Genomic DNA, 71578 nt, shown 5'->3' on the forward strand with positions numbered 1-71578 from the left:
CAACCTTTCTCCTATTGGCTTCATCATGTGGTTAGCTTATTAAAAAAACGGAAAAACAATCTTTAACTCATCAGGATATCTCTTTAAACACAACTCTGTTTGAAAATCTTTAGAATACTCCTTCAGTGTCGATTTGTGCCAAGTTACTACTTCTGTATGTGTTCCAGAAGCACACTGATGTCCTCTCATCTCACCGTGTCGTCGCAGATGGAAAAAAACCTTGAGAAATAAGGAGTGATATTTCTGCCACCACGTTGCACACAAAACTTTCTAAGTTGCAAGAGAAAATATTAAATATTTGCTTTTTAATGATTTTTTATTCTGCTTTACCTTTTTTGCTTTAATTTTTTTTTTTTTTGCATTTGCAAAATGCATGTTTTTGCATGTGTTGTGTCAAATCTTGCTTTTGTCCTATCTTTGATTTTGCTGACGACTTTGACCGCGACTCAGCATGATATGACTGCCAGTGCCGAAAAAGTTTTCCTTTCTTTTTAAATCAATTTTCTAATTTTATCTTTGCTTTTGAAGAAAATTTTACGTTGATTATTTCTATGATGTATTGTGATTTGAATGCATTTTTCTGTTTTGTGAAGCACCTTGAATTACTTTGTGTACGAATTCTGCTATACAAATAAACTTGCCTTGCCTTGCCTAAAATTTAAGATGTATAAAAAAACATTTCAACCATAATGAAGACATTCAAGAATTAGCTCTAATGACTCAAAACAAACAACTCATTTCTATTTGCAGATACATCTAAAACAATTCATTTTATGAAAAGGTTGTACATATTTTGTCAGCAGTAAAACTCTTCGTCTAATATCATTACACAAAGATTCAAATGTATTGATCCATTACTTTTTTTTGCTTTTTATATAGAGAAAATGAAAACCTAAAACAAAACTAATAGAAAGTAAAAGTATCATATTATAACAATAAATTTGTAGAAAACTTCATTTCTACACATTAAATACTCCCTTGTGCCTCCCTCTAATTAAATTACCTCATCAATAAGGTATGGAGGCCATCAGATTTTTCCCTCCTGTAAAATAAAGTCTTTGACTGTGGTGCAGAGGTTGAGGCGTCGACCTCTTATCAGAAAAGTTTAGAATTTAGAATTTACAGTAAATCCTTTATTACATCGTTTGTAAAGAGAAAGTCTTGTGAGTTCTCATGTGTGTCTGAAGACTAGATCTGCAACTAAAACTTGAATCACATTCTTGACAAGAAAAAGGCTTTTCTCCTGTGTGAGTTCTCATGTGTGTTTTGAGATGATATATTCGACTAAAACTTTTTTTACATTCTTTACAAGAAAAAGGCTTTTCTCCTGTGTGAGTTCTCATGTGTGTTTTGAGAGTAGATATTTGATTAAAACTTTTTTTACATTCTTTACAAGAAAAAGGCTTTTCTCCTGTGTGAGTTCTCATGTGTCTTTTGAGATTAGCCATTTGATTAAAACTTTTTTTACATTCTTTACAAGAAAAAGGCTTTTCTCCTGTGTGAGTTCTCATGTGTGTTTTGAGAGTAGCTATTTGCTGAAAACTTTTTTTACATTCTTTACAAAAAAAAGGCTTTTCTCCTGTGTGAGTTCTCATGTGTGTTTTGAGATGATATATTCGACTAAAACTTTTTTTACATTCTTTACAAGAAAAAGGCTTTTCTCCTGTGTGAGTTCTCATGTGTGTTTTGAGAGTAGATATTTGATTAAAACTTTTTTTACATTCTTTACAAAAAAAAGGCTTTTCTCCTGTGTGAGTCATCATGTGTCTTTTGAGACTAGCCCCATGACGAAAACTTGTATCACATTCTTTACAAGAAAAAGGCATTTCTCCTGTATGAGTTCTCATGTGTGTTTTGAGACTAGATCTGTGACTAAAACTTTTCTCACATTCTTTACAAGAAAATCTCTCATCTTCTGCATGGATTCTTGCGTGAATTCTGAACAGAGATATGTTACAAAAGCTTTTACCACATTCTTTACAGATATAACATCTTTCATCAGACCCAGTTTCCATATGGTCAGATGGGTTAGTAATTATTCCTGAGTTTTTACCAGACTTGATAGAGGAAAGTTTCTCTTCTTTTTGAGATTTTTTGTATGTCTTACCAAGATTTGTCTTCTTGGAATTTTTTCTAACATCAGAGTCACACTGACCTGCTGACATGTGAGAGCTGTCCACACTTTGGACATGACTTCTGTCTCTTTTCTTCCTCTGATCTCTGTTCTGTGGGTCTGTCTCTTCATCTGTAGTTGATGTTGATTCTTCATGTTGGTTTCCTTCTTCATCCTGACTATCAGTTACATTAAAGCTCTGCTGATTGTTTAGATCTGCTTCACTGTTCTCATTTTCCTCATAAGTAGGAATCTCCATCAAGGTATCAGTCTCCTGCTTCAGATCAAGCTGATCTTCATCCTGAATGATGCAGATTTCCCCTAATTCCTCTTTAATCTGTGGAGGTTCCGGTTCTTGCTGTTCCACTCTGAAGTTCCTCTGCTGGATGCAGAGATCTTCCTCTTCAGTCATCAAACGCTGGGGGAGGCCTGCAGAAACACAAGTAGAGGCCTTTTTTATTTGTTATAGTGACTGTATGCTAGGGGTGTAACGGTACACGTAGTTGGACCGAACCGTTTCGGTACAGCACTTTCGGTTCGGTTCACGTTCGTACCGTTTTGGTTTTTCGGTTTGTTTATTTTTTCCCTGCAAATGTATTAACTTTGCGTTGAGGCGGAACTACTGTTACTCGCGGTATTCCGCCGAGACTCTCACCGGTTTCTGCAATTGCGTGCCTGTAGGAAGGGGGGGGTGGGGGCAGAACGTGTCGCGCGCAGCGTAAAGGCCTGTTCACACCGGGACGAATTTCGCCGGCGATTTTCGCCGACGTTTAACGCCTCGTGACTAAACAAAGGGCACCAACGAGAGTGTGCACACCGACGCGAAAAAACGCCACGCGTTAAAGCGTCAAAAAAAAAAACGCCTCGGGTTCGTTTTTTTTTTTCGACGCGTCGCGTCGAAATCTACTCGACCAATGAGAATGGCGCTTTTGCACACGTGTCTGGAGCTTCTGAAGTTACAGTAAAACACAACTTGGGGGCGCTCAAAAACAAAACTGCCTTGCTGAGCACACATACCAGCGAAGAAGATAGACGTCAAGTAGCGTCTACACTGCCGCGAAGAAATAATGACGGACATTCTAAAACATCCCCGAACCAAGCACCAGTTGGAGCTACTGGTGCTTGAAATATTCACGTTTTCTTTGTTTGATTCTGACAAGCGGGTAAATACTTGCTCTCTTCTTCTGAGTGAAAAGCGACTTTAAGAAGCGTAAAGTTGCGCAGCGCCACCTTGTGTACAGGAGTATTTCTGTTTACATTAAGCGCCATCTAATGTCAGGGAATGAAATTGCATGTTCACTCCACTCATCGTCAGCGAAAATCGCCTGGGTGTGAACACAAAAAACGTGGCGAAAAACGCTGGCGAATAACGCCTGGCGAATATTCGTCCCGGTGTGTACGGGCCTTAAGACTGTGTGTGAGCGCCCGTTCAGTTTGTGTAGCTCAGTTATGGAGAACAGCAATAAGTCCACACGGGGAGGTGAACCCTGAAGGAAAATCCGCCTTCCATGGTCAGAAACATCTTTGCACTTCAGCTTCAACAGCTATCAGGTGATGGAGGTGACAGTGCGCATGTCCACAGGATCAGCATGGGTAATGCTTAGCCTACGCTCTCCTGTGGGGAATGCTGTTGTGTTGACATCGTTACACAAAGATAGTGTATGCCACAGAATAGATCTGTTAATGCTCTTAAAACGGCATGACCCGATTGGAACAATTGGGTATACAAGAAAATAAAGGTGCAAGTAAATTTTTCAGGCCAGTGTTAATTATCCAAATTTTTTTGTTCCTGGCAGCTAATAGTTGTTTCTTATTTTATTAAGCAGATCACCTACAAAGGTCAATTTTATTTATTGTTATATAAAACCAATAAATACATTTTGCAAGTAATTATTTTCTGGCTTTTTGTACATAAAAAATTCAGAAAATAGATAGATTAAAGCTTTATTAATCTCCCAAGGGAGAAATTGAGGTGTCTGACAGCAAAACACAAACAATAAATATCAATAACTTACTAGCTCATAAAATAGCAGTTCATATCAGGCAGATTTGTTAAACAGCCGTACTGAACCAAAACGTATCGAACCGAGCGCCAATAAACTCTGAACCGAACCGAAATTAGATTTTAGCGTATCGTTACACCCCTACTGTATGTATTGTAAAACTATGATTAGCAACAAGATATTAAGAAAAAATGTTTCACAGCAAGAATGGTAATTCTGTCTATTTAGAATGACTGAGTAACAGCTGCCTATTTTTCTATAGAGGTCTATTGGAGTTTGGTGACAGCAGCTATTTGGAACAGGAAGTAGCTGCTGTCGTACATCAAACAAGTAATGTATGTTGTGCAAAATTTTAAAGTTTTATTGAAAGGAATTGGCAGCATTTATATAGGTGGGCAGTAACAGCACTGAGTGAATGGACCCGTGATGACCCCACTGGGGGAGAAAGGTCATTGTGAGAAGAAATTATCATTTTCTTTCCAAGTCTAAAAATCCAAAGAGACTATCGGTACAATAAACGCCTGGAAGAGCAATTCTCGGTCAACAATGTCACCTCTGTTTGGAGAGGGCTTAGGCAACTCACCAACTAGCCCAGAGCCCAACATGCTGCTGACGACCTTCAACTGGCTGAGAGGCTTAACACCTTTCATGCCAGATTTGAAGTCCCACCCCCTCCCCTCTCACTGAACAGGTTTCCTCAGCAACTTTGGAGCCACATTCCTCCCCAACTATCACTGAGGACAGTATGGCTACGTTCACACTGCAGGCTGAAATGACCCAATTCCAATTTTTTTGCCCCTTTGCGACCCAATTCCGATCTTTTCATGACAGTCTGAACGACACAGATCCGATCTTTTCAAATGGGACCCGGGCCACTTGGGTATGCTGTCCTGATTCCAATCAATTGCGACCGCAGTCTGACCGGCCAGGCCACCTAATTCCGAATCGTATGTAATCGACACACAACAAACGTCATCATTCTGCGTTGAAGTAGGCGGGAACAAGAACATAAACATCAACCATGGTAGACGATGCTGCTGAGATCAGTCAGTGGAAGGGAAGCGAGGTCACCGATTGGATTAATATTTGGGGTGATCGCTCTTTTCAGGCCAAACTCCAGGGCTCTCATCGCAACCGGGCGGTTTTTGAAAAATTTCCAGCGAAATGGCCGAGTTGGTGTTGAACCTTCCCTGCCATGACTTTTTTTCCTCTTTCTGATCGTGGTCAGAAGCGCGGGGGAGGCCGGCTTCTCCAGGGCTGAAGGCGGATCCTCCTCCGGGGTTCACTTCCCCGTTCAGACTCTCACATTCTCCAAAGCGGGCTAATAAAGAGTCAAAAGCATTTATTCATGGGGAAACCTTCTTTTATTACCGTTCTCCTTCCTCCAAAACACAACACAAATGCGCCCCCACACTGCCCCCCTTATTCCCACCTCGCTGCACGCGCTCCTTTTCTCCTCTCTCGTCTTACACATAATACACAGACACACGTGCGCACGGCCCGGCTCCAATGCCTTCTTAAAATGAGAAGATTGTAATTGTGCTGCTCCTTTATGAAAATAAATGTAATAATGCAAAAGAGCTCCGCTGTTGACAACACTGCTATTGAAAAAAACTGCTGTTGACATCTACGTTAGCAACTTCCGCAAACAACGAGTGACGTCGTTCACCGTTGAGTATTCTTCTGCGCATGCGGGTCTCGTTTGGGTCTTGTCACAGTCACACTGGAGATCACAGAAATTCGGATTTACTAGGAAATGTGAACGGTCTTGCAAAAAAATCCGAATTGAGCATTAAGCCCTGCAGTGTGAACGTAGCCTATGACTCCCCCGGACCACCTCTTCCCCACCACTGTCCTCTCAGTGACAGAAGAGGAGGTGCTCAAGCTTTTCCGGAAGCAAAACTTACGGAAGGCTCCTGGCCCGGATGGCATCTCCCCTGCTACCTTGAAACACTGTGCAGGCGAACTGGCAGCAGTTTTCACAGACATCGTCAACACCTCCCTGGAGTCCTGCCACGTCCTGGCCTGCTTCAAACTGTCCACCATCGTCCCTGTCCCCAAGAAGCCCTGCATAACTGGCCTCAATGACTACAGACCTGTGGTAATTACGTCTGTAGTCATCAAGTCATTCGAGCGTCTGGTCCTCCCCCACCTCAAATCCTTCACCTCCCCCCTCCTGGACCCACTGCAGTTCGCCTACAGAGCCAACAGGTCTGTTGACGACGCTATCAACCTGGCCCTCCACTTCATCCTGCAGCACCTGGACTCCCCGGGAACCTATGCTAGGATCCTGTTCGTGGACTTCAGCTCTGCGTTCAACACCATCCTCCCCTCTCTGCTCCAGGAAAAGCTCCTCCAGCTCAACGTGCCTGACTCCACCTACAGGTGGAGCACTGACTTCCTAACGGAGCGGAGGCAGTGTGTGCGGCCGGAGAAGGATGTCTCCCCCACCCAATTCATCAGCATAGGAACTCCACAGGGCTGTGTACTTTCCCCTCTGCTCTTCTTCCTGTATACCAACTGCTGCACCTCCAGCCATGACTCTGTTAAACTGATCAAGTTTGCAGATGACACCACCCTCATCGGACTCATCTTTAATGATGATGAGTCTGCCTACAGGAGGGAGTTGGACCGGCTGGTGTCGTCGTGCAGCATCAACAACCTGGAGCTGAACACTCAGAAGACAGTGGAGATGATAGTGGACTTCAGGAAAGTCACAGCCCCCTCATCCCCTCTCACCCTGACAGACTCTACCATCACCCTAGTGAACTCTGTCCGTTTCCTCGGTTCCACCATCACTCAGGACCTTAAGTGGGAGCCTTCCATCAGCTCTCTGCTCAAAAAGGCCCAGCAGAGGATGTACTTCCTGCGGCAGTTGAAGAAGTCCCGGCTGCCGGCCCAGATGATGGTGCAGTTCTACACGGCCATCATTGAGTCCATCCTCACCTCCTCCATCACTGTGTGGTACGCTGGAGCCACAGCCAGGGACATAAGCAGACTGCAGCGTATTGCAGAGAAAGTGATCGGCTGCAGCCTCCCATCTGTCCAGGAACTATATGTCTCCAGAACCCAGGGACGTGTAGGCCGGATAGCTGCCGACCCTTCCCACCCTGGACATGACCTACTGGAACTCCTCCCTTCAGGCAGGAGGCTAAGGTCCATCAGGACCAGAACCTCAAGACACAAGAACAGTTTCTTTCCCTCTGCAGTCAGACTCTTCAACACCCTTTAACTTCTCCCCCCCTTAAACTTCACTTCAATGTCCAGTCAGTCACCAGCCCACTACCTGCACCTTGATCATCCTCAGTTTGCACTGCTTTTGGCACTGTTTGCACTACTTACTCTATTTATTTATTGTTCTGACCATTGTGTAATTTTTTTTTACATTTTTGTTGCTTACTGTTTTTCTGTTTTATTTTGCACACTTGCACCGAAGCAAATTCCTATTCTGGGAAACTTCACCGAATATGGCAATAAACACTTCTTGATTCTTGATTCTTGAATTAATCACACAAAAAAATCATCTCATGACAGCTGTAATAAAACTGTCATAATACTTTTTTTACATTTTGACAGCCACATTTTATAAATGATTGTCTTAACAGCCAGAAAAACAGAAATAAAAAGTATTTTGTTAAACAGTGAAGTGGAACTTTGTGGCTCTTGTTGGGTTTTGGTCTGGAAGAAACTGGATCAAATGGTTCTTTTAGTGTTAAAGGTTCCAGACTCTTGATCTTCACTGAAGCTATGAGTATGAAATGTCATTCCACAGACAAACCATCAACAAAATTATCCTGATGCTGCTGAGGTTCTTATGGAAGTGAAGCAAATCTCAGCAGAGAGGAAGTTTTTCTAAACTGAAATCACTGACATTAAACAGTCTGAACATTCATGGAGCTGAACTGGACACAGAAAAACCTCCCTGTTGTGTTTCCACCCACCAATGAGGAGCAGTTTGATGAAGATGAAGCTGCACTGGAGGAAGAATCAGTCCAGAAAAGATGGAGAACAATTCTGACACTAAGCAGTTTTTCACTGATGTGTTCAGGTTTGAATCTTTTCAGTCTGCAGATCCATGAGCAGGACCCTGTCTTTGGGTTTTAGCTTGAAATGTAGTTTTGGAAATAGAATCTCTCTGAATGTCTGGAATTGGAGACATGGAGACATCAAAGAGGTTTAGATGGGATTTTGGGTTTGACAGAAAAATCTGCTGAAAAGAACTGAACTACAAACTTAGAACCACAGACGACAAAACAGATTGTACTTTTTTATCTGCTAACAATTTTCTCTTTGATCTGTTAAGGTTTCCTGTTTGTCGTCAGCTGGAGGGACTAACTAAGATCATATGATTTGAAGAATGTTGTCGGCTGCACTGACCAACAATGTCTTCTGTCTTTTCAACTGGAAGGGACAGAAGAGACTCTTCCAGGACACGCTGTTGATGGACTGCATGTTTGGAGAGCTTGAAGCTCAAGATAGAACCGTTGTTGAAGTGAACATACCGATAGTGTGGAGATGAAGATCAGAGTCACACTGACCTGCTGACATGTGAGAGCTGTCCACACTTTGGACATGACTTCTGTCCCTCCTCTTCCTCTGATCTCTGTTATGTGGGTCTGTCTCTTCATCTGTAGTTGATGTTGATTCTTCATGTTGGTTTCCTTCTTCATCCTGACTATCAGTTACATTAAAGCTCTGCAGTTCCTCTTTAATCTGGTGGTTCTGGTTCCTCCTGTTCCACTCTGAAATTCCTCTGCTGGTTGCAGAGATCTTCCTCTTCAGTCATCCAATGCTGGGGGAGAACTGCAGGAACACAAACACAACAAGGAACCTTTTATATGTTTCCTTTTGGGTTTTTTCAAGCATCAATAAACTATGTGAACATTGGAGAAAATGCCTGAGGAGTCTGGAGGACCAGAAGAGACTAATGGAAATAAATATATATGCAGAGGTGGGTAGTGACAAGTTACATTAACTTAAGTAACTTTTTGGTGAATTGTACTTGTGAGAGTAAGACAAGGCAATTTATTTGTAGCACAATTAGTACACAAAGTAAAACAGGAAAATGATTGGTTTATCCCCCGGGGGGTAAGTTAGTGTAGAACCACCACTGAGTGACAGACGGGTCCCCAAAAAGAAAAGCATGAAGCTCAAAGGGCTTCTCTGTTTCTTTGATGAAGGTCACATACCTATGTGGTGGAGCTGCAGCTGTGGTTTCCAGATGACATCCAGCAGTCTGCGCTGACGACAGAGCTCCTGCTCGTACTGGACGATGGTTCCTTCACAGAGTCTGCAGATTTCTTCAGCAGCAGCAGCTAGTCGCTCGCTGATCAACTCTCTCAGAGACTGAAGGGAAGACATGGTTCCTGCTCCGATCTTCAGCTCCAACTCCCACAAACACCGCCGTCCTCTTCACTGCAGCTCCGATCGATCATCTGCTAGTCTCACAATCACAGCAATCCACGTTGCCTTTTGTTGCCGTCTCGTCCGGCCTTCACAGATTCTGATGGTTCAGGACGTCCAAAAATGAAATGAGCAGAAATGAAAAGACACACAAGAGTCTGCATAGATTGTCCAACCTTTTCCAAAAGGGGAGAGGTGGAGAAACACGACCTGTTAGGCTCTGTGGCTGTCCTCTCTCTGTCCTCAAGGCTAAAATGATTTTTATCATTCAGTAAGGGAAGATGAAAACATACTAGATAAAACTGTTCATAGGTGAGTTATAGTTTCTAAAATGAAACTAGGCCAGACTTAGCGGAAATGCACCAGACAAATGCGACTACTGAGCTTCAGTTGTGAGCCTAAGACATTGTATTTCTATATTTAATTTTATTTTTTTATTCATTTATTTATTTGTGTATTTCTTTATTTGCTTTCTGTCTAGCCTCTACCAGCTGCAATTCAATTAACTGTTTATTGACTTCTTCCTATTTATTGTCTTTTTGACATTAAACATTTAATCCATAATTGTTTCTCTCTTTCAGGTGCATTTGTTATAGTTTGGGTCTGTTAGTGTGAATTTGTTGGTTTGAATCATATCATCATACCAACTCCTAGTCTGAGGAAACATTAGTTGTTTAGTTAACACTGTGCAGACACCGTATCCTCAGTTTCTATTGAATGACACCAGCATGCACAGACATCTAAGTGGCTTTCTTTCCTGATTTCAAAAGCTACGTCAAGCCACTGGAAATAGAAGTCTGTCTCAGGCAAGGACTGGGTAACGCCTCTAAACCATTTGCAGCTAATTCCAGACAAAGCGCTCTGACTGCATCTCCCTGGGAAACTCAAGGCTGCAGACCTGCAGCTGTGAGGAGAGGCTGGATCTCTAGGATGTGGGTCCAAACAGTATCACTGATTAGAATTTATCTAAAGCACCGTCAGTGGACAGAATGAATGTAAGCATTGTCTGTCCAAACCTCAAAATCTTCTTCCCTTTTTTATTTTATTTATTTATATTAAGTCTTATTATATCTATTTGTGTGTCTGGAAAAGCTGGATTGAACTAACAGCATTTCTATGCAGTTTGATTCCAGAAAAAGTTTACTAACAAACATCCATCTACAGAAATGACATCACCTGTTGTTTTATTAAAGATTTAGGAACCCCTAAAACTGCAACCTTCTGTTCATCCAAAATAGTTTTTTTTATATTAAGTATGTATGTGTGTGCTGTACGTCCATCATCCTGTTGGATAAGCAGTTCCCAGACCAACCTGCTTTGTCACAGTGTATCTTAGTTGCATCTTAGGTTTCCGGTTCCGGGTTACACAGCAGGACGCGTGGCGTGCCTCTCTGCCAATACAACTATCTTCAAATTACTTAAAAAGTTGATTTTCTCCAAAAAACAGAGCTGACCATGCCCCCGAAGAAACCCCAGGAATACGAGACCTAAAACAGACTCTTGATGATATTCAAGCCACACTGAAATCCTTTATGGACCAATGATGGAAGAGTTCCGAAGATTTCGGGCTCAAAACGAGCATCTAAGAAAACCGGGTCGAGATTCTGGAGAAAAGACTGGACGATGTGGATCAGCAGGTAAGGATGAATAATGTCATTCTCACTGGAGTACAGATCAAACCTCGAACAAAGCTGACAGCAGGAGCTAAAACAAATGATTAATCACTTATTGAAAATTGTTAAATTGATTGACTTTTAATGATATTACTTCACTTTCTCCAAAACTTGATAAATTGATTCAAAATCTTTCCTAATGTAGCATAATTTTGCACATGTTTTTAACTTTTGATACTTGATGAATTTTTGCTATGAAAATTCCTGAAACAGTGTTGTCTGCTTTACTGATATAGTATTATGTTATATTCATATGAATGACTTTTATAAGTAACATAATCTGCATATATTTCAGATGACTGATCTGCATTTGCCATGTTGATTTCTAAAATAGTTATTTTTGCATAATAATTAAGTTATTCATCTTTGTCATGTGCTTTATCGATATCTTATGATTTTTAATTCTGTCTGATAAAAACTGGGAACCGGATATTGATAAATCATGTAATAAAATGGTTATAGTATAACGGGGTGGGATTATATAAGTTCGCTTCCTTCCACTCCCTTTCAAGCAATATTTATTAAAATGTCTAATTATCCTAAGTTTGATTAGTTACTGTATGAATGTATAACTGATGTTTATATTGCTGTTGTGTATTATTTCTACTTAATTGCTTGAAATAAACCATTTCAAATCAAATCAAATCAAAAAATCAAATCATCTCATCTTCCTGTTTGTTCTGACCCCCCCCAGAGGGAAGACGTTGTCTTTCTTCACTGCTCTGTCCTGTCAGACGTCATCAGATCCTCCTTGCTGTGTTTCATTTGCTTCTGCATACGCTGGTTCCCCAATGACCTCTGACCTCCTGCTGTCCCCAGAGCCCCTGCTGCTCTTTATCTCCCTTTAGCCATGTCACCGACACAACTCCAACTAAACACACACAACTCCAACTAAACACAAACACAATTCACACACACAACTACAAATGGTTTGTTAAAATGCAGACAAAGCAAAGAATTATACAGTCCATAACTTTTAACACAATCAAAACCTTTACATAAAAGCACAAAGTACACAACAAAGTGTAGAAAGTGAGTTTTACTGCCATAAACTTCTGGAATTCCTGGATGAGAAACAGACGTGCAGAACACAACGCAGCTACACAAACTGTGAGACGTGATGAGCTGCAGCCCTCAAAGTTAGGATTATGATGGGAGAGGATCCACTATTTATTGTTTTTTTGTTTGTTTTGTTTTTTTAAATGTATTAGTATACTTTTCCTGAATGTTTGTCTTATTTCATAAATAATTTTATTTCTTTTTTTTTCTTTTATTAAAAAGATCATGAAGGAATTAAACTTTATTCATGTAGAGGTTTCCATCTCCTTGAAGGTGCCAAAGGACTTCACAATCAAAACATGATCTAAAATGGGAACAAAGGTTTTAAACCAAAGACTCTAGAATATTCTCTTTTAGAACATAATTTTCAATCCAAATGTTTTCATCTACATTCAATGTTATATCATTCTCACACATCTCACACATCTGCTCCTGGTCCGGCCCTTCTATCCAATTATAGAACCTAATGCCCCCCCCCCTCCCCCAGTTAAAATTATTGCCCAGTGAGTATGTAGTTCTATTTTATTATTATATTATTATTATTATATTATATATATATTTAGTATGTAAGTAGCATTAACCCTCATGTCCCCCCCCCCATTTTTTTCTGTCTTTCTGTCACACACACACACACACACACACACACACACACACACACACACACACACACACACACACACACACACACACACACACACACCTGCACCTTTCTCTCTGTGTTAAACCTCAATCCTCATTTACAGAATAATATTACAAATATTTCTATTCTGATTTAGAATTCCTCAACAACATTGGACAACAACAACCATTTTGTCCTTGGGGGGTCCTCACCTCCCCGGGACAACAAACCCAGTGAACCAGCCTCCCGTCAGAGAACTGTTGGAGTTTCCAAACTCTAGGACACTTCATCAATTTTTCTTTTTTTCTCTTATTCTGTAAACCTTATTGTCACTTTTCTTAAATACTCTAATTTTCCCAAATGTACAATTCTACAATTTACTGAGTTACTCACTTTGTGGACATCAGACTCTTGATTTGGCTACGCCCAATGCAGAATTTGATTGACAGGTTTCTGCTTACCTTTGTAGGATGCACCCGTGTCGTCAGTCCACTCGTGAGAAACTCTTCATCCAGGCCAAATTCCTCAGGAAAAACCGTCCTCAACCCCCCGTCTGTGCCTCCAAATTGTTGGCCTCCCGTCCGGCCTTCACAGATTCAGATGGTTCAGGACGTCCAAAAATGAAATGTGCAGAAATGAAAAGACACACAAGAGTCTGCATGAATTTTCAAACCTTTTCCAAAAGGGGAGAGGTGGAGAAACACGACCTGTTAGGCTCTGTGGCTGTCCTCTCTCTCTGTCCTCAAGGCTAAAAGGCTTTTTTATTATTCAGTAAGGGAAGATTGCATTGCAGGTGTTGTGGCTCCATAAACACTCCAGTACAGAAAGAAAACAGAGACCAAAGTCAAAAACAGGCCTACTGGTGACCTTGGTACCTATTCAAGCAGATTTTTGCAATACAATATACATGCATATATAGAATCCATTAAATGCAGAATACCAAGAACAGAGAAAATATAACAGAACCTCTGTTCACCTCCACAAAATCAATGTATTTATTTTAAAAAGCACAAAAGCACGTCTCTGTTTCTGTGGTGGGGGTCAGGTGCATGGGGGGGGGGGGTGTTGCTCCTGGATCTTTGTCAGACTGGGGGGCTCTTGGATGCCTGGATCGATCGGGTTGCTCCTATGTCTGCCCCCAGCTCTGGGGTGTGGGGGTGGGGGGTGGGGGCCTCCTGCCTCTGCTGCAGCGTTCAGTGTGATCAAGGTTCACTCTAAGAGACTCACATTCATTCAACACACCTGCTTGTTCACCTCCACACTAAGACAGACATGGGTGTTGTTGGTGTTTTCTCTTTTTCTACCCCCCCCCCCCTTCATGAATATTGGTAATGTGAATATTGTGTGTTCCTGTCTGAGTGCAGAAATCCTGGGAGATAAATCTTTAAACATTGATGTATGATTATACTTCTAACCTGCAAATAGTTGTGTGCTGATTATTTTATGTAATTTAATGACGAAACTTTTATGTTTTAACTTTGTAATATTGACTGCCCCCCCCACTCTAACCCCTTCTCCCCCATCTCTGACATCCCACTCTGTTTTTTTCTTTCCTCTTTTGTTTCTTTTTTCTGTCCAACAAGGAATGCTTCCAAATATCATTTTCAGAAATAAAGCTTAGCCTCAAATCCAGAAGGGGTTTATTCAAATATATTCTCAGTCTGTCTGAAGATCCATAAACCCCAATTATAACAATAAATCTGTCTGATCTGCTCTCTCAGCTGTTGGAAAAGTTTTTAAAAAATAGAATTCTTTAAATGCATAAAGAAAAGATGATAGAAAATATAATAGAACTCCTGTTCACCTCCACAGAATCATGCAGAAAAGAAATGTACAAAGTGAAAAATCCTTTATAAAATATAAAAACTTTAAATAAAAGATCCTTCACTTGTATGTTCTCAAACTGTGGGGCAATCCTCCTTTTTTAGGGGGGGTTTACGTTTTCTGACTGTGGTCATCTCCAGGCCCGAAGGCTGTAAAAACAAGCTGTCTCAGTTCTTTAAGATGAACTTTCTTTGTTACTTTTTCAAGTTTTTCACTCCTAAAACAGCGCCTGACTGCGCTCCTCACACCACACCCCTCCCTTCCTGCAACGTGCGAGATCTGGTTTCATGCGCGCACACACCCACACACACACACATCTAGGGGCATTCAGAGGAACCATCAGTGTATGAAGCATGTTTTTGGCGTGTAAGAGGAAACACGGGTGGAAAGAATAGACAAACTCCACACAGAAAGGTCACAGCTGGAATTTGAACCTTCTCACTGAGAGCGCTAACCACTGCTCCACCGTGCACAGAGTCTGACCTTCATGAAGGCTTGGTGAGGCTTCTTCTTCTGGGCAAACAGTGAAGCTTTTCCCGCTTAGCGCCCTCTACTGGTTTCAGATTGGAAGCAGATTGAAGTTGTAATGTGAAACAGCTGAAGGTCAAATCTGCTGTGAAGAAGTTTGGTTTAGTCCAGACGTGTTGGACTTCAAACTGTCATTTCCACCAACAACACCACCAAGAGCTTGTTCAGCTGGACTACAACACATGACAAAAACACACATGTCTACATGGAAGTGACAGTGTGGCGGCGCTGCTCGGATCATGTCTGACCTTTGACCTCCCACTGAAAGTGGCCTCTGGCCTCTGCCGCCACGGCGACTGAGTGGAGCGGCTCCACGGCTGCTGGTGGTGTTCCAGGTGATGGAGGATGTTTTCCAGGTGTCTGCTCCTGCAGAGGTCTGGATGGATCTGAGCTGATCTGAATGTGCTGACAGGCCTCTGAGGAGAAGAGACTGACAGAGGAACCATGAGCTGAAGGAGGCTAAGGCCGCCTTTACACTGCATGGTTCAAGTGACCCAATTCCGATTTTTTCCTCTCATTTGGCACAGATCGGATATGATCGGTGAATGTGTAAGCAGGACAAAAGCGCATGGATTCTGTTTTTCTCAGATCGGATACAGGCCTCTCTCATATGTGGAAAAAAATCGGAAACGAATCGGATACGTGCATTTGCGTGTGCCATGTAAGCAGACAAATCAGATATTCCCAAGTAAATGTGAGTCGTAGGTCAGTGACATCAGTTCAGGAGACCACCAATGTCATGGCGTCGTAGACGTAGCAGACCCAGATGCTGAAACCCGGAAGAAAACCCACAGCAAGGATGACTTTAAATGGATTTATTTTACCAGAGGTAAATAAGTTTCTGAGGGGATGTGGACGTATTTCCTCCGTGGATTGAACTTGGTGTTTCCTTTGAGCTGATGCAGATGAAGGGGGCGACACGAGGACGCGTCGAACTGTGGATCCAGAGGGAGCGAGGCTTGGGCGCTGAGGACAGCGGGACCGGCTTGAGGTAAGGCGTGGACGCCGAGGACGGCGGAAACCAGTTTGGAACGAGGCGTGGATGCCGAGGACGGCAGGACCAGCGTGGAGGGGAGGAACCAGCGTGACCAAGGTAGGAACCTGAAGGTGAGTACAAGATGTGGTAAGTATGGAGACAAGATAAACTTAGCTGAGACTAAGAGGCCAGGCATAAGCACCGGAGTGAGTATAACAAACTGGCGTAGAATACTGGTGAGAGCTCCCTTATGAAGACCGGCAGGATGATGAGAAGATGAGGATCAGCTGGTTCCAATCAGCAAGGTGGTGAGAGCTGTAGGAGGGGGGGAGGTGAACTGACAGGCACCGTGACAGTACCCCCCCCTCAACGACCGCCTCCAGGCGGTCCAGGACGGCGGTCAGGGTGGGCCCTGAAAAAGTCGTCCAGGAGGGAACGGTCCAGGATCATGGAGCGGGAGATCCAGGAGCGCTCCTCCGGACCGTAACCCTCCCAGTCCACCAAGTACTGGTGACCACGGCCCCGGCGGCGAATGTCCAGAATGCGAGAGACCGTAAAGGCAGGCGCGCCGTCAATGAGCCGGGCGGGTGGTGGGGAAGCGGACGGCGGGCACAAGGAGCTTTCCTGAAAGGGCTTGATCTGGGAAACATGGAACGAGGGATGAATCTTTAAAGCAGCCGGGAGCCGTAGTTTAACACAGGAAGGATTGATGATTTCGTCAATGATGTAAGGACCAATGTAACGGGGTGCTAGCTTGCGTGAGGTGACCTGAAGGGGTATGTTCCTGGAGGAAAGCCAAACCTTTTGCCCAGGTTGGTAATTTGGGGCCGCTCTCCTACGACGGTTAGCCAGACGGCAGTTGCTCTCCCGAGTGCGCAGAAGGGCAGCTTTAGCTTGGCGCCAGATACGCTGGATACGTTGCAGATGATGCTGCACAGAGGGAACGGCCAAATCTAACTCCTGTGAGGGGAACAGCGGAGGTGAATAACCAAGGGATATTTCGAATGGTGATAAACCGGTGGCAGAGGAGGGATGGTTATTGTGAGCGTATTCAATCCATACTAGGAACTTGGACCAGGTGGAGGGATTCTGGGCAGCCAGGCAACGGAGGGCAGCTTCCAGCTCCTGATTAGCACGCTCCGCTTGGCCGTTAGACTGGGGGTGATAACCTGAGGAGAGGCTAACGGTAGCACCCAGGGCGGAGCAAAAGGTTCTCCAGACCTGGGACACAAATTGAGGTCCCCGGTCTGAAACTATGTCCTTGGGGATCCCGTGGTTTCTGAAAACCTGATGGACCAGGATGTCCGCCATTTCAGCGGCGGTGGGGAGTTTAGGTAATGGAATGAACTGAGCCGCTTTAGAGAAGCGATCAACGACTGTAAGGATGACAGTGTTGCCTTGTGACGGAGGCAACCCTGTGACGAAATCTAGGGCAATATGGGACCAAGGGCGAGTAGCGATGGGCAAAGGGTGAAGTAAACCAGCCGGAGGCAAATTGGAAGATTTGGATCTGGCGCAAATATCACAAGCGGCGATAAACTCCCTGACATCCCGTTCTAGGGTGGGCCAGAAAAACCTGCGCTTAATGAGACTGAGCGTTCTTTGGACACCCCCATGACAAGAAACACGAGAAGTGTGACCCCAAACCAGAACGTCCGAACGCAGAGAGGAAGGCACGTATAGAGTGTTAGCGGGGGGAGGAGGATGATCGGGTTCCTCATCCTGAGCCTGCAGGACCCGCGTTTCGATATCCCACGTGAGATTACCGACCACGCAGGTGGGTGGAATAATGGGAGTGGCCTCCTCAAGGTCATGATTACTGTGGATGCGAGATAATGCATCGGGTTTGACGTTCCTACTTCCGGGTCGATAAGTAATGATGAATGAAAACCGATCAAAAAAGAGGCACCAGCGGGCCTGACGGGAGTTTAGGCGTTTGGCAGAACGGAGGTAAGCGAGATTTTTATGATCCGTCCAAACTATGAAAGGGTGCTCCGCCCCCTCGAGCCAATGACGCCATTCCTCCAGAGCCAACTTTATGGCAAGGAGTTCGCGGTTCCCAACGTCATAGTTCCGTTCCGCAGGTGACAGTTTACGTGAAAAGAAAGCGCAGGGTTTGAGTTTCCCTGAGGAAACCTCACGTTGGGAAAGGACGGCTCCCACTCCGGTATCGGAGGCGTCAACCTCTACGATAAACTGACGTTGGGGGTCAGGTTGGATCAGGATGGGAGCTGAGATAAACATCCCCTTGAGTTTATCGAAGGCGGCCTGGGCCTCTGGGCTCCAAACAAAAGGTGTATTAACAGACGTAAGTTGAGTGAGTGGGGCGGCGAGACTGCTGTAGTTGCGTATGAATCTACGGTAAAAATTGGCAAATCCGAGAAAACGTTGTAACTGTTTACGTGAATCGGGAGGTTCCCAGTTGGCGACTGCAGAAACCTTGGCTGGATCGGGGCGGATGTTGCCAGCCTCAATAATAAACCCAAGAAAAGACACGGTAGATACGTGAAAGTCGCACTTTTCAGCCTTTACAAAGAGTCGATTTTCAAGAAGACGCTCAAGGACCTGACGAACATGGTGGATGTGGAGATCGTGATTGGGTGAATAAATGAGAATATCGTCAAGATAGACGAAGACAAACCTATTAAGGAAGTCTCGGAGGACGTCATTAACTAGGTGTTGGAAGACTGCAGGGGCATTGGTGAGCCCAAAGGGCATCACCAGGTATTCAAAATGACCAAGGGGGGTGTTGAAAGCAGTCTTCCATTCGTCCCCCTCCTTCATACGGACTAGATGGTACGCATTACGGAGATCCAATTTAGTGAATACACGCGCTTCCTGAACGGTGTCCAAGGCGGAGCTGATGAGAGGCAAAGAATATTTATTCTTAACTGTGATCTGGTTTAATTCTCGGTAGTCGATGCATGGCCGAAGGGTCTTATCTTTCTTTTGGACAAAGAAAAAACCTGCACCAACGGGGGACGAAGAAGGACGAATGTGACCCGAGGAAAGAGATTCATGGATGTACTTTTCCATGGAGAGTTTTTCAGGACCTGACAGATTGAATAATCGTCCCTTGGGGAGAGTGGCCCCGTTTAATAGCTCGATGGAGCAATCATAAGGTCGGTGCGGAGGTAGAGCTCCTGCCTTGCTTTTACTGAAAACAGTCCTGAGATCATGATAACATGAGGGTACCTTGGAGAGGTCAATATCATCAGGTGCTGGCTCCAGATTGGGAGAAACTGATGGTACTGCGGAGCGGAGGCAGTTGGCAAGGCAATGGGTGCTCCAGTTAGTTATGTGAAGATTCACCCAATCGAACTGGGGATTGTGACTGCGGAGCCATGGGAAGCCTAAGATAACAGGAGATTGAGGCGTTTGAGTAATATAGAATTGCATGACTTCATGATGGTTACCAGAGGTGACAAGTTGCACGGGTCTGGTGCGGTGAGTGATTCGAGTGAGCAGCTGACCACCTAGTCCAGCTGCCTTGACAGGATGATCCAGCGGTTCTGTGGGGAGACTGAGTTTGGACACCAAGTGACTGTCAATAAAACTTTGTTCAGCTCCGGAGTCTATGAGGGCTTGGCATACATGAACATGAGACTGGTGACATAGCTTGACAGGTAAATAAAGAAAGTTATTTTCCTGAATAACAGTGGAGGAACCCTCCCGCGGCCTGTCTTCTAGCGGGGGGCTTTGGAGTTTAAACGCAAGGAGCACTGCTGCACATGGTGCCCAGAATGTCCACAATAGAAACAGGTACCTTCTACCTGGCGTCTGCGGCGTTCCTCCGGTGTGAGTTTAGAATGTCCGATCTGCATGGGTTCCTCAGAGGAGCAGGTGACGTGTTCACGAGAGATGGAAGGAGATTCTGGCATGGGGGTTTTAGACACAGGGTTATTTACAGTTTTCCTCTCAGTATGTGCTCTTTCTACCTGACGCTCGCGGAGTCGTACGTCAGAGCGAAGAGCTGCAGTAACGAGCTCCTCGAACGTTCTGGCTTCAGACTGAGAACAGAGATGATCTTTGATCTGGTTGTTAAGTGATCGATAGAAAACCCCTTTTAGGGCAACGTCCGGCCATCCAGCTTCCACAGCTAGTATTCGAAAGTCAATTAAATGTTCACTTACAGATCGGCTGTGTTGCCTTAATCCTAGAAGGTGGCGCGTCGCCTCCTCTGTCTTGCGGGGTTGATCAAAGACCAGCTGAAATTCACCTAAGAAACGCTCGAAAGAAATCTGAGAAATGGGGTTAGCAGTTAGAAAGGCCTGAGCCCATTTGAGCGCTTTGCCTCTGAGGGAGTTAACTATGAGGGTGATCTTGCTGTGGTCAGCTTGGTAATATCGCGGAGCCTGCTGAAAAATAAGTCTGCATTGAAGGAGGAAACCCCCACATGATTCAACGTCCCCCTGAAAAAACTCCGGTTGAAGCCGGAAATTTTCAGGAATCCCAGAGGCAGCGGATATGTCCAAGCTCCCGGCTGTAGGGGCTGCAATGTTGGTATTAGCATTAGCTGGATATTGTCCGATTGAATTCATCTGGGCTTGAGAAATTATTCTCAGGCGACGAGAAAGGTCCTCCTGAATAGCGGTGACCCGGGTGATGGTACTGTAGAGGAGGTCCAGAAACAGTCCGTGCTGGATGACGGTCTGACGTAGATCTTCCGGGTCAGCTGGGTCTGGGTATTGGCCAGTTTGTTCTGTCATGGCGTCGTAGACGTAGCAGACCCAGATGCTGAAACCCGGAAGAAAACCCACAGCAAGGATGACTTTAAATGGATTTATTTTACCAGAGGTAAATAAGTTTCTGAGGGGATGTGGACGTATTTCCTCCGTGGATTGAACTTGGTGTTTCCTTTGAGCTGATGCAGATGAAGGGGGCGACACGAGGACGCGTCGAACTGTGGATCCAGAGGGAGCGAGGCTTGGGCGCTGAGGACAGCGGGACCGGCTTGAGGTAAGGCGTGGACGCCGAGGACGGCGGAAACCAGTTTGGAACGAGGCGTGGATGCCGAGGACGGCAGGACCAGCGTGGAGGGGAGGAACCAGCGTGACCAAGGTAGGAACCTGAAGGTGAGTACAAGATGTGGTAAGTATGGAGACAAGATAAACTTAGCTGAGACTAAGAGGCCAGGCATAAGCACCGGAGTGAGTATAACAAACTGGCGTAGAATACTGGTGAGAGCTCCCTTATGAAGACCGGCAGGATGATGAGAAGATGAGGATCAGCTGGTTCCAATCAGCAAGGTGGTGAGAGCTGTAGGAGGGGGGGAGGTGAACTGACAGGCACCGTGACAACCAACTGAGATCCCATGACTTATTAAAGTGCTTTTGTGCGCTGATTTTGCTGTCAGCGTGTTACCTTTCAGCCTCAGGCTTCAGACCGTAGTCGGAAACCGCTGTTATTCCCGGTCCGGTCCCGGTCCGGACGCAAACGGTAACTAATGAAGCGGGACACCGTTGCTCTGAAACAGGCTAGAAGCCGTTTATTTCTTTGGGGGGCGTGTATGATGGGGACCGTGTGTGTGTGTGTGTGCGCGCGCGTGCTTGCCTGTGTGTCTGTGTGTAAGGAGAGAGGGGGGGTGAGCATGGAGCGGGGGAGTGTCGGAGAACAGTAAATTAAAAATAAGGTGTCTCCCCCAAAAGTTTTGGAGTCTTTCTTAACCCACTCTGGAGGCTGAGGGTTCAGAACGGAAAAGAGAACCCCGAGGAAATCCCCCTCGCGTTTCTGACTACGGTCAGAAAAGAGAAGTCATTGCGTAGGAAAGGTTCAACACTTGGATCAAACTGTTAGTACAGCACATCTGCAAACACTCCCTCATTCAAAACTCAGAGAGAGCCGAGCAGCCTTCCTTTTTCCTCTCCCCTCTGGAGCGCCCAAGGCAACGCCTCCTTCCGTCACTGCGTTGCCTCCTTGACAACCGCAGTCACAAAAGTCCGAAAGAGGTCCGCGGAGTGCGGAAATACTGCTACGTAGTCCTCAGAACGTCTACGTTTGATAGTTTCAGCATTGTATAGTGCAAATGCAAAAATCAGATATGGGTCACTTTTAAAAGATGATGTAAGCTGGTCGTCAAAAAACTCAGATGTAGTCAGAAAATCGGTAAATGCGGCCCAAAGGCCCAAGATCCAGAAGCAGCTGCAGACAGACCACCAGCATCAGGATCAGGATTCCAGAGGGGCGGGGCTCAAAGTGGGAAAAGACTTTTTGCTCCTTGAAAGCAGACAACCAGAGATGAAGTCACCTGGAGACGACTCTTTTCTGATCCCTGGAGCTGAAAGTGATCCAATTGTCATTTGGATATCAGCAAACTCTAGTCAACATGAGTTTGTTCACTTGATCCCAGACTTGGGAGAATCAAACACTGGAGGCTCTTGATGTCGGCACAATGTGCTGCAGGCAGAATCAACAAGAATCCAGTTGAATCCAGATGTTGGAAACACAGACGTCCTACAGCAGGGCTGCTCCTTCCTGCTCCTGGAGATCTACCACCTGCCTGTTCTCCAGCTCTCCCTGCACTCCTTCCTGCTGATCACCTGGACCAGGTGTGTTCATCCAGTCACAATCTGGAGACATCTGATTGAGCCAATCAGCAGCTAGCAGGGCTTGGAGATCTGGAAAACAGGCAGGTTGGTAGATCTCTAGGACCAGGATTGAGCAGCCCTGTCTTCCAGCTTTCCTTCCCAGAATGCAACAGTTTGACTGAGAATGAATGTTCTCCTGCTGTTGCTGTGAGGATTCTGCAGGTCCGTTCTTCAGTGGTTCTGGTGGTGTTCTATCTGTCAGTCACTCCAGGTTCCTGTCAATCATCCACATGTCTTCATCTCTGTTGTCTTCAGTCAGTAGAAGTCTCTGTTTTCAGCTCTACATTGTCAGATCATCAGTTTTTGGTTTCTCCATGGATTTTCTCCTGTTTCTGTTTATTGATCAAATCTTGACGTTTCTGCCTCTGAGTCCAGTTTCTGCATTTTGGCTCCTTCCCTTCCTGACAGCTGGATCCAGTGTGACTCCGGTTCTATGTTGGATTCTCTTCTGCATCTGATCCTCTAAACAGGAAGTTGTTGTGACTGGAAGGATTTGGATCCAGAAAGATGGAGAACCTGAAGGATCCAGAGTGGAAAGAAGGCTAAACCAATCAGAAAACATTCTGTTCAACAGAAACATTTAGTGTCAGACCCGGAATGAGGAAGCTGTGACCTCACCACAAATACTCTTCCTTTATTTTGAAAATCCCCTGCTGTTTGATTCTGTACTTAGTAGCAGCTTCCTGTCCCTGCAGGATCTGCTCTGTGTTGAATTCAGACGTCTGGCTAAAGTCCAAAGTGACTCCTGGACTCATTTAGAGCGTTTTTCTGAAACCTGAACGTCTGGAGGCTCTGAGTCCGAGCGGAGCTGCAAAGACACGAGCTGCAGCTCAGAAGAAAATGGTTTGATACCAAACTGGGGGGTTGGAGACACTTTTGGATTCATCTGGAAAGCTGCTTCACACCCAACGGGATTCACGCGGTGGGCGTGGCCACTTTCAATGTTAAGTCAATGGTACAGACGCCATCTGAGGTCCTGCGGTGCCATTTGAGCGGATCGCCCATGGAGAACCATGGATCCATTCACTAGATTAACACATCAATCTAGTGAATGGATCCATGGTTCTCCTGAACTTCCATTCATTCTCTTCACCTGCTGGTTCCCTTTGGGGGCAGCGGGGTTTCAGGAAGCGTCCTGCCTGCTGTTGGCCAAAGGCGGCTTCACCCTTCAGTCTGCTGCAGGGCCCATGGAGCTGGAGCATTGATCTGGCTATGCGGCTCCAGGAGGAGAGCTGGCGGCCAGACAGAGAGCTGCTGCTGATGGAAAGACAGTCTGATCATCTCCTGAACTTTAGCTTTCTGGTTTCCATGGAGACCATCAGAAAAAAGTCCCTGATTTGATTCTGGTTTGTAGTTTTCCTCTGGGGTTAACATGGGACAGCAAGCCTTCAAAGTCGGTCAGAGAGACGGAAAGACGGCGGAAGCGTCCGTCTTTCAGACTCATCAGGAGAGAAGATCACTGAACGGAGAGAATCTGAAGGATCCAGACATGGAGACGTGATTCCCCATGATTCTGGAGAACTCTTCATCATCCAGAAACCTGACCTCTCAGCATCATCCGTGTCTTCATGCAGTGGAAATGACAGAAACACAGACACCGCTCCATGTCGCCATCAGGCTGAAAACATTAGCTGGAAGCTCCGCCCACAGGCGGCGTCCAGCTCAGGAACACATTTGTGGACAGACGGCGAGCAGAGAATTATCCACGCGGTGAAAGAGAGGCGGTCAGTGTGGACGCAGCTGAACAGAAATGTATTCATGATCATTCAAAACAAAGAGGACACTTTTGAATAGGAAGCAGAAAGGGCAGGTGTTCAAACCCCCTAGGGTCCTGTGTGTGCACGTCTGACCAGCATTAACCTGTTATTTCTGTTGGTTCTGATCCATAAAGGTTTTTAATTACCATTTATTTGTCATAAGTGTTCAGAGTTCATATAGTTTTGCATTTTTCAAGAAGTTTTTTGAACTTTTTGAGCTTTTCCAGTCTGGTTCTACTGGTTTTATTGGAGTTTCTACTGTTTTTAATTGTTGCTCCACGTGACCCAAAGGTCTCTGCTCGTCCCTGCTGTGCAGCTCTGTCCTTCCCCTCTGTCATGTGTTCATCCGTCCACATGAGGGCGCCGTCTAGGTCATGCCTAGTGAGCTGAAAGCCAAGAAAAGGAGGGAAAAATGGAGAAAATGAAAGACCTGAGGAAAGTTAGGCAGTTTATGCGTTTCTTTTTAAATAAAGTTTCTGCAACGTGACCCGGAAGTAAACAGCACGAGGCGCTAGCAGCGTTAGCTTGTTAGCAGGCTAGCAGCGTTAGCTTGTGTTGAGAGGTCGGTGGTGTTTTGTTGGGACGTTTGTGAGGTTTTTGAACTGGATGATGATTTGCCGGTGCCTCCCGGTTTCTTTCCTCCCCAGCCGATGTACTGTATCCACAACCATTTCCAACACCGATGTGTGCTGTGGCGCGATCTTTGCCAGGATCTCCAGGACTTCTTTGCGGGTGTTTTCCTCGCTTTTTTCTTTCAAACCTTGTAACTTCAGGTTCCAGCGCCGTTTATATCGCTCCATCTCCACCACCCTCTCTTTTAAGTCATCATTTTCTTTTTCAGCAAAGAAACTTCCTTTTCCAAATTATGCACTTTGGATTTGCAGTCCTTTATATCAGCAGCGTTTACCTCAGTGATCTTCCTCAGATTAGCCAGAATCACAGAGTTTTCCCGAAGTCTTCCGTCAAAGTCGTCAAATCTCGCCGTTAGTTTTTCGATGGCGGCAGTTAATGCTGACAACTCGGCATCACTTTTGTTAGAGACGGGTACCTTGTTAGGTGGAACGGAGGGTTTAGTGGGTGTAACCGGGGTTTTCTTTTAGCAGACAGCGAGGAAACTTCCATGGCGTATTCGTGGTCATGTGTTGTCATCTCTGGGTTTTTGGATGCGGGAGTTGGATTCTCCGATACAGGCTTTTCCCGTGGCATTCTAGGAGCTCTTAATATTGCTGTTGTTGTTGTTTTTCCCAATTCGTTCTTGTCTATTTACAGTGGTAAGACTTGAGAGTGATAAAAAACAAAACAAAGCAAAACTAGTTCAGCAGTTTGAAAATGAGGTCAAAAGGGATATTTTGGGACCGGACCGTTGCAGCTCACAAAAAGTTGACTGCACGGACCGCCATCTTAGCTCCTCCTCGTTGTCCGAATCTAAAGTTAAAAAATCGAGTGGACTTGAAATTTCCCAGAAGTCTCTACGAAAAACCAGTGTGGATCGATGCTCACTCGATTGGCGAATATTGACCAGAATGCACTGCGTATGAGCCACAATGCATTGCGTTTGAAATGGCAGCTGGTTGGGCAAGGAAAACAACCTAAACATGTAAGTATATTAAAAAGTATCTAGTATCTGTTGTAAAATACATTTGTAAATACGTAAGATGATGTGTTTAATATGTTATATTCTTCAATCGACAACCTACATTGTTTTGAAGCTCATCAATTTCGGTAATGCTAAAGCTAACGCTAGCGCGAATTAGCGCAGAAGGCTAAAAACAAATGCTAGATATAACATCAAAAAGCAGTGATTTCTAACCGTAGTCATAAGTTATTAACAAATGTTTTAAATGTGTTTATATATGTAGGGACAGACGAGGATGAGGAAAATCTGATCCATCTGTGGATGGAGAAAGATAGCCTGTTTGTTTTCAGGCAAGCTCGTGCCGGATGGTAGTCAAGTCACTTGTTGATCATGATCAGATTTGTCTTTGTTAATAAACGGTGAATTGTTGTCATATTGGGGTAAAGGTTTTTGTTGAAAGAGGAGAGGAGAGGAGGAAAGAGCAAGAAGGGAGAGAGGAAGAGCGACAGGAGAGTCTGTTCAGCTTACTTGAGTTGAAAATATTGTTCAAAAAAAGTAATGTTGCCGTTGTTTTTCCAATTTGTTTAATAAATGCATGAACAAAAATGAATTATTTACATGTTTTATTTAAATCAGAGCCATTTCTAACAATCTCAAAAGGATTTTCATATAAATATTAAATGTACTTATTTACAATTTCGTTTTTGTTAACATTTATTTTTACACATGTTAACAACAATTGTCGTCCTCCAAAGTCATGTGAGACACAGTTGGAGCTGAAAGGAAAGCAGAGATTTGTCCTTGCAGACGGACGCCACTCTGCTCGTCCTGCATGCACCTGGTGTCGTCCTGCAGTGGCTCCCAGCAGTCCCTTCGCTGATGCACAGATTGTGGAGAATTGAACTGCAGGCAATGATTTTCATTGCAAAGGTTGGTTTTACTTCCAGTGCCCCCAGAAAATTGCTCTCCTCCTCATCTTTATCATGCCAAATGCTCTCTCTCCACCACAGAGCGTGTTCTGGAGTGGTGCTTGTTGTAACATGCCTCAACCACATTCCTCATGGGTTCCCTGTAGGGTGTCAGCAGCGTGATAGGATGAGCAATGCAGGGATACCCACCATCACCCAAAAGGATCCTTCAGGTGGGTAATGTTTGATTTACATAAATTGGGCTTTTACGTAGAACCTGTGAATCATGGATTGATCCTGGATTCCCAACAAAAATATCTCTAAATTTGGCATTAGAGTCACATACAGGCTGGTCCAATGGAATAAAAAAGTTTCCTGTTAAAATAACAAGCTGCATTTTCTTTTTGGGCCTTTATTCTTATGTGGCAGCCATCGATGCTCCCCACGACCTTTTGGAAGACCCAGCAAGCTGCTAAAAAACCAGAGGTGACTAATGGCAGTTCATTCACACTGGATGCTGGATGACCCTGCTCATCAGCTGGAGGATCCGGTCTGCCGTCCTGTGGACAACGTCGCTCACAGTGGACCGTGGCATGTAAAAGGCTCTGGTTACCACACCATAAGATGTGCCACACCCCAGAGTGTGAGGAACCCGAAGCTGCTCCACCAGATGCTCGATGGTCTTGCCGAAAATCCGGTCTTAAACGAGTGATATGGTTTGACTCTGAATAAAAATGACTAAACTTTGAATTCACAAGTGTTTCATGTACTTAGACTGTACAACTCCAAAATCCAATGTTGAAAAAGAATGTTAAAGTCTTACCCAGCAGATTGTGTAACCTTGAGCACAATTAGTGACAAATGCTTAAGTTTAACTAAAAAAAACTTTAAGTTTAACTCACAAGTTGTTCATGTCTGGCCAGGACATCCAGAGGAAATCTTCTGAGACGTCTGCTTCTCCTCCTTGCTCTCCTGTGATGCTGCATATCTGCTCGTTTTGGGTTGAATTATTGCCAACAGGAACACGGACAGATTCATATTCAAAGCTATTTTTAGTAAGGTAGAAGAGAAAACTACAGAAAAAAATGCCTCCTCGCAAGACCCAGTAAGTCGTTCAGCGGTAAAAAAAGAGGGTTGATTTCTTTAGGGTTGATTTCTGAACAAATTCATTAAATCAACACAAATGTGTTTGTAATTTTATTATTTATAAATCAGCCACGTTTTCCTTTATCAGAACACAGCAGATTCATAAATAGTCTTTGTAAAAAATGTTCATATTTATTATTCTTTTACTTTCACAAATAGGTGTCATTCTCCGCGTTAGAAGTAGTTTGCCTCCAGACCAGGTGGTGGCGGTAATGCGCCACTTTGTTTCCGTGTCAAGCGCCATATGATAACACCCGAAAGAGAAAAGTATTGAGCATGGGTGTCCGAATTGCTATGAAAATTCAGAGAACTATATAGAGAACTATATAGTGCTGCACTATATAGGTTTTTAGTAGTTAGGGATTAGGGTAGGAATTCGGACACAGCCCCTATCTACTAAAACCCTATATAAGGCGGCACTATATAGTTCTTTATATAGTCCTCTGAATTTTCAAAGCAATAGACCTTTTTCACACTTCCGCATTTTTCGACCGGAAATACGTCAATGACGTGTAAAACAACTTCCTGTTAGCGTAGCAGCAGATATGAAGAATGGCAGAGTCGAAGAGTTGCAGTCTCTGTTGCGTTCCAGGCTGTTCGTCTTCCAACCAAAAACAGCCTTACCTTTCATTTCATTATTTTCCTGTGGATCCAAACCTGAAACCCAAATGGATATAGGCGATCCGATGAGATGAAGGGCATAGTTTTAATGTAAACACAGGTAGCACCCTCTGCTGCCGGCACTTAGTAACTTCGCTCCGGGATTGTGGTGCGGCTGCGTCGTTCGTCGCCTGAAGAGTGGTGTTGCCCCGAGTATTTTCCCTTGGAACAACTTTACTGATCCTTTGAGAAGGGAGTCAGTATATGACAGAACCTCAAACGTCAGGCTATGCAGCTAAGCTGTGAAGATACTAGCGACATGGTGGCTAAGCTAAGACAGTAAAGATGGATCAGGACTACGTGACACACCCACCTGCAGGTAAGGTTGTTCATAATGTGTTTGGTTAACGTTAGTCAACTATGTGTACCGTTATTGGATAAATGCATTTCTACCTGAACAAATTAATATTTATAATAAAAGATGTTCATGCTCTCCCCTATTTTAATTACATGTATTTAATCACTTTTGAGCATTTTGTCATTTTGTAATTTCCTTAAAAAAAAAAAATGAAATGTATTTGTAATTAAATACTTAACATACTTTTCAAAACATGATTACTGTGTTGTGTTGAAAGGTAGCATAAATATATGAAGACTGATTTTTAATTTCTTTATCTTCACAGGTGCTCTGGATGAGGCTTTGGATTACATCCATGACTTAGAAGCCAAGTTCCTTTGCTGGAGCCAGGAGACGATGTCATGGCGGACAAAAGTTCCTCGTTCAAGACCTCCTTACTGACATTGGATCTAAGATCATCATTCCACCTTTTAAGCTTTCAGCTCCATCAGCAAGGAGGAAACAGAACAAACCACAGCCATCACCCGCCTCAGAATTATAGTGGAAAGAGTGATCAGTAGGATAAAGTCCTTCCACATCAGGAACTCTCTGTGCCGCTCACACTGATGGGCGGTGTGAATCAGATCTGGCTTAACCGCCGTGTTTTGGCAAATTATCATGGACTTTTTTGTTTTGAAGAGTTAATTAATGTTTGGTATGTAAATAATGTATAATGTTCAAATAGTATGGAAAAATTTAGTGTTTCCACATATTCTTAAAATCTAATTAAATATAATTGTTATATTCGTAATATTTTTCTGTTGAAATGTGACTTTGACTTCACAAAAAGAATTAGATGAACAAATAAAACAATTTTGGTCAAAATTGTGCCTCATTTAATTTTTTTGGTATGCAAATAACATCAAACATTTACAATAAAAAATAACATTACAGATCAACAGTAAGACAGAAGGCTGAACTGATTGTTAAAGACAAGATAAGTGTAATTTAAGGTATGCATTCATGCATTTGCCACAATATATATCCAAGTTCTCTTTCATTCCATCTCAGAAACCCCATCCAACACAGCCTTGAGAGGTTGGGGCTGCACCTGGCATAATCTGCTTCCAGATGCCATCATATATGGATCTGGCTGTGGTCCTACACAAGAGAAAAACAACACACAAAAGTTAGACATAAGTGCATAACTACATTTAAATTTAATTCATTATATCTGCTGTAACCATAATTTGGTTAGAAAAAGATTAGAAAAAAAACAAACTTAACTTGCTCACAAAGCAACAAAAAGTTAATCACCTGTATGCCTTGTACAGTGTGGACCTCAGACCGTCCCTGCCAACTGTTTTGGGTTTTTGCACCACCAGCTCACTAACCGGTTCCCTTATAAGTAAAAGGCAGAAAGCAATTAAAGTCTGTAGTAACTACTTGGGGTGTTTTTATAATAATTTAGAGTTGTTATGGATACACATACGTTCTTAAAAAATAATGACAATATGATCACAAACCCACCTGTGCCATCTTTGCAAGCCACTCGTGCAGGCCAGGGGGGTGGAGCAGCCTGCAGACCCAGCTGTGAATAATGTGCGGTCTGGAACAGGATGGCAACTATGTGATTGCAAAATCCTTTAGCAGCCACACAACTGCAGAAGAAAGCTTTCAGGTTGGCACTTTCTGCATCCAGTGATATCTAGACACAATAAATTATATAGGTTAAAATTAGGACATACTTATGTTGCTACATCAATGTTCAGAATGACATGAAACTATAACTGTCAGTAGGGTGACCAGATTTGAGTTTGTAAAAAAGAGGAGTGAAGTGAGTTTGTGAGATATTTCATCGAGAGTAATTGGTGTTCAGAGCTGCATACATGAAGCAAATATAATTACATTTCATCTATGTTCAATGTTATTTTATTATATAAGTATCAAAAGAGAGGACATGTCCAGGAAAAGAGGACTTCTGCTCACCATACTTTCAGAAAAATAATACTAGTAAGTGAAGAAAGTGCCGCAACCGCAGCAAAAAGAATGAAGACGCATTTGGGCAACTTAACATTTCTTATTTACAGCTTCACCAAATTTTTGGGTGTTATGTTAATCTCATGCCTTTTCACTTAAACATACACACAACATATTCACTGCGATGCCTTATATTACAAATTAATAACACCAGGATTTACAGTTGACGTAAACACACAGAGTTACCGGTGATGCGGCTATGGCTAAAGCTAGCTGAAGCTTACCTTGGTAATGGTGGATAAACTCTTCGTGGACGAATTTATATCCCATGTCCAATTTGTTTCCTTTAGTGGATGATTGCATCTTCACACTCTTCATCACATCGGTGCTGGTGAACTTCGGAACACAACTCAGGCTCTTCGAAAACACTCTAGGCTCTGCCATTCCTCCGCCAGCGAAGCACAAACCGGAACTAGGTTTACACGTTGATGACGTACTTCCGGTTTTTGCGAAAAAGGTCTATTCGGACACCCATGCTCACTACTTTTCTCTTTCGGGTGTTGTTCATAAGGCGCTTGACACGAAAACAAAGTGGCGCATTACCGCCACCACCTGGTCTGGAGGCGAACTACTTCTATTTAACGCGGAAAATGACACCTATTTGTCAAAGTAAAGACATAATAAATATGTACATTTTACGAAGACTATTTATTAATCTGCTGTGTTCTGATCATAGCTGATTTATAAATAATAAAATTACAAACACATTGGTGTTGACTTAATGTATCTGCTCAGAAATAAACCCCCAAGATATTTGTCCATGGCAAAAAAAAAATATTTTTGTGCCAGTGAACGATTTACGGGCTCTTGCGAGGAGGCATTTTTTTCTGTAGTTTTCTCTTCTACCTTACTGAAAATAGCTTTGAATATGAATCTGTCCGTGTTCCTGGCAATAATTCAACCCTTTTTCGTGAGATCAAACCGAAAACGAGCAGATATGCAGCATCACAGGGCGGGAAGGAGGAGAAGCAGACGTATCAGAAGATTTCCTCTGGATGCCCTGGCCACCAGGATGACACCAGGAACCAGCAGGACGAGCAAAGTGGCGTCTGTCTGCGAGGACAAATTTCTGTTTTCCTTTCAGCTCCAACTGTGACACATGACTCTGGAAGACCACAATTATTGTTAACATCTATAAAAATAAATGTTGACATCTATAAACGAAATTGTAAATATGTACATTTGATATTTATATGAAAATCCTTTTGAGATTGTTAAAAATGGCTCAGATTTAAATAATACATGTAAATAATCCATTTTTGTTTAGGCATTTATTAAAATAATTGGAAAAACAACGACAACATAACATTTTTGAAAAATATTTTCAACTCATGTAAGCTTAACGGACTCTCCTGTCGCTCTTCCTCCCTTCTTGCTCTTTCAACAAAAACCTTTACCCCGTTTATGACAACGATTAACCGTTTATTAACAAATAAAGACAAATCTGATCAAGTGTCTCTAACTCAGACTCATCCGGCACGAGCTTGCCTGAAAACAAACAGGCTATCTTTCTCCATCCACAGATGGATCAGATTTTCCTTATCCTCGTCTGTCCCTACATATATAAACACATTTAAAACATGTGTTAATAACTTATGACTACGGTTAGAAGTCACTGCTTTTTGATGTTATATCTAGTATTTGTTTTTAGCCTTCGGCGCTAATTCGCGCTAGTGTTAGCTTTAGCATTACCGAAATTGATGAGCTTCAAAACAATGTAGGTTGTCGATTGAAGAATATAACATATTAAACACATCATCTTACGTATTTACAAATATATTTTACAACAGATACTAGATACTTTTTAATATACTTACATGTTTAGGTTGTTTTCCTTGCCCAACCAGCTGCCATTTTCGAATAATTCAAACGCAATGCATTGTGGCTCATACGCATTGCATTCTGGTCCGAACGCAGTGCATTCTGGTCAATATTCGCCAATCGAGTGAGCATCGATCCACACTGGTTTTTCATAGAGACTTCTGGGAAATTTTTAGTCCACTCGATTTTTGAACTGTAGATTCGGACAGCGCTTCCAAATGGCGACCGCACTATATAGTGCACTATATAGGGGTTATGGCAATAATTCGGACACAGGGACAGAGAAGCCCTTTGAGCTTTATGCTTTTTATTTGGGGACCCGTCTGTCACTCAGTGGTGGTTCTACACTAACTTACTCTCCGGGCGATAAACCAATCATTTCCTGTTTGACTTTGTGTACGAATTGTGCTATACAAATAAAATTACTTAAGTTACGTAAGTAATTGTAAAGCGTTACTACCCACCTCTGCATATATATTCATTTCAATCAGTCTCTTCTGGTCCTCCAGACTCCTCAGACATTTTCTCCAATGATCACTGATTTTACTGGTGCTTGACAAAATCCAAAAGTACGGGTGTCATGATAACCGCATCACCGTGGTGATGACCTCATCATATTTTTATTTGAAAGTTTTTTTTCTTTTAATTCTGCATATGGTGCGTTATTGGAACTATAATAAACGCATTAAACACATTTATCTTTGCTGATAATTTACTTTTTCTGCTAGTCCTGTGTTCAGACTTGTTCTCCTTCTCTCCCTGCACACGGCTTTCACCTGACCTTTTCGGCTGCGCACGTCTGTCACTGCCTCTGTGCTGCACGAGGCGTGCTCCCTACTCACACGCGTGTGCGGTTTCAGCGGCACACATCCTCACTGATTCTACAACAGAAGTTTCTATCTCAGGGAAAATACGACACACGGTTAACCGTGACACTGTGCCCCCTGCTGCTTTATCACCGCGTCACAGCTCTATCCAAAAGTGCTGTAAACGTATAAAAGGTTCCTTGTTGTGTTTGTGTCCCTGCAGTCCTCCCCCAGCATTGGATGACTGAAGAGGAAGTTCTCTGCAACCAGCAGAGGAACTTCAGAGTGGATCAGGAGAAACCAGAACCTCCACAGATTAAAGAGGAACTGGAGGAACCAGAACCTCTGCAGATTCAAGAGGAACAGAATGAACCAGAACCTCCACAGATGAAAGAGGAACAAGAGGAACCAGAACCTCCACAGATTAAAGAGGAAAAGGAGGAACCAGGACCTCCACAAACTGAAGAAGAACTGGAGGAACCAGAACCTCCACAAACTGAAGACGAACAAGAGGAACCAGAACCTCCACAGATTAAAGAGGAACAGGAGGAACCAGAACCTCCACAGATGAAAGAGGAACAAGAGGAATCAGAACCTCCACATATTAAAGATGAAAAGGAGGAACCAGAACCTCCACAAACTGAAGATGAACAGGAAGAACCAGAACCTCCACAGATTAAAGAGGAACCAGGGGAACTCTACATCAATCAGGATGAAGATCAGCTGGATCTGAAGCAGGAGACTGATACCTTGATGGAGATTCCTACTTATGAGGAAGATGAGAACAGTGAAGCAGATCTAAACAATCAGCAGAGCTTTAATGTAACTGATAGTCAGGATGAAGAAGGAAACCAACATGAAGAACCAACATCAACTACAGATGAAGAGACAGACCCACAGAACGGATATCAGAGGAAGAGGAGGGACAGAAGTCATGTCCAAAATGTGGACAGCTCTCACGTGTCAGCAGGTCAGTGTGTCTCTGATCTTCATCTCCACACTATCGTTATGTTCACTTCCTGGTTCTGGAGGTGATTTCTAAATAAAATAAATATAGTAACAGACATGTGAATGTAACGGTGTAATTCCTAACATTACAAAGCTGGTGTTGTGCTGAAATAAGTCTCAGAGACTGTGTCAAACATTTACTATAGATGCCTGCATGTTTACTGTGAATAATGGCAAGAATCTCAAACATTATATTTGTTTTCAGACTGTTTTCTTTTTTGTAATTTCATTTAAAAATAATTGGAGACATAATCAGGTTAAAAGTACATTTTCTGTCATCCCTCCGTCCCTTTTCTAGTAAATCTGTCCTATTTATCTCAGCATGATTTAATTTTAGTATACAGTTAGATGACATTAGAGACCTGTTTGTACCATTTATGAATTACTTATCTGTAATTTCATTTTTATTTTAAAACAATGTTACGAGCCGAGCCTTTCGGGGGTGGATGAGCTTTCTCCTCGCTTTGGATTGTTAGTTATGTTAATTGAATGCGGTGGTATCTGGGAGGCGATTGGCCCATCTCCTTTATTTTAGGTTGGACGTCATCCCCTGGTCGTCCTGGGTTGCCTGGCTCTCCATCTACAGCGTCGGCCCCGCCCCTCTGCGGTGGAGGCACGGACACATAAGCTGACGTGGCCCAAGCACCAGGGCGGCTGACTTTTCAGCTCGCCATTTGTGTTTTGTGCACTTATTTGTGTTTCGTTTCGGTTCTTGACACATTGGAATAATTTCTACTTATACCGGTTTGTTTAATTGTTTTGTTTTACGGGCATGTGCTCTTCGATTATTGTTAACGGTGTCTATATCCCGTTGGGATCCCATGTGGGAGGATGCCTGTGTGACAGACCCAGCCGCAGCTTTAGCCGCAGTTTTAGCCGCAGTTTTATACTGTTGTGCTAAAGAAAACAAAAAAATGTATTTTAAAAAAATTAAGTTTTTTATTGTGCATATTCTGAATGATATTACAATATTTCTTACTGTTACTTAACAATACATAAAGTCACCATAAAATTTAAAGGGCCTGTTCTTGTGTCCCTGCAGACCTCCTCCAGTGTTGGATGACTAAAGAGGAAGATCTCTGCATCCATCAGAGGAGCTTCAGAGTAGAACGGGAAGAACCACAACTTCCACAGATTAAAAAGGAACCAGGGGAACTCTACATCAGTCAGGATGAAGATCAGCTTGATCTGAAGCAGGAGACTGATACCTTGATGGAGATTCCTACTTATGAGGAAGACGAGAACAGTGAAGCAGATCTAAACAATCAGCAGAGCTTTAATGTAACTGATAGTCAGGATGAAGAAGGAAACCAACATGAAGAATCAACATCAACTACAGATGAAGAGACAGACCCACAGAACAGAGATCAGAGGAAGAGGAGGGACAGAAGTCAAGTCCAAAGTGTGGACAGCTCTCACGTGTCAGCAGGTCAGTGTGACTCTGATGTTAAAAAAAATCCCATGAAAACAAATGTTGGTAAGAAATACAAACAATATCCAAAAGAAGAGAGGCTTTCCTCTATCAGGTCTGGTAAAAACTCAACAATAATTACTAACCCGTCTGACATGGAAACTGGGTCTGATGAAAGATGTTATATCTGTAAAGAATGTGATAAAAGATTTTGTAACAAATCTCTGTTCAGAATTCACACAAGAATCCATGCAAAAGATAAGCAATTTTCTTGTAAAGAATGTGAGAAAAGCTTTAGTTGCAGACCTAATCTCAACAAACACATGAGAACTCATACAGGAGAAAAGCCTTTTTCTTATAAAGAATGTAAAAAACATTTTCATGATGCATCTAATCTCAAAACAAACATGAGAACTGGTACAGGAGAAAAGCCTTTTTTGTGTAAAGAATGTAAAAAACGTTTTCGTGATGCATTTAATCTCAAAACACACATGAGAACTCACACAGGAGAAAAGCCTTTTTCTTGTAAAGAATGTAAAAAACATTTTAGTCAAGTATCTAATCTCAACGCACACATGAGAACTTGCAAGACTTCTTCTTGACTATGTAAGGATCTATTGTAAACTCTAGATTCTAAACTTTTCTGATAAGAGGTCAACCTCTCAACCTCTGTACCACAGCAGAAGGCTTTATTTTACAAGGGCAAAAGTTCTGTATCTCAAAAAATTAAATATGTTAAAATAAGTTTTTAATGCTCAAAACTTCTGGGGTGAAACCCCAATGTTCTAATGAACTCCATAGCAACCTGAGTTTTCATTTCATGTACACAGAGCCACAGGCTGATGGCCTCCACACCATATTGATGCAGTAATTTCATTAGAGGGAGGCACAAGTGAGTATTGATTGTGTAGAAATGCATTTTTCTAAAAAATAAAAAACGAAAAACTTTGGTTGTTTTGATATATGAATTACTACAGGTGGTCCTTTGTCCCAACAGCAGTTAGGCTATATAATGATACAGTTTAGCACTGTTGAAACTGCTGCTGGATTTACTTATTTATTTATTACTATTTTAATTTGTACAGACTCTTTGTTTTTCTAACTGCTATATTTCTTGTTTGGCTGCTGTAACAACTGAATTTCCCTCATGGGTTCAATAAAGTCTTGTCTTGTCTTATCCTGACTTTCTTGGACAGCTTTTTTAGGTTTTCATCTTCTCTAAGCCACAATTATCAAAAGCAAAAAAGTAAATGATCAATACATTTCAATATATGTGTAATGATACTAGACAATGAATTTTACTGCTGACAAAATATGTAAAACTTTTCACAAAATGAATTATTTTAGTTGTACCTGTTAATAGAAATGAGTTGTTTGGAATTATTAGAGTAAACATCTAGTAGAGATAGATATCGTTAAGATTTTATCTATTAACACCTCTTAATCTGCTGCTTTTCACTCTGGTACCTTATTGGTATTCTAATTGATATTTTGTAGTGTAAGTTTACACTAAAATAAAGTAATCAATAAATACCAATGTGTATTTGTAAGTACAACTCAGGTAACCCTGGTGCTATCTTAGATGACCCCACCCTTACTTTGACGTGTTATTCCTACCATGATAAAGGTGGAAAGATTTCATGTAATCCAAAGACACCAGTGAGGTTCACAAGTCATTAAAAAAAACGTTTAGCGCACTGTCTAGTGGGTCTAGATGACCCAACTCCCAATGTTAAAGTGCCTAGGATAGGACAAGGGTCACACAGTGCAGTTAAGAATCAAAATGCAGAGAATATCAAATGGCCTCCTCACTGCAGAGAAATATAACAATGTTGTATTTTAATTATTTTTTAGATTGTGTATAGGATAATGCATTATTGATGAACAATATGATCTTTCAGCTTTCTAATATTTGAATCCCTGTTTTAATATCAATGAAAAAAATCACACATTAGAAGAACTGTTATTCCTGTTTTTATTTGACTATTTTTCCACTGTCTGCAGGTCTGCAGAAATATAATGTTGAACTGAAATGTTTCTTTGTTTTCTTCACTTGTGTGTACACATACACAAACACGCACACACACACAGAGCCAGCAGTGAAAACAGCCCCATACATGTTTTATCAGGTTTAATAGTATGAAGGGAAAAGCTAAAGTATAACCAGTGTGTTTGTGACTGAAAGATAGAATGAAGTAGACATAAATCTTCTTTCACTTTTGGCTTCTCCCATCAGGGGTCACCACAGCGAAACATCACTCCCTTGAGGATGAGTAGCATGGTTAACTTGGCAAATGTTTTCATGTTGGATGCCCTTCCTGACGCAATCCTCTCAATCCAACCGGGCTTGGGACTGGCACAGCAGCAGAGAAGGGAATAGGGAGCAGCCAGGAATTGAACCCTGGTTTCACGGATGGAAGGCGCCGCAAACCAGCACGACGTTAAACCGGCCCCACAAAGTAGACACAAACATAATGGAGAAATCAATTGAATCAGCAGTTTTGTTCAGTTTCTATTGAAAAGGCTGCATAAATATGACAGACAGCTTTCAGGTTCAGATGCAGTTCTGAAAAACAGCAGAAACATGATCTGATGGAGGCTCTCATTTATCCTCATTATTCTTCCAAACAGCCCAATCAAGTTGGCCCAAAGGCACATTGGCAGAGCAACATGTTGTCTATGAAGAACCTACTCAGCTGTGCTACAAATAACAACAAACATCCAAACCACAACGCTAAACAATCAAGACCAACACAACTGTCAACATCCAGAATCCAGCAAATATCCCAAACAGAGCATTATTACCCACAATGCACCTGCACAGGTCCTGCAGCAGACAGGGTCTTTCCCATAACTTTATTAGTCTCTTCTTTTTAAAACTGGTAAGATTTTTCTTCAACATTTAAAACAGAAAACAGGAAATGAAAATATTTGACAATCCAGTTGATGAGAAGCTGCAGAAAGACTGAAATCCATCAGATTGTAAAAACGTAGAGGTGGTCCTGTGATGATGATGATGTGATGAAGATGAGACGCTGATGTCACTGATGTTCTGGCTGTTGATGGGCTGGATGTGGGTCCTGATGGTGCTGAAGAATGAAAGATCCTTCTACCTGCAGTCATTCCTGAAGGAAGCTGATTGCAGCTGTTCTCTCCTGACAGATGGAATGATGGGAAATGAAGTTCATGTTGAAGTGTGGTCCAAGCAGAACAGAAAGGTCTCACCTCAAAGTCAGGACTTGGATCAGCTGCTGTTCTCTGGGAGCGTGCACGTGCTGCTGCATGTGCTTCTGTCATGGCGTTCTGGATGAGCTGCTGAGGTCTGTTTGCATCAAGACTCTCAGCTGCTTTAGTCAAACTGCTGAGCGATGGAACAATGGAGCCGTTTCTGAAGGAAGAGGATCAAACATGATGCTCTGCATCCGTTTGCTTCAGGAAGTGGAGGTTTTTTAGAGTCTCCAGACTGTTTCTGAACGGCCAAAGAAAAGCAGCTGATGTGGTTCTGTCTCCTACCAGCAGGGAGCGCTCTCAGCCGGACAGAACAGATCCTCAATGCTGCTCTGAGAAGGACTCTTCTGTTCCAGAAGCAGAGACTGTTCACATCCAGGAGAATCTGGACTCCAATGAATCCCAGAGAATCTCCTCTCTGCTGTTTGGACACTTTGACCAGCAGAGGGCAGCAGAACTTTCAGCAACTCTGGATCTGATCCCACAAAAACAATCCATGGATGATCAGATTTCAGAAGATTTGAAGGATCAAAGACAAAGTTCTGAAGAGAAGATGTGAGAAGAAAGTCCAGAATGAATCCACTCTGACTTCTCCTCATGTCTCTGAAGCTTGTGTCTTCATGTCTTCACCTCAGAGTTTCTTCTGGATTCCATGTGGATCAATAATATTGATCATGTTCTGTTGTCATTTTCCATCAGAACTTCAGGCTTTTCTCTGCTGATGATCTCTGAGCTGAACTTCTTGGAGGAATTCCTGAATCTGGGATTTGGAGCAAACAGTCAGAACAAAGGAGGTTTCCATTTCTTCTAAGCTCTGCCAGAAGAAAAGAGCTGAAGCTTGAAGCTGAAGCAGCATTTGCTCAGAGAATCTGTCCTCCAGACCAACAAGTCCCACCACAGCCTTGAAGACGTTTCCAGAAGCAGCAGCAGACTGTGTTCCCATGACGACGCTGAAGTCAGCTGCTGCTCTGCAGGAGAAAGTCTGCAGCTCCTCAGTCAGGAAGCTCTTTCAAGCTCGTGCACATCTGTCAGTGCAGCAGCAGAAAGCCTGTTTCCCTGCAGGAAGTCTGAGACTTTTCAAAGTAAGAGCCTCATGTTGGCAGAGATGGGTTGGATTCTTTGAGGCTCCAGTGTCTTTTGGATTCAGGATGAGTTCATGCAGATCTAGAAATCCCACCATGATGATCATCCTTGAGGAATTTCAAAATAAAAGACTTACAATCACTGCTGGATGATAAATACATTTACTCTTTATTTTCTGTCAATAAATAATATTTATCAATAAATCCTTGATTGTAAATGATGGATCTAAAGTTGAAAAGAAGTCAAAGTGCTGACTCAGCACAGATCAAAGGAGACACAGATGATTTCCTGGAATGAAGAAAACATCAAACATCATGATGTGATCTGGAACTGAGCTGTTCTTCAGAAGATCCTCCCAAACATGGAAACTGTTGCTGCAACACGTGAAGGTTTGGTTCTGTTGCTAGTGAGATCTGATGGATCAGAACCAGACTTCTGTCAGCTGGAACTGGGGCTTCTTCCAGACCATGTGACCTCATGGACAAAGTTCCAACATGGTTTCAATGAAATGTGGAGCTTTTCCAGGAAACTGGAAAACTGGAATATGTTTCAACACCAGGAGCTGGAAACACACACAAGCACTGTATTGGATTACGTCAAGTTTTGCATCGGAAATCCCCAACTACAGGGGATTTCCGACCCAGCTCCCCTCTACATTAATGGAGAGCATGTGGAGAGGGTCCACACCTTCCGGTCATCAAAAAGGCTCAGCAGAGACTCCACTTTCCTCAGGAAGCACAATCTGGACCCCAGCCTGCTGATAACATTCTACCGTACGTCCATAGAAAGCTTTCTGACGTACTGCATTACAGTGTGGTACGGCAGCTGCACCATGGCGTGACAGGGAGAGACTGCAGAGGGTAGTCAAAGCAGCTCAGAGGATCATCGGCTCCCCTCTCCCCTCCCTGTCGGACATCTATTCTTCCCGTTGTCTAGGCAGAGCTGGGAAGATCATAAAAGACAGTTCCCACCCTGGCTCTGGACTGTTTGACCTGTTGCCCTCAGGAAGGCGCTACAGGTGCATCAGGTCAAGGACAAACCGCCTTAAAAACAGTTTTTTCCCAAAAGCCATAACCATCCTGAACTCCCACATGCACGGTCACTGACAGCTCCACCCCCCATGTCTCTCTCTCTCACTATGCGCATCCCATCATGTCAACAACATCTCATTATGTGCAATACATTAAGTGCAATATATCTCTGCATTCATGGACACAGCAGGTTTCTTCTGTGTTTGTTATAACTACCTCTCTGCAGAAATTTCCATTGTAGATTTTGTTCTTTTGTAGATTGCACTTCGTAAATTGTGCTCTTCCTTTTGTGAAATTATTTTATTTTATTATTATATTATTCTGCGAGTTTACTTCTCTCTTGCATGTTTGCACTGAATAGTGAGCGGCTTTAATTTCACTGCATGTGTGTGTGATGTGAATTGTACATGTGTACAGTGACAATAAAGGCATTCTATTGTATTCTATTCTAAACGTTGCTGCAGTTCCTCGTCTCATCAAATGAGAGATTTCTCTGCAATAAAGAAGAAAATCTTCCAGAACAGCTTCAAGCTGCAGAAAAACTGTTTCCATCATTCTGAGGACATTTCTTTAGGCTTCATGTGAAGAAAACAAACTGTTGGAAAAGATGAAAACAGAAACAAAGACGTTTCTAGAAGCTGCAGATGCAGTTACAAAGAACAGCCAGCAGGTGTCTCACTGTGGGAGTCTCTGAAAGTTTTGCCTCCAACCATGAAGGGATTTGAACCCTCAATCTTTTGATCCGAAGTCAGACGCCTTGTCCATTAGGCCACATGGTCTGTGAGAACATCCAGGTCCAGCTGGAGTTGGAGGAAGATGAAGAAGAGGAGGAGCTTCTGCTGCCTCAAAGAGGAAAGTGGAGGAGGAGGCGCTGCATTGTGAAAAAATTAAAGATCTTTGGAATGCAAACATTTTTCATCAACAATCTGCAAAGATTTTAATGCTGTTTCTTGTTTCTGTGTCTACAAATATTTTTTCAATAAAAAATAGGGAAAAATTGAAATAAATTCACAGATTTTTTTCAGGTTAAGACAAAAGAAAAACACGTAACATTTTTATTTACAGTACAGACCAAAAGTTTGGACACACCTCATTCAAAGAGTTTTCTTTATGTTCATGAATATGAAAATTGTAGATTCACACTGAAGGCATCAAAACTATGAATGAACACATGTGGAATTCTATACATAACAAAAAAGTGTGAAACAACTGAGAATATGTCATATTGTAGGTTCTTCATAGTAGCCACCTTTTGCTTTGATTACTGCTTTCCACACTTTTGGCATTCTCTGGATGAGCTTCAAAAATGTTGAGAAATGCAGAAATGTGTGCTGCAGATGCCATGTTTGCCACTAGAGGGCAGCACAGCAGCTTCAGTCTTTGTCATTGTTGCTGTGTGAGCCTGAAGGAGCTTCAAAGTGAGCTGCAGCTTGGTTCAGACAAACCTCCACATTCACACACAGATGTGATCCTGAAGAAGTCTGAACAGAACATTTCAGGAGAACTCTTCAGTCCAGAACATGAGCCTGCATTGTTCCTGAAACTGGGATCAGAGTTCTGCTCTCTGCTCCAACAGAACCACCTTCATGAGCTCCTGGTTTCTTCTGGATCCTCCAACATTCAGACGCTCTCTGACTGAGTTCATGTCTGCACAGAAACATTCAGGATTCTCTTCTTCCACACGTCTTTCACTCTGAAACTCTCTTCTGAATGTGGATCATCTCAGTCAGACGTTCAGCAGCATCAGAGCCGTGCATGTGCTCCTCCTCATGAGTCCTGAAGCTGCACCGTCAGCTGCAGAGCTTCAGAGCTGCTTCCTTCTCAGACTTTCCACTTTCTTTGGCTCTCTGGCTCTGATGCTGCTGCTGCTGCAGAAAAACCAGCAGCTGCAGAAAAACTCTGCAGAGACTCACAGAGAGAGGATGGAGGCAGCAGATGAAGCTGCTGCAGACTGGGGGCGGAACCTGGAGATGACTGATGGAGGTCAGAGGGCGGAGCTTCATCAGGATGAAGGTGCTGCTTGGATTCTGGCTGGATGTCCGTCTGTCCTCAGTCCCTTCATGGCTGCTGCTTCTCTTCTGCTGATGTTTCTGCAGGAAGAAGCTGCTGGAAAACGCTGAGTCTCTTCTTTCTGTCATTTCAGTTACATCAATGTTCCAGTCTCACTTTACATAAACTCCTGTCCTTCATCAGCCGTTGCCATGGAAACCAGCTGACTCCAGCAGCTCCAGAAGTTCCTATTTGACACAAGTGGGTTGAGGCAGGAGGGATGTTTCTGGAAAAAGCATTTTCTGCTTCATCCCTGAGAAAGCTGAAGAAGAGGAGGAGTTCTGAGCGTCTTTTCTGGCGGGGACTCCTGCTTCACCTGCAGCCCATCTCCACCCTCTGACTGTGTTTCTGACTGCTGTTCCAGCTCATGGCCGCCAGTCTGTCAGCTAACGTCTGATGGGATGGAGCTGACATCTGCTAGAAGATTTCCTGTCAGACATCAGACGTCTAGCAGCTGCTCTGCTCTCTGATCACTCTGTCAGGAATGGTGTCTGGTCCAGCAGACCTCTGGGCGTTAACTCTTCATGGAGTCTTCCTCATGGCAGCCATTGTGAGACAGAGCAGCTGGTGGTCAGGAGGAGGGATGGTCTTCCTGGCTGTCATGTTGTTCTGACCCTCAAACAGCCTAGAGGTCATTGGCTGCATCTAGAATGGAGGTGTGACTGTCACAGGCAGGTGATGATGTCCTGTAGTTGGAGATCACCTGGATGCTCTGTCACATGTGGCGGGAATCTCTGCTGTTCTGGAAGTGGATTCTCTGAGCATGTGGCACAAAGGTGGAAGTTTCTTCTTCTTCTGATGATTCAAACCTGTAAAGAGTTTAGTTTGTCTGATCAGGAAACTGAAAATGAGGACGTCAGCGGAGCAGAAAGAGGAGGAACACCGTCAACAATCATGTTGGAGCTCCAACAGGCATTTTCCTGACTCAGCAAAAACATCTGTTTGTTTTTCTTTGTTCTGTCCAGCAGCTGAACAAATGGAAGAAGGTTGGAGGTTCAGTGGACCAAGAGCTGGATCATCTAAAGGAAAACGGGCTCCACACACAACATCTATGTGAGGATTATTCTGGAATTACTGGCTCCATTTGTCTGAATTATGGGTTACAGCTGATAAATTCACATGAATAATGAGGTCATGAGAGAAAATCTACATTTTCTTGCTGGTTTCTATTGAATAGAGTGATTCCAATCAGACTAGTGAAATATTCTGAATGTTTCTGAATATCCATTGATTCATGACTTCTGATCAGTTCTTCTTTCTGTAACTATGATCTAAATGGACTTTAATGAAAGACCATGTGATGTTTCCATTGATGCTAAAGCTGACCAATCATCTTATTGATTACAACACGAGCGCTTTCTGTGTCTAAAATCCGTCCCAGAAGAGTTCAACCATGACTTCAATGCCTGAGCTAAGCTCCTCCCCCTTTGTGTGTCTTTGTGTGTGTGTTTCTTGTGTGTTCCCCTGACTGCAGCAGTGTGTCGTCAACAAGAAGCTGATTCCTAGAGAAAAGTGAGAGTTTCAGCTCTAAGGGTCTGAAGTCCATCTGAGAAGATCACTAACTCATCAGTCCTGCTGTCCCTGAAGACCGGCTTCATGTTCAGAACCAGCTTCAGGTTCTGGGCTGGGATTGGATGTGTTGTGGTGGCAGTAAAGCAGGTTCAAACCCGGATCAAAGCAGAATGTAGAAAGTGTCAAAGTGTCAGTCAGACTCCCAGACAGAATGTTCCAGATCAGCATTTATTGGTTATTTCTAGATGTTCTTCATCTTTGGAGAAAAGCAGAGCCAAAATAGGATCCCAGATCTCCCATCAGGCCTTGCAGCTCCTGACTTTGTGACGAGTTCCTGCAGAAACTCTTGGAAATCTCATGTTGATTCTCTCCCAGTTGACATCCATGGAGATTTTCACTGCTGTTGTTCAACTGTAGAGTTTGTCACAGACGCTCAAACTCATGAAGAGTTCAGCTGGAAGTTGAGAACGAGGCTTTGAAACCAGCAGCAGTTTGAGTCCATTCTGATGTTCCATTCAGGTTTCTGCTACAACAAGCCTTTATTTTGAAAGAGCCAGTGGGGCAGAAACAATAGAAGGAGGAGATTACCAACCCCCCCTGGAATGTTGCCCCCTGTGCAGTGGACTAGTGGGGGCAGGGACGGCTGAACCAATCACAGAAGACTGTTGCAGCTTTCCCTCCAAAAGTCAACCAATCAGATGTTGTTGTTTGGATTCTTTGTCTTGATTTGAAATGGTTTTTGATTTTTTGATTTGATTTGAAATGGTTTATTTCAAGCAATTAAGTAGTAGAAATAATACACAACAGCAATATAAACATCAGTTATACATTCATACAGTAACTAATCAAACTTAGGATAATTAGACATATTAATAAATATTGCTTGAAAGGGAGTGGGAGGAAGCGAACTTATATAATCCCACCCCGATTATACTGTAACCATTTTATTACATGATTTATCAATATCCGGTTCCCAGTTTTTATCAGACAGAATTAAAAATCATAAGATATCGATAAAGCACATGACAAAGATGAATTACTTAAGTATTACGTCAAAAATAACTATTTTAGAAATCAACATGGCAAATGCAGATCAGTCATCTGAAATATATGCAGCTTATGTTACTTATAAAAGCCATTCATATGAATAAAACATAATACTATATTATTAAAGCAAACAACACTGTTTCAGGAATTTTCATAGCAAAAATTTCATCAAGTATCAAAAGTTAAAAACATGTGCAAAATTATGCTACATTAGGAAAGATTTTTGAATCAATTTATCAAGTTTTGGAGAAAGTGTAGTAATATCATTAAAAGTCAATCAATTTAACAATTTTCAATAAGTGATTAAACATTTGTTTTACTTTTTTTAAATATTTTTTTGTATTTTTTTTTTTTTTTTTTTTTTATAATAAGGTAATGCCGTAGGGGGAAAGTAAAAAGGGTCCATAACTGTCGATTGTCCAAGGTTGGTATTTCTTCTTTTACTGATAACAGCTGATCTCCTGGGTTCAAAGCAGAGTTTATAGTTCCCTTCGATGTTATGTCTGCAGACATTAGATTCAGGTCCATATCCTTCTTCAGCTGATATCAGCTGCGGTGAAAGTTGAGGTCAAGTTGTCTGCAGGTCAGAACTCTGCTGCTATTCAGGTGACGTCAGACTTATGGAGAAAGTGATGATTCCAGGTGTCATATTTCTTGAAATTATTTGGCTCTTTGATTTATTACTCCACGTTGATTCAGACGACCGTGATCAAACACTTCTCAAAGTCCTTCATGGTGTTCACAACCAGAACCTTGGACCGGTCCTCTGGACCGAGTGGTTTGACAAAGATCCTGCAGCCTTTAACCCAAGTGTTCTCAATCTGCTTACGCTTCCTGAGAAGCCGTGCATGTTTTGAGATTTCAGCATTCCTTCTGGTCAGATGGTCGTTCAGATAAGCAGCCGAACCTTTCAGGTGTTTCCTTTGATTCATCAAAGCTAGCTTGTGTTTGTGATTCACAAACCTGATGAGGATCGCTGGTTTATCCGTCTCCTTTCTCCTGGGGAGCAGGTGGCAGGTCTCGATGGTATTGAGATCCAGGGAAATCCCTTTAGATGTGAGAAATGAATGTATTTGCTGATCCAGAGACACAGCACTGATCTCCGTATTATTGGCACTGCTAGCTACGCTAGCGCTAGCATTAGCAGTGCTAGCTCGAGGCTTGATTGGTACTCCAGTGAGAATGACATTATTCATCCTTACTTGCTGTTCCACATCGTCCAGTCTTTTCTCCAGAATCTCGACCTGGTTTTCTCGCTGCTCGTTTTGAGCCCGAAATCTTCGGAACTCTTCCATCATATCCCAGAGCGGTGTTAGCTTAGCCGACACTTGTTCCATAAAACTTTTCAGCGTTTCTTGAATAATGTCAAGAGTCTTTTTGAGTTCTTCATATTCCTGGGGTTTCTTCGGGGGCATGGTCAGCTCTCTTTTTTGAAAATCAACCTTTTAAGTAATTTGAAGATAGTTGTATTCGCAGAGAGGCACGCCACGGGTCCTGCCGTGTAACCCGGAACCGGAAGTCTTGAAGTTTCACATGTGGAAGCTTCCAGAGTCTTTTCTGTTTGGTCTGCAGGCTGAGCAGAACTGACTCCTGCAGGATCACAGGAACTTTCAGGAAAATCTCCAACCAGGAGAAAAGTTTCTGTTTGGACCTTTTTTCTGGGATTGTGAGACTAGCAGATGATCGATCGGAGCTGCAGTGAAGAGGACGGCGGTGTTTGTGGGAGTTGGAGCTGAAGATCGGAGCAGGAACCATGTCTTCAGAACCTCAGGAAGGTTCTGTCAGAGAACAACTTTCTGCTGCTGAAGGAACCATCGTCCAGAACGAGGAGGAGCTCTGTCGTCAGCGCAGACTGCTGGATAGCAGCTGGAACCCGCAGCTTCAGCTCCACATAGTTGGTACGTGACTAAACATTTGAATTCTTTGGATTGTCCTGATCTTTATGTCACTGGTTAGGTGTTAAAGAAATATTTCCAATGGTATAACGACCTTTCAGATAAAGTGATGTCATTTTACGTGATCACCAATTTTATTCCTAAATAAGGAGCAAATCAATAAAATCTTTGACCAGAATCAGGTGAGACTTCTTAGTGTCAGAACTTTCTCATTACTGTCCAATCCAAGAAAAGGAGGTGTCATTGCAAAGCTAGTTACATACATTTGGTTCTCCGTGGTGCAGCAGTAGGGCGGTCGACCCATGATCCTAAGATTGCAGGTTCAATTCCCACCTTGCACGCCCATGAGTCGAAGTGTCCTTGGGCAAGACACTCAACCCCACTTTGCCTCTGGTGGTAGACTCAGACGCCTGTGTTTGGCAGCAGAGCCGCCACCAGTGTGTGACCGGGTGATCCTTGTACCTACCTTCTAGGTAGAAAAGCGCTATATGAGTATACACCATTTACCATTTAGTCAAAATAACCACAAGAACTAAAGTTGATATCAAATCCTGTTTTATTTCCTTACTAGCAAATATAAATTAATTAGGAATATAATCAAGAAAATTGTCCAATTCAATTCGAAGCTTCACAAAAGATAATTTAGCTTAAAAAACACACATTTTAAAGCAAACATCGTATTTACATTAAAGATATTTTAAGTTATTAATATAGAGAGATTCCAGACTTTTATTTCCTTTTATTCCAGGCATCAGCAAAACATTCTTCTTCTTTGTTTGGAGCCATGGAGCCAAAAACTGAAAGCAGAGAACATATAAGGTGACAGACCACATTTTAATTTAAAAAAAGCTAAAACGCATGACGAAAGTCAGAAGAAAATGAAAATAATGTCTAGAAAGTCTGCAAAATAAGAAACCAACGGGTAAAATGAAAATCATGATAACGTTTCTTGAAATTAACAAAACAATAAGAAAGCAGTTATTTTATTAAAAATACCATATTCTGATATTATTAAATGACGTTACATATGCTCCTGTATGTTTGTGGACATTGGTTGTAGCCCATCAACTTACTCACAACCGGTCACATGACCTCATTATTCCAGCATTAGATGCATTGTCACAGAGGCATGTGAATGAGAAAAACATTTCCCGCTAACTTTTTCTCTTTTTGTGAACTGCAAATTTCATCAGGAACATTTCCTGACTTGTACTGAGTGAAAACATTCAAGGGGCAGCGTGGGGGGAGGGGCGCTGTCTTTGTCGGGTTGGGTCTGGCACTCTCAGTCACCAGGTGCCTCCCAGCTCTCTGGCCTTGGGGGCCCCTGTGGCGGTCCTGCCGAACCTGGCCTGGGTGGCGGATCTCACCTGAATGAAGTATTTCACATGTGTTGGTCTGAATGCATAAGTATGCATGTGTGAACATCAGGGGGGTATTCCAGAAAGCAGGTTATGCTAGCTCTCACGGTAAGTTTGAGGCTAAGGAAGTTGATAACCTCAGCTTTCGGTTCCAGAAATGGAAGTATGTTTCAGGGTAGGTCAAGTTGCCATGGCAACTCATGCTCTGAACATAACCTGGTCTGGAGCAGGTTTAGTTGAAGCTTAGTTTGTTTTCAGAGAGGTGAAGCAGCATGGTGTGTCCATTTGAAGATGATTTAGTGGATGAAGAAGATCAGATAATACTTTTTCCACCGTGAGAGGGTGATAAGACCACATATGGATGTTGGAAAGATAATTTTTTTTACTTTGATCTAACTTAACTATTTGCTTCAGTTAAGATAAATCATTTTTTTAGGTCACCTTAAAAATAATACGTAGTTTTTAGACAATTATTTTCCTTTCATTCAAATTAATTCAATTAAGTAGGTGTAACTTTGGTCCTGCTGTTAGAGCGGCACCGCAAGGGATTCTGGGATACCATTCCCTTTGCCTGTCTGGACGGGTTTGGGTTTAAGTGTGGGTTTTTGACCAAATGTGTTTAGTTGTTTAACTGTTTGAGCTGTTTTACCGTGTTTTGCTGAGTTATTTTGTCCTACTTTGCTTACGCCTCTGCACCATAAGTGAGAGTAAAGGAGGGGATGATGAGTTTATATAGCACCCCTACCATTCAAACCTATAATTGTAATGACAGAGAATTCTTTATTGAAATTGTGACTCCTTGTAATTTTTTCCGTCCTTTTAATTGTTATAAAAATGAGCATATCTGCCGGCTCAAACGTAGACATATGAGAGTTCAAGAATCATAATTAATTAAGATGGAAAAAAGATTAATTGAATTGGAATAATATGACATTTAGTTAGATAAATATGTAAATACGAGTTGTACAAAAAAATTACTGAGTTTTATAGATGTGAAATGAGGTTGAATAAATTTAACTCAATTATTTGTTACCAATAGAAGTAATTCGTTTAAGTTGGCAAAATTGGATAAGTTATATATATGAGGCACAGGGAAAATGGAAATAAGATCAGAAACTCATGCGTTTACTTCGTCTGTTCTTCTACTACAAGCAGGAACTCTTTCTTTTGATCATGCAGCCGTATTACTTTTTGATGGACGTATAATCTTCATACGCCGTCATTAAAAGCTCAGACTCCGTCTCACTGAAGTGTCGCGCTATCTTTTTTTCTCCACGCGTTTCCATGGTGATTCCGGAAATCGGCGATCTATTGAGAATGTCTTTATGTACCTGCTGTGCACGTGCATTAACCCAGGGTTACCAAGTCGAGCGTAATTACGCCAACTCATATCCGGTCTTTTGGAACCGACATACCCAGAGTAAGCAAGTTCAGGCGGATTTCAGCCAGAGTTCAGGATTAAAGTCAGGCTAGTTTAAACATGCTTCCTGGAATACCCCCCAGTTGTATTGTGTACATGTTGGTATGTTTGTATGTGGACATTTTTGGAGCCAACAGGTATGTTTATAACATTTGATTTTGACTTACATTTACGCCAGGCAGTAATGTTGCGCAACTTCCAGCAATTCAACCCCCTTATATAAGCAATTTATAAATGTCTTGTGTGTATGAACCCCTATCTGATCATGCTTTAGGGGATCCAAAACACTCAATAAGCTGTTGACAAGAACACGATAATTACATGTATTATTATCTTATAAGGTGTAAAATTGTAAAATCTTAATACCCCATTACTCATACTTGTTAATGTCATAAATAGTTAATTAAGAAATATTTTAATGTATTGTATAAGCAGCTTATTTAAACTTGTAAAATCAGTTGGAAGCCATTTTCAAATGCTAATTAATGAACGTATTTATTCATTCATCTTCTTCCGTTTGTTCCCTTTCGGGGTCACGTGGCTGCCGGAGCCTATCCCGGCTACTTGTGGGCTAAGGCAGGGGATGTCCCGGACAGGTCGCCATTCAGTTCTATATAATAATAATAATAATAATAATAATAATATACTTATCAGCAGCTTAATAAACATTACTAGTGCTTGTTAATCTTATAAATATTTTATCAATTCAATTCAATTTTATTTGTATAGCCCAAAATCAGAACAACAGTCATCTCGATGGGCTTATCAAAGACTCTTATTATAAAGGGTTATCTCACTTTCACCTGTTTATTGCAATGTGTTATGTTGTAAAAAAAAAACATTTGATTAAATTCACAAAGCACAATTTAAGATGTAAAACTCCCCACTACACTTTTTACACACTTCTGTCAGATAGACATGAACATTTTCACATTTTTCTCTGTTGTTTCAACTCGCAAAGGTCAAGCCTTTGTAGAAAAATAAGTCCAGTATTCTGAAAAACTTTTTTTTTAAATCAAGGACTTTATGTTTACTAGTTCACAAGTTAATCACATTTAACTCTTAATGCAAAAACTGACAGCTATTGTGACCAAGGAACCACCAGCGCAGAGTGGAGCCACCAAAAAAAATGGCAGAGACAGTAAAAGCTTATAAACAGTTTTAGTGTGCAGTTTTACTCTGATAAGCTGGACACAGATAAAAACAATAAAAGGAGATGCAGGAATAAAACAGGAAGGCGGAGCCGACCGCCCGTGCAGGAGGGGACAGAAAGGGAGGGACTAAGCCAGTACGAGGCAGCGCATCTCACTCCACTCCGTGCTGAAACCAAATAAAACGAACCCACACACAATGAGAAAAACGTGCCAACAAAACTTCCACTACACACTAAAAGGGAAAAAAAAATACAGTGAGGGAACTGGAGTGAGGAAGACGCTGCCACCAGGGGCCCCCTCACTGACATCGCACACACCGACGCCCAACTCAGGCCTATACAACAATAAAATAAATCAAAGTCAACCACACAATAAATTAGGGATGTCCTGTTTGACACGGCGCTTCAGCGAGCATTTCACCGTAATGAAACAGAGTGTTTCGGCACAATGTTTCTAGGCGTGTGTCAACTAGCGCAACACGTGGTTGATGACGTATGAAGCATCAAATGCTTCATTTGGTCGAACCACGGTTCAGATGTCACTTGCAGTTGGGCGCACTATTCTCTAGAAACACCAAATGAATCCCGAACGTTTCCCAACCAGTTCTATTGTTTCCCCTGTATCAGAATCAGCGTCAGTTCATTGCACTTTACCATGACTCCTGGTAAAAAAAACGTACTGTGGCTCAAGATCGTTTCTACTCGATTTCTCCTAATAAAACAATGCACTATGAACGTCGTGTATAAAAAAATACTTAGATATATTTATAATGTCAAGACAAATATAACATCAGTAGAGATAGCTCAGTGAAATGGTTGCTGAGAGTCACATCCAGAGGTCTTGGGTTCAAGGCCAGCATCTTACAATTTTGTTTTATTTATTTTTTGCTTTGTGTTTTTTTCCTTCATGTGATGTGTGTTTCTCACAGAAAACGTCACATGTTGTGTTGTTTTACATTGTTCTTTTTAATAATCATTAACAACATTGTTTTGTTTTACGTTTTTTCATCATCATTTCCACATTGAAGTGTTACAAGGAGCTTATACTAAGCTTATGATATATATCCAGTCCGCCACCAGATGCCGCTGTTCTGTGTGGTTTCAAAGCCCTGAATGGGTGGTTCATTTTTCCGGCACAATTACATGAACCCCAAGGGAAGCTTCATGGGGCTTCTATTCCCATCCCTACAATAAATACAACGTCGCTCTAAAAACACATTAAAATGTATTAAGAGGGTGGGTACAGAACACGCAGTGGCTCATGACATCTGCAACACCTCCCAGCCACTTACAGCATCTAGTTAAAAGAGCAGAATATGAGTAAAAGGTGATCTACATCCTCCCAACAAGAGGAGCTTCAGCCATACATGCCACCATGCATGCAGGCAGCCACTGTCTATCCACTCACTCCCTGTTCCTTATATAAGGACAGACACAGCTGGACCAAATCCCCAATCAAACAGGCATGCACCTGTCAAAGGCAGAGCTGCTGGTTACACTATTAAAAAAGAAAGTGACCATGTAAACCTGTTGAGTTCAATGTAATGTAGATGAGAAAGTCGGTGCACCAAACCTTTGTGCGGGTGCACCAGCACAAAAGTTTGATGGACTGACTTTCTCAACCACATTACATTGAACTCAACAGGTTTACATGGTGCAAAGATTGAGTCTAGAATCCTGGCCTAAGAGACACAACTATCACCACTACTGAGGGTCTTACTCCCCCCCAGAGGAGATGGGGTAGGGAACAGAAGATCAATGGTCACCACCTTATTATTATAAAAGATGAGTGTATGTAGTGTGTCGGGTGTGTGTTTACTAAAATGCATAGTTTAAAATAAGTGGGTTACCTTTTGTGAAAACGTAGAGAGTTTCTTTGATTACCATATTTTCACAACTGTATTTTCTCCAAAATGTATGACGTGTCCTATGGTGCATTGGGCCTAATGTGTTGTTGTGTGACTTCGGTAAAGAGGACGTAGGAGAGGACAGCATGAGAATGGCAAGTGTGGTCGTGAAAGAAGACGTACCCCAATTAGTACAAAGTGCAGGTGTGTGAATTATGCAGAACAACATCATTCTGGAAACCCCAAAAAAGCCACCTGTTATCAGCTACGTGGAGGAACATGGGAATCAAACAGCTGCCAGAGAATTCAACATCAATGAATCCATGGTACGCAAGTAGAGGAAGTTTGAAAACGAACTCCGAAAAGTCATGAAGACGGAGCTGAGTTTCCACGGAAACAAGGCGAGGTGGCCAGAGGTTGAAGACCAACTGAAACAATAGATTAATGACAAAAGAACAGCTGGTAGAAGCGTCTCTACAGTCATCATTCCACTGAAGGCAGAAACGCTTGCATTTTCAAAGAGGGCCGTCTTGGTGCTTTGTTTTATGAAACAGTGCTATCTGTCAATCCGGGCAAGGACTATGGTGGCACAGCAACTTCCAGTGGATTCTAATGAAAAGCTGTCCATATTCCGCTCATACTTTAGTAAAAAGATTGCAGACAAACACATCCAGCCAAGCCACATCACCAACATGGATGAAATGCCGCTTACTTTTGACATCACAGTGAGTCACAATGTCAAGAAGAAGGGGAACAGCACAGTAGCGTTATGCAGAACAGGGCACAAAAAGGCAGCTTTTATTGTTGAGGGAGGCAGCGTCCGGTGAGTGATGCCTTGGGCTAAGTGTCTGCTTGCACAGTTCTTCGAGCTTTCACAACAGCCGGCAACGAGCCGGACTCTGACAATAACGAAAGGGAACCTGGCGTGTTTGATAGAAATTTAGCCAGGCTGTTGATTTCAGATACAGAAGATGAGGACTTTGATGGATTCTTGGATGCTGATTGATGACTGAAAAAATAAACAATAAATCACAACCAACTCAGTTTCTCCCGCTGTCCTTTTTTGAAATACATTAGCATGCATGTTTTACCGATATGTTTTAATTTACCCGCGCCTTAAAACCTGGTGCGCCTTTTGTATGTGTTAAATACAGAAAATTCACTCATAACTTAAACTGCGCCCTATAATGCAGTGCGTCCTATGGTCATAAAAATACGGTATGTGTTTGACCTACTGAAGACTGAAGGACTCACATCACCTCTAACTGTCCTAACTGTGAAAGAGAACTACGACATTGTTCATTTCAATTATTTTACTTCCAAAAAAAAAGGATTTAGATCTTTCTTGCCAATTTACAAGGTATAAAAGGTCTCCTTTTTTGTCTTTTTGTCCCTGCAGTCCTCCTTAAGCGTTATGCGAGTGAAGAGGATCTGTGCAACCAACAGAGGAATCTAAGAATGGAACAGGAGGAATCAGAGCCTCTGCATATTCAAGAGGAACATGGAGAACCAGAACCTCCACAGTTTAAAGAGGAACATGGAGAACCAGAACCTCCACAGTTTAAAGAGGAACATGGAGAACCAGAACCTCCACAGTTTAAAGAGGAACATGAAGAACCAGAACCTCCACAGTTTAAAGGGGAATATGGAGAACCAGAACCTCAACACATTAAAAAGGAACAGGAGGAATCAGAGCTTCCACAGATTAAAGAGGAGCAAGAGAAACAAGAACCCAAAATGATTAAAGAAGAAAAAACAGAAGAAACAGAACCTCTATTGATAAATCAGGGTCAAAAAGGGTTCTACATCAGTCAGAATAACGATCAGCTTAATCTGAAGCAGGAGACTGATACCTTGATGGAGATTCCTACTTATGAGGAAGAGGAGAACAGTGAAGCAGATCTAAACAATCAGCAGAACTTTAATGTAACTGATGGTCAGGATGAAGAAGGAAACCAACATGAAGAATCAACATCAACTACAGATGAAGAGACAGAATCAACATCAACTACAGATGAAGAGACAGAATCAACATCAACTTCAGATGAAGAGACAGACCCACAGAACAGAGATCAGAGGAAGAGGAGGGACAGAAGTCATGTCCAAAGTGTGGACGGCTCTCACATGTCAGCAGGTCAGTGTGACTCTGATGTTAGAAAAAATCCCAATAAGACAAATCTTGGTAAGAAATACAAACAATCTCCAAAAGAAGAGAGACTTTCCTCTATCAAGTCTGGGAAAAACTCAAGAATAATTACTAACCAGTCTGACTACATGGAAACTTGGTCCGATGAAAGATGTTATATCTGTAAAGAATGTGATAAAAGCTTTTGCAACAAATCTCTGTTCAGAATTCACGCAAGACTCCATGCAAAAGATAAGAGATTTTCTTGTAAAGAATGTGAGAAAAGATTTAATCAAATATCTCATCTCAAAACACACATGAGAATTCATACAGGAGAAATGCCTTTTTCTTGTAAAGAATGTAGTAAGAGTTTTAATCAAATATCTAATCTCAAAATACACATGAGAATTCACACAGGAGAAATGCCTTTTTCTTGTAATGAATGTGATACAAGTTTTCGTCATGCGGTTAGTCTTAAAACACACATGATAACTCACACAGGACGTATGCCTTTTTCTTGTCAAGAATGTAGTAAGAGTTTTAATCAAATGTCTATTCTCAAAACACACATGAGAATACACACAGGAGAAAAGCCTTTTTCTTGTAAAGAATGTGATACAAGTTTTCGTCATGCAGCAAGTCTTAAAATACACATGAGAACTCACACAGGAGAAAAGCCTTTTTCTTGTAAAGAATGTGATACAAGTTTTCGTCATGCAGCAAGTCTTAAAAAACACATGAGAATTCATACAGGAGAAAAGCCTTTTTCTTGTCAAGAATGTGATTCAAGTTTTAGTTGCAGATCTATTCTTCAGACACACGAGAACTCACAAGACTTTCTCTTCACAAACAGTGTAAAAAAGGAGTTATTGTAAACTGTAAATTATAAACTTTTCTGATAAGAGGTCGACCTCTCAACCTTTGCACCACAGTCAAAGACTTTATTTACAGGAGGGAAAAATCTGATGGCCTCCATACCATTTGATGAAGTAACTTCATTAGAGGGAGTTACAAGTGAGTATTTCATGTATGGAAAGGAAATTTTCTACTAATTTATTGTTATAATATGATATTCGTACTTTTCTAGGAATTCTTTTTAGGTTTTCATCTTTACATAAAAAGCAAAAAAAGTAATTGATCAATACATTTGAATCTTTGTGTAATGATATTAGACAAAGAGTTTTACTGCTGACAAAATATGTTCAACTTTTTCACAAAATGAATTGTTTTAGATGTACCTGCAAATAGAAATGAGTTGTTTGTTTTGAGTCATTAGAGCTAATTCTTGAATGTCTTCATTATGGTTAAAATGTTTTTGTTATACTTTTTTAATTCTAACATTTAATGTGCTCAGTGAACATTTAATAAATATATACATATAAACACAAAGTAGTGACTGCAGCATGTACTTTGTTAGGTCAAGTAATAGGGGTGTGACGGTACACGTAGTTGTACCAAAACATTTCGGAATGGCACTTTCGGTTCGGTTCACCTTTGTACCGTTTTCGGTACAAAACGGTACAAAGTTTTCGGTATGTTGTTTATTTTTTTGTTTTTGTCCTCCCAATATATTAACTTTACGCCGAGACGGAACTTATGTTAACCGCGAGTTTTCGCCGCATTAGGTAACAGACAGTTAGCATGTCTGTGCACTGCACGGTGGCGCAGTGGTTAGCGCTCTTGCCTTTCAGCAAGAAGACCCCGGTTCAAGTCCTGGCTGGCGGACATGAAAAACAACATCAAAGGGGGACCTTTCTGTGTGGAGTTTGCGTGTTCTCCCCGTGTATGCACCGTCCAAAAACATGCATCATAGGTTGATTGGCAACTCTAAATTGTCCCTAGGTGTGAGTGTGAGAGTGAATGGGTGTGTGATTGTGGACATTCTACCCTGCGACAGACTGGCGACCTTCGCCCATAAGTGGCCGGGATAGGCTCCAGCAGCCCCGTGACCCCGAAAGGGACAAAAACGGAACAGAAAATGAATGAATGAACAGTTAGCATGTCAACTATAGCACTACGGGTAATGCAGACGTGAGACCAGAACCTGAGGACCCACCCATCTCCTTACACTCTCCTGTGTGGGAACACTTGATTTGTTGTGAGCATCCATGAAGGGAAAAGACAGTTGGATAAGTCAAACACAGCGTATGGCGCTGTAAAACATCTAATCTGCTAACGCACTTAAAACAGCATCACCGGATTGTCTGTGGAAAATAAGTCTGCTATTTTGGAGGAGATAAAGGTAAAGGTTACCAAATACAGAGCAACAGGATGCATCCCTCTTGATGCTAACCCTCTTGAATTGGGAAGAACCAATGAGACCAGCTATAAGCATATTGCAAAATTGGCAAAGAGGTATCCGCTGACTATTCCCTGTGGACACAGCTACTGCAGTGTCTTCAAGGACTGTGGGATGCAGAGGAGAACGTCCACAGCTGTCCTCAGTGCAGGAAGACCTTCACAACGAGGCCTGTTCTGGGGAAAAATTTGATGTTTTTGGAGCAGTGGCATTCAAGAACACCAGCAGATCTGGAAATGCCAGTAGATTTGGTTTGAATGCTAAATCTTGGTCATTCCATTGTTTTCCAGACAGTTTCTCATTTCTCCACAACAGCATGTTCACCTCCATCTCAGCTCCTGGAGTGGACCTGGATCACAGAGCAGGTGTTCTGTCCTTCTACAGCGTCTCTGAAAGCAGGACTCTCCTCCACAGAGTCCAGAGACGCTCCATGCTGGACCGGGGGGGGGGGGGGGGGGGGGGATGTTGGAGACACAGCAGAGTTCTGGAAAGTCAAAAGAGTTCCTGAAAGAAGAGAAATGTTTGTTTTCAGGGATTTCTCTGCTTTGGATAATTTTGAACTAAACGTTTGAACTGTTCAGATTCTGTGTCAGAAATAGAGAGAAATGAAAAATCTCTAGAATGTGAGACACTTTTGAACATAAATCTATGGAGACCTCTGGGGGTCAGTGTTTAAAAAGAAAAAATGATGATAAACGGTCCACAGATTGATGAATTGTGCTTGTTCATTGCATGTGACTCCACCCGTCCCAATGCCTCTCCGGCTTTGAGATACGAATCTCCCAAGAGACACGGTTCTCATGAGTCCGGCAGTCCGCTTATGCAGAACAGGTGAATGGACAGCGGTCCAAAGTGTCCTCCGTTGGGTTCACTGTAACAACAAGAGGAGTATTATTTTGTTGTTCCTATTTTTGTTCCTATTCTTACAATCCACTTTATGTCCCGTGTTGAATTCTACTATTAAAATGTGGGAAACAAATGTTTATCAAATACAAATCAATCCAAAAGCCTGGAGACTGGATGGCCGTGGTCCTCCCTTTGACCTGGAAAGTGGTTGCCATGGCTACCTGCACACTCACCAAGCTGGAACTTAGAAGGCAAGGCAAGGCAAGGCAAATTTATTTATATAGCACAATTCATGTACAGAGACAATTCAAAGTGCTTTACATAAAAATTAAAAGAAACAATTAAAAACAAATAGTAAAAATGTGATCATTAAAATAAAATAAAATTAAAAGATAGTAAACAAGATTTGAATTTAAAACAAGCATAAATAAATAGTACGGACATAAACTTTTGAATACATATTAATTAAATGCTGCTGTGAACAGGTGAGTTTTTAACCTAGATTTAAAGACACTAAGTGTTTCAGCAGATCTAATGTTTTCTGGAAGTCTATTCCAGATCTGTGAAGCATAGAAAGTGAATGCAGCTTCCCCATGTTTAGTTCTGGCTCTAGGGACTGATAAAAGACCAGATCCAGAAGAGCGGAGAGGTCTGGTTGGTACATACTGGGTCAGGAGGTCAGCCATGTATTTTGGTGCTAAACCATTCAAAGCTTTATAAACTAGTAACAGGACTTTAAAGTCTATCCTCTGACAGACAGGTAGCCAGTGTAAAGACCTCAGAACTGGACTAATGTGGTCCACTTTCTTGGTCCTTGTGAGAACCCGAGCTGCAGAGTTCTGAATGAGCTGTAGTTTCCTGATGGATTTTTTTTGGTAGTCCTGTAAACACACTGTTACAGTAATCAAGTCGACTGAAGACGAAAGCATGCACTAGTTTCTCCAGGTCCTGCTTAGACATCAGATCTTTAATCCTTGAGATATTTTTGAGATGATAATAGGCTGATTTTGTGACTGCCTTAATGTTTTTATCAAAATTTAGGTCTGTGTCTATCAATACACCCAAGTTTTTGGCCTGGTTGGTAGTTTTTAGTTGAATAGATTGAAGCTCTATAATGACGTCCAACCATTTTTCTTTAGCCCCAAAGACAATAACCTCAGTTTTGTTTTTGTTTAGCTGAAGTAAATAATGGCACATCCAGTCATTAATGTCCTCAATGCATTTACCAAGAGCCTGTACAGGTTCTCGGTCGCCTGGTGTCAGTTTAATATGTATATCTGTGTATCATCTGCATAACTATGGTAGCTAATGTTGTTGTTCTTTATCACTTGGGCCAGTGGGAGCATGTAGATGTTAAATAAAAGTGGTCCCAGGATGGAGCCTTGGGGTACTCCACATGTAATTTCTATTGGCTCAGAAGTGAAGTTACCAATGGACACAAAATATTTCCTGTTTTCTAAGTACGTTTTGAACCAGTTTAATACTGGCCCAGTGAGACCCACCCAGCTTTCCAGTCGTCTGAGTAGTATTGCATGGTCGACTGTATCAAACGCAGCACTGAGGTCCAGTAGAACTAGCACTGACATATTCCCACTGTCTGTATTCAAACGTATGTCATTAATCACTTTGATCAGGGCAGTTTCAGTGCTGTGATTCTGTCTGAAGCCGGACTGGAAGACATCATAGCAGTTGTTTTTTTATTAGAAATTCATTTAGCTGATAGAAAACAGCTTTTTCAATGATCTTGCTTAAAAATGGCAGGTTTGATATCGGTCTATAGTTGTTCATTTGAGTTTTGTCTAGACTGTCCATTTTTAGAAGAGGTTTAATTACAGCTGTTTTCAGTGGATCTGGGAAAACGCCAGATGTTAACGACAAGTTGACAGTCTGGAGCAGGTCTGGTTCCAATGTCTTTGAGACTTTTTTGAAAAAGCTTGTGGGTAGAATATCCAGACAGCAAGAGGAGGAGTTTAGTTGCGATAGAATGTCCAGCAGTTCTTTGCTGTTTATGGGTTGAAACTGAGCCATTGGATTAATACTGGTTTCTAGTGGATAGGGTTCATATCTTGAACTTGTAGTTGATGAAACTATTGTTTGTCTAATGTTTTTGATTTTGTCCCTGAAGAATTTGGCAAAGTCATTACAGCCTTTGATGGAGTAAAATTCTGGTGCCACGGACACAGGGGGTTTTGTCAACCTGTCGACTATATTAAATAGGACCCGAGCATTATGGGAGTTTTTGTTAATAATTTCCGAAAAATAGGACTTTCTTGCATTGCACAGTTGTAAATTATATAAGTGAAGTTTCTCTTTATAAATTTCATAATCTACCTGTAGTTTAAATTTTCTCCATTTGCGTTCAAATTTCCGACATTCTCTTTTTCCATTGTTTACAATAATGGAATTTCTCCATGGAGATTTTTTCCTACCAGAGATCACCTTCACCTTACTAGGAGCAATATTATCCATGATATTTGACATGTTGGAATTAAAGCTGTTAACAAGTTCGTTGACTGAATTCCCTGAGAGGGGAGGAGTCAGGGAGAACATCTGATTGAACATCTCACTAGTATTTTCAGTTATATACCGTTTTGTGATCTCCTCCCTTAAAACATTTGTGTATACTGGAATAATGCTCTCACAGGAAACACAGCTGTGATCAGACAGACCTAAGTCATATACAGTAACCTTAGTGATGTTCAGACCTTTGGAGATCAATAAATCAAGAATATTCCCCCTGTTGTGTGTGGGCTCTGTTACATGTTGAGTCAATCCGAAATTGTCCAGAGTGTTTATCAAGTCCTTAATCCCTTTGTTCTCAAGATTTCCATAATGGATGTTAAAATCTCCAGCCATGATTATACAGTCAAAATCAAGACAAACTATGGACAGCAGTTCACTAAACTCTGTGTTAAATTCTGCACAGTATGTAGGGGGGCGGTAGATATTTATAAATATGGTTTTGAGTGAGGCCTTCAGCTGTATGGCTACATATTCAAAACATGGAAAGCTTCCAAAAGATAACTTTTTACACTGAAAAATTTCATTAAACAAAACTGCAACCCCCCCTCCCTTTCTGCTTGTTCTTTCCTTACTAATAACACCATAGTTGGGAGGTGCTGACTCTGTGAGAACGGCTCCACTGCTGTTCTCATCTAACCAGGTTTCAACTAAGAACATAAAATCAACTTTGTTCTCAGTGATAAAATCATTAATTAAGAATGTTTTTCCTGCTAAAGACCTGACATTTAAAAGTGCTAACTTAAGAGGTCTAGGAGCAATAATATTTTCATTTACCTTCTGTTTCTGGAAAAGTGCAGAGGAGATGTTTATCTCTTTTAAAGTCCTTCGTTTGCGTTTTGGCCAGATTACATTCCTCCTGTTAGTGACAATTACAGAAATGGTGTGTGTTTCTAGAGAACAGGGTCCCAGGTTTTTCTGGCGAGCATCATGACTGTTGGTATTTTCACAGCCTGGACCCTCAACACATCAAACATCTGACTGCAGGGACAGGATATGATGTTGCACAGGAGAGGGTGGGGTTTTACGTCGTCCCTTCAAACGTTCTGGTGACAGAATTATGGGGGACGAAAATGGATTGAAGGATAGAAGAAGATAGAAGAAGAAAAAGAGACCAAAATGATTGATAAAGCAGGTTTTCCAGGGAAATCCCACAAAGTGCTTTCCAAGCTACAACTAAAAATATCCAGCATGCATTTGGAAAAACTCATTAGCTTCTTGTGGAAAATGATGAGTCATTGGAAAAGCATTCTATGAATGCTCAGAAAACTTCCTCTAAGGTTGTGGTTGTTTGGAGAAGTCCTCCTCTTCAAAGAAGTTCTCCTGACCATCTTCAAAGCCACTTTCTGCTTTTTCAAACGCTACTGTTCAACAAAAACTTGGTTTCTGCCACAAAACCAACCTTAGACACTGAAACAGAATGAATCCAATGCAGAAATGTGTTGACACCTTTAATTCAAAGCTTCAATCAGTTTGAATCTCATGAAGAACATTTCAAAAATCCACATTTGGATCAGGCGTCTTCATCAGAGCACAACTCATGTTTCCAGGACTGTGACTCACCAATATATCCTCATTTCCTTTACACAATCTGTTTCCATCATTTGGATTTTTCATAAAAACTGGAGTTAGAAAAGAATTGTTGCCCCAAAATGTCCAGTTTGAATAGTCTACAGCTTGTTGTGTTTGGTTGCTAGGTAACAGGGTCTTTAATGTCTATGATGTCATGGTGGCTTTCAGAGTTGAACTCCTGAATATGACGGTAAACATTTGGATTGAACAAAAATGGGATTGAATCTCATGCTAAATCCTGATCTCAATGCTGAAAAAACCTCCTCCTAGATTCTGGTTGTTTGGAGAAGTCCTCCTCTTCCAATAATTCCTGAAAAAAGCCCTCATTTCTCCTGACCATCTTCAAAGCCACTTTCTGCTTTAGTTTAGTCCAAACTTGCTTTATGCTGACAACATTTACAGCTTGAATCCATCTGAAGAATCCAAGGAAACAAACCAATCTAAGTCTGCATTCATGCCACTTCAGAACCAGAACCAAGCTCAGACCAAAGACGTTCATGGATCTATTTGTCTGCAGGAGGATCAGAATGGAGCAGAGCAGAGAGACTGTGTTCTGCAGAGTTTAGTTTTTAATCTACAAGCTATTATGAACTGTTTCTGTTTATCAGGACACGATTTTTTTTATGTTTTTGACACAAAAACGATTTTTTTTAACAACCCATCGAAGATAAAATATCAATAAAAACATTTATTTAATGTTTCTTATTGCCTTGGCTAAGCATTACATAAAAACAAGGTTTTTAAACATATATGTTTTCAACCATTTGGCTGAGCAGGAAGTTCACGGATATGTGATATTATTTCAAATGTAGTATTGTTCCCTGTCAAAACACAAAATCAAACTTTTATTTGGAGTCTTGAGAACAAAATGAAGCAGAAGATAAAAGTGAAGATGAAAAGCTTTTGCCTCCTTTCTCTGCCTGTGATGTGATGAAGGCTTCAGTTTCTGTCTCTGCTGCATCGACTGTAAAGCAGAAGTTCATCAAACCTGTCTTCTCTGTTGCCTTAAAATCCCTCCAGTTTTCTTTTTAGAACTCATGTTTGCACAAATATACATAGATGATGAAAGTTTTTCAAGTGACTCAACACTTACCACAATGTGAGAGAAAGGAGAGGAACCTGAGGTAAACCTGCAGGATGGAGAACATTTCTGTCAGAAGCTTTGATTGGTTTAGATCATAATAGTTTGACTTAATGTAAAATTCAGTTTTTTTCATCGTCTGAGGATATGGAGCAGTAGTTCTGAGGGGAAACAAGAAGGACAAAGAGAAGTGCTGGAGTACAGAACATCCACAAAGAAATTCATATAAAATATTAAAAATAATCCTTGATTTAACATCAAAGATGTTTGACCTCCATCCAGACACATTTAGGATCTCCAGCTGCAGAAAAACGTGTCAGATTTCTGTGTCGCTTCCTGAAGCTCAGAAAAAAACATTTTCAACTCCAGATTTTCAAATTACAGATTAATGAAGAGAAAAAAAACACAAACATGAAATAAAAGAGGCTGATAAATCTACATAAAGACTGAATAGGATCCCAGTGCATCATGGGATATCCCCCTTTATCAATTGTTGTGGCAGAACCTCAGTCCTGTCAGCCTCTATAAACTCAGTCTGAGTGTGGAGCTGCTTTCTGGAGGATGTTTCAGAAGAAGAGAAGAAGAGGACAAACAACATCCAGAACTCACTAAGACTCTACTTTCAGGGATCATTTCTTTAGTCTGGAACTGATCTGAATGTGCATTAATCTGAATCTGTATTAAGATTAAAAAATTTTTGGTTCTTTCTATGAAAGCAGAAATGTGTGCTGCAGATGCCATGTTTTCCACTAGAGGGCAGCACAGCAGCTTCAGTCTTTGTCATTGTTGCTGTGTGAGCCTGAAGGAGCTTCAAAGTGAGCTGCAGCTTGGTTCAGACAAACCTCCACATTCACACACAGATGTGATCCTGAAGAAGTCTGAACAGAACATTTCAGGAGAACTCTTCAGTCCAGAACATGAGCCTGCATTGTTCCTGAAACTGGGATCAGAGTTCTGCTCTCTGCTCCAACAGAACCACCTTCATGAGCTCCTGGTTTCTTCTGGATCCTCCAACATTCAGACGCTCTCTGACTGAGTTCATGTCTGCACAGAAACCTTCAGGATTCTCTTCTTCCACACGTCTTTCACTCTGAAACTCTCTTCTGAATGTGGATCATCTCAGTCAGACGTTCAGCAGCATCAGAGCCGTGCATGTGCTCCTCCTCATGAGTCCTGAAGCTGCACCGTCAGCTGCAGAGCTTCAGAGCTGCTTCCTTCTCAGACTTTCCACTTTCTTTGGCTCTCTGGCTCTGATGCTGCTGCTGCTGCAGAAAAACCAGCAGCTGCAGAAAAACTCTGCAGAGACTCACAGAGAGAGGATGGAGGCAGCAGATGAAGCTGCTGCAGACTGACAGCTGATGGAACTGAAGCACTTTCTACATTCTAGTTCCAAATGTTCTACAGAATCAATCAGAGGTTGAAAGTCTTCCTCAGTACTCGAGTACTTTAGTTCAGCAGCTCCTCTTTTCCTCTAAGGTGAAGCTTCATGTGGACGACTTCTTCTTCTCTCCTCTTTTCTGGAGCTTGGGCTCCATGCAGTCTGATCAGCTCTGATTTGGGCTTCAGTTGATGTTTGTGATCAGGAACTCTGGATTCTTCTTAGAAGGAGACGTTCTGCCTCTTTAGCACAGAGCAGAATTTTTCTGCCTCTAAAACAATCCATTTGTGCAAACTTTCTCTTTGTGGTTGTTTCCACCACCACTTCCTTTTCCTCTGTAGCTCTGTAGTCACATGCATGTACTGTCACTTTGAATCAGCGTCATTAAACACAAAGGTGTAGCCACCTAAATTAGAAAATTGTTGGAGAATGGAGGAGAAATGAACGATTGTAGTTTGTGCACGGCCTGAATTACATGATACTGAGGCATTTGTGAGCTTTGCACCACTTGTAGATTCCACACAAAGCCTCTTCCAGCTGTAGGAGGCAGACATGCTCTAGTAAACAGTAGAAGAAGCCCTTCCCTGCTCGCGGATACATGCAGTTCATTGTCTGTTTGACGGTTGTGGTATGTGCTAAACAAGTGTTATTTAACACACGTCAAATGCATGGTGTGCACATAGCAGAAGTCTCAGAGTTTGGCTGCATCTTTCCTCCAGAGGAAGCAACATTGAGATGCTCTGAACTGTTCTCTTCTGCTTCTTAGCACCAACTACAGAGATGAAGGTTTTTTTCTCAGATTTTTGATTCATAATCTTTGTTTCAGTCTTTGTGATTCAGATGAACTGACTCCGGTCAGAAAAGAAATGTTCTTCAGTTCCTCAGGAGTTTAGGATTTAGTTCCATGGAGAATCTTTGTAGGAAAAGAGGATTTAAAAATAGTTTACTTTCAGGTTAGTTCCGAAACAAAACCAGGTTCTCTTTAGGACCCAACTGCTTGTTTGACTGCTGCAGCTGCGGTCACACAGTTTCTTGTAAATGCAGAAGACAAACACACACACACACACACACATACACAGGAAAGAGGTCTGCTGTTAATCTCAGAGTCAGCAGAGTTTGTCCAGCAGACACAGATGTTGAAGTTTCCTCCGTTTTCTTCTTCGGTAAGTTTTTGGGAGAAAGTTGTTTTATACTTTCATAGTGAAGCTGTTTTGTTTGATCTGTGAGGAAAATAGCAGCAGACAAACACATTAAAGGTTACTGACAACATCATGGTGGCTCTTAAAGTTTCCATGTAGACTTGATGAGACGGTACAGAGAAACTCTGGTCCTTCTTCCAAAAACTATGATTCAGTTTGATCTGTGAACGTTGTGGGCTCTTTATGTGTTTTTAAAAATCAAACACAATTATAAAGTATGTAAAGGTTAATGGTTGACAAAGTGTGCATTATCCAAAATTAAAGCATGCCATTGAAGCCTAAACCATCAGATGCAAAGCGGTGGATGGTTCCTTCCGCTAAGTGCGTCAATGCTGATAATCCCTACTTCGAAGGCCATTAAGCCGCTAATACCTGTCCAACAGCTGGGCAGACAGATGAGAGCTGAAGACCGTTGTGTTGGACATATTTTACTTTAACTACAGGGGTTATTCATCTTCAGACAAACCAAAGGTATGTCAGAATAAACCCCTTTTCTAATTGAGGGCAAACTTTATTAATTTCAATCATGTTTGAAAATCTTTAGTGTTGGACCGGACGGAAAAGGAAAGGAGGGAAGAAGAGAGAGGGACGTTAGAGGGGGGGTAGGAGGGTGATAATAGGGGGGGATAAGACCATGAAGCAGCATAGAGCAGCAAGTTTACGGGTTGTTTTTCATTACGGTAAGGTTCAAATGTAGTACAAAAAGGGCTGGGCCTGTCCACACACACACTCAAATGTTATCAACACACCTGCTAGCTGCAAAAATGTCCACATGTCAACATGTACACAAAACAGATAATGTTCACACACGCATACTTATGCCTTCAAACCAACTAGTGTGAAATACTTAACTCGTTCAATCATGCAAACTATTAGTGCAAAGGTGAGCTAACACCTGTTCTCAGGTGAGTGAGCTCAGGTGAGGGGAATCAGCGTTTCAATATTCTGCAGCTAAAATCTGGAACAGCCTCCCTGAAGGCGTAAGACAGGCCTCTTCTGTGTTCATGTTTAAATCTAGACTTAAAACATTTCTGTTTAGCCGTGTATATGACTGAAAGGTCCTATCTGCAGTTTTCTTTCATTACCTTCCTTTATTTTTAAATCAATTTTCACATTTTTTCTTTTCTTTTAAAGTAAATTTTACGTTGATTATTTCTATGATGTATTGTGATTTTAATGCATTTTTCTGTTTTGTGAAGCACCTTGAATTACTTTGTGTACGAATTGTGCTATACAAATAAACTTGCCTTGCCTTGCCTTGTTCATGTTCTTCTAAAATGGATGGTGGAATGTGAAAGGAAGGAGGGAGAGTGCCCAGCCATCCCCACACCAAGACCCCCGCCGCAGCAGCAGCAGCGGCAGCCGGAACCCCCTAACGAAACACGGCAGCAGGCGGGGAACAACCGCCCCCCGGGCGACCACATCCGCCACCCAGGCCACGGCCAGCAGGACCGCCCCACGGCCCCCAGAGCCAGAGAGCAGGGAAGCACGGGGGAAAAGAGAGCGCCGCCCCAGCCCAACCAGGAGAGCAGCCCCCCCGCCGCGCCGGGAGAGCCCGACGCAAGGCCCCACCCGTTAAGGGTGCCCACAGCCCCAGACGAGCACCCCATCACCACCCAGGAGTTCTGGGCATTCCCCATGCCCCAACCCCAGGTACGAGCCAGGACCCCCAAGGGAGACCCGCTCCGCACTCCAGGCAGCCACCCACCTGGCCCACGGTTGGTCCAAGGAGGAGCAAGGCAAGGGCCAGCTGCCCCCGCCCAGGAGGGGAGCACCCCGGGGAAAAGGGGGGCCCACAAGGGGTGTTGTAAACATGGCCCGACCAGGCTTGGCCACAGTTGGAAATTTGGCGGGGGCAAGGACCAGAACCCACCCCCCAGGGACATGGACACCCCCGGCTCAGGTGTGATGTGGACCCCCTCCCCGCGCAGAGAGAGCACCGCCGGGCCCAGGAAACTGGCACCCAGGGGACACGGCCGCTGTTGCCAAGGGGCCCCTTACCCCCCACCAGGGAAAGGGTAGGGGACAGATGGTCCTAGGTCCCATCTTCCCTGCAAAATGTGTGTGCATGTATGTGTGTTTTTCAGGGTGTGTGTATGCATGTGTTTATGTTAGAATGTATATTTTGCGGGGGGAGGGGTGTGTGTACTCAGGGTGGTGCACTTAAAATTGGCGGGTGGGGCACTGAGGGGACATCTCTTGATTACTCACAGTGATGTCCCCTCACCCTCCCCACCAAGGGGCCCTAAATGTCTAAGGTGCAGTTAAAATTGGCAGGTAGGGTGCTAGGAGGACATCTGCTCCTTGCTTGCAGTGATGTCTTAGCACCCTCCCTACCAAGGGCCCTTGTAGCATGTATGTCTTACATGAACTTTACAAAGTTGGTTTTAATTAATTTGGGCTAGTTTGGTTCGACTCATGGAGGAATGTGAATGTTTAAAAACCACAGACAAGACTTGAGTTGCTAATGTAAATGTATTTACAATATACAGTGAATACAAAAATCACAATATATACAACAAAGGATTTTTTTTTTAGTCCAGAGGATGTTTCTGTTGTTTTGTCTTTCTAGTTCTTAAGGCGTCCGTTAGGCCTTATGAAAGAGTTTTTATAGTTCTCTTTTGGAAAAACGAAAAGAAAGAAACACTCCAGCTGATTTGTTGGATGAGAAGGGGGTTAGTTCCTACCGCACTGGCAGTGAAGAGGGCAGAATCCAAGTCAGGATCGGGGCTCCTTTTTAGCTCGCCATCTGCAGAGGATTTATCCTCTTTTTTCCTTCTGGGAGTGGTAAAACTCCCTGATAAACAATTCTGTCCAGTGCTCAGGTTGAGCATCCAGTAAATTGGTCTGCAAGACGACCAGTCTTGCGACCTGGCCTGTTAAAACAGGGTCAATAAATAAATAATAATTTCCTTTGATCAAAAGAAAGCATATTCCCACAACCTCCTTAATTAACATAATAAACAAATGCATATGCAATTCATAATCAGGAGGAAATTACAAAATTATTTTAAGTGCATAATCGATAGTTGTACAACATTTCCAAATTCTATTTCAATGTAGATGATCATCAATTTCATTTCAACGAGTACTCACAATTTATATTTCAACATTATTTATCAAGCAGAAAAATAGTTCATTTTAACCACATTCAATTATAAAAAAACAATTCATCTAAGCTGGCGCCCGCGCCAGCTGTCTCAATCATGGCTGCACTCACCAGTTCACTTTTTGTTCAACTGTGCAGATTTAAATCCCGGCTTCAGATGATGAACGCCGATCTGCAGCAGCGGTACACAGCCCAGCTCCCTCGTACTTGCAACCTGTCAGTGCTTTGACAGGTCTCCCAAGAACGAAAGCCACGTCACTACTGAACTTATAGTCTCGCGGTATTTGCACAGCGCAAGGGAACCGGCAAATTTAAAGTGACAGTGCAGAATTTTACTAGGAGCGACAGCGCAGTATGATTTAAAGTGATAGCGCAGAATTTCATCGGGGTTACACCCTACATGTCTTAGGTGCAAATAAAACCGAAAGAGGGGGGGCCCACTCCATACGGCAACCATGGGAAGGGGACCACTGCCAAGTAGCCCCCCCCCCAGGCGCATCGCAGGCTAAACCCCCCACCCCCTCACCCTAATATGAGGTTATGTGAGGAAGGGGGTAATTTGGGGACAGCTGATAGACTGTCCCCCAGTGGTCAAACAGCTGTCCCCCAGCCCCCCCCCAGCAGGGGGGCCAGGTCTCCCCAGGTCCCCCCATCCCCGGAGGCGCCAACACCCCAGGCCCAGCACCACCCACCCCACACAGAGAGAGAAGAGCCAGAAAGCGCCGCCACCCGGAGCAAGTCCAGGCCTCCACCCCCAAGCGCTAGAAGAGCTCTGGTCAGGCCTCGACGGGACCGAGGCAGCCAACCGGCCGCATCAACCGCTGATTGCTTCAGTGGAGATCCCGACCCGTCAACCCCCCAAGGTCCCGTAGTGGGTTTCCCCCTCCCCCCCAGAATGCCCCCCCACAGGACAGGGCCGACAAGCCCCCCGCCACCCCACCCCAGACCCCGCGGCTGCAGCGGATGACACCCAGAGCGACCGGGGGTCCCAAGAGGGAAGTCCTGTTCCGTCCCAGAGCCAGGGAAGGGCTGATCCCCGCCCCAGGTGTAGATGGGCAGCCCATCCAGCGCTGCTGCCCCCCCCCCCCCCGAGCAGGGGTCCCCCCAGCACAGGCAAAGTGACCCCCCCCCAAGCCAAGCCAGACCACCCCCCCACCCCCCCACCACGCACCCCCACACCCAAGCCCAGAGGACCCCGCCGCGCCCCACCCAAGCACTGGACCCGACCCCCCGACCAACGCAGCCCCCATCGGCCCCCACCGGGCACCGGAGACCCCGATCCCCACTCCGAACCACAGCAGAAAGGCAAGGAGCAGTGACGACCAGGCCCCCCCACCCCCTAAGTCATGGAGTTAGCTATGGGAGACCAGAGAGACTGAATTCTTTCAAAGTTACTTGAACTTTGGGCTGACATTTTTTCCAAGATGATATGATCAAGCAGCAGATTTCTGTGTTGACTTATATTTATATTTTTCTTGTTTTTTCAATTTATTAAAATAATTTTTTTAGCAATACAGCGGGGAAAATAAGTATTGAACACGTCTACATTTCTCTCAAAAAACATATTTCTAATCGAGCTATTGACACGAAATTTTCACCAGACGTCGGCATCAACCCAAGTAATGCACACA

The 71578-nt window shown here is 42.6% G+C and overlaps 1 protein-coding gene, 5 long non-coding RNA genes and 1 other non-coding gene across 7 annotated transcripts in view; 3 read left to right on the forward strand and 4 right to left on the reverse strand.

Moving 5' to 3' along the window:
- The window catches only part of LOC144988357 (uncharacterized), a 15297-nt gene extending 1651 nt beyond the window's left edge, over positions 1-13646 (reverse strand). The window contains exons 1-4 of the long non-coding RNA XR_013652236.1: positions 13332-13646; positions 9306-9608; positions 8655-8919; positions 1-2542 (exon numbers count right to left, since the gene is read on the reverse strand). The exon at positions 1-2542 is cut by the window's left edge and continues 1651 nt beyond it. This is a non-coding gene — a long non-coding RNA (uncharacterized LOC144988357). The remainder of the gene's footprint in view (positions 2543-8654; positions 8920-9305; positions 9609-13331) is intronic.
- Positions 13647-26686: 13040 nt separating this feature from the next.
- LOC144988473 (uncharacterized) lies at positions 26687-27793 on the forward strand. Its single transcript, XR_013652405.1, has 3 exons — positions 26687-27048; positions 27129-27259; positions 27456-27793. It is a non-coding gene; the product is annotated as an uncharacterized LOC144988473 (long non-coding RNA).
- A 2189-nt stretch (positions 27794-29982) lies between these two features.
- LOC144988609 (uncharacterized) lies at positions 29983-30487 on the reverse strand. Its single transcript, XR_013652551.1, has 2 exons — positions 30427-30487; positions 29983-30270 (listed from the first exon to the last, which is right to left on the reverse strand). It is a non-coding gene; the product is annotated as an uncharacterized LOC144988609 (long non-coding RNA).
- A 2829-nt stretch (positions 30488-33316) lies between these two features.
- LOC111948727 (uncharacterized) lies at positions 33317-39933 on the forward strand. The gene is made up of 3 exons (XM_078937425.1): positions 33317-34746; positions 35827-36213; positions 38432-39933. Exons 1-3 carry the CDS (start codon positions 34017-34019, stop codon positions 38470-38472), a joined length of 1158 nt encoding a protein of 385 aa, XP_078793551.1. The 5' UTR covers positions 33317-34016; the 3' UTR covers positions 38473-39933.
- A 2310-nt stretch (positions 39934-42243) lies between these two features.
- Positions 42244-42316, reverse strand: trnar-ucg (transfer RNA arginine (anticodon UCG)). The gene has a single exon. It is a non-coding gene; the product is annotated as a tRNA-Arg (tRNA).
- Positions 42317-47668: 5352 nt separating this feature from the next.
- On the forward strand, positions 47669-57332 carry LOC111948758 (uncharacterized). Its single transcript, XR_002874740.2, has 3 exons — positions 47669-48043; positions 48789-48859; positions 55218-57332. It is a non-coding gene; the product is annotated as an uncharacterized LOC111948758 (long non-coding RNA).
- Positions 57333-69294: 11962 nt separating this feature from the next.
- LOC111948756 (uncharacterized) lies at positions 69295-70338 on the reverse strand. Its single transcript, XR_002874738.2, has 2 exons — positions 70059-70338; positions 69295-69714 (listed from the first exon to the last, which is right to left on the reverse strand). It is a non-coding gene; the product is annotated as an uncharacterized LOC111948756 (long non-coding RNA).
- Positions 70339-71578: the final 1240 nt, after the last annotated feature.

This window comes from Oryzias latipes, chromosome 2 (assembly GCF_053564925.1).
Source record: "Oryzias latipes strain Hd-rR chromosome 2, Olatipes_Hd-rR_3.1".
Lineage (NCBI taxonomy): Eukaryota > Metazoa > Chordata > Actinopteri > Beloniformes > Adrianichthyidae > Oryzias > Oryzias latipes.

What these genes read in the sequence shown, in the direction of transcription:
- LOC111948727 (XM_078937425.1), top strand. Translation starts at nt 34,017, where the DNA reads ATGACTGAAGAGGAAGTTCTCTGCAACCAGCAGAGGAACTTCAGAGTG. An exon ending in CAGCTCTCACGTGTCAGCAG is followed by an intron (nt 34,747 to 35,826) that starts GTCAGTGTGTCT and finishes GTGTCCCTGCAG; the next exon opens with ACCTCCTCCAGTGTTGGATG. An exon ending in CAGCTCTCACGTGTCAGCAG is followed by an intron (nt 36,214 to 38,431) that starts GTCAGTGTGACT and finishes TTCTCCCATCAG; the next exon opens with GGGTCACCACAGCGAAACAT.